The sequence below is a fragment of the Pelophylax lessonae genome (assembly GCF_965119305.1).
Source record: "Pelophylax lessonae genome assembly, chromosome: 4".
Classification (NCBI taxonomy): Eukaryota; Metazoa; Chordata; class Amphibia; order Anura; family Ranidae; genus Pelophylax; species Pelophylax lessonae.
The window spans coordinates 598,726,482-598,798,570 of NC_138771.1; positions in this window are offsets into that span (position 1 = coordinate 598,726,482).

The following is a 72,089-nucleotide window of genomic DNA, read 5'->3' on the forward strand; positions in this document are numbered from 1 at the left end:
GTGCAGTCTTTTGCAGTTTTCAACAGACAGGACAGCCCTGGACAAAAGACGGCCGATCGGTCGGCCGATGATCAGTACGTGTGTACGAGGCATTAGTCTAAATGAAAAAGCCACTTTGTGCTCATGCTGAGATTATTGAAAGCATTTGTTATGTGTGTTGACTTGTAAGAAACTTTGATCATGGATGGCCAGCCAAACACTCATTCATTAGTGAACTGGTGATTTTGGTTTAGGAACCAACAGACCCAATTAATTACTTTGCTGGGCGTTTCCTATACTGGGTGGGTGTAGTTTAACCAAGGTTATATTAAGGGATGTATGAGATCATATCATTTGGCCTGTGGAAGGGCCACAGGTCTTTATGTCCGAATTTGCTTTTGGGGTGGGGGTTTGCTGGCATGCCTAAAGATCCATATTGCAGTAAGTGTATTCTGTTGGATGAATACTTTTCATGCTCTAACTGTTTGGTATCGTTTTTGCAAAGTGTGTCTTTATGTACTCTATACATTTTTTTTTATTTTCATGCCTCTGTGTAGCTGTATGTTCTACTGATTTGATGGTATTTAAATGAAAAGGCAGGCTCATGCAAACAATTAACATAAAAGTATGTTGGGTATGTTTTATGCTTAATACTAAGGTGTCTACAACTTATTTTGCTTGACTTTTGGATATTGTAAGCTCTATCTATCCATCATATGTTGTATCTTTGCACTGTAATTTGAATAAAAATTACTTGGTTTGGGGGGGGGGGGGGGCATTGCACATTTCACATGCTTGCTTGAGTGATTACTGATGTTTTATACATGTTCAATAAAGCTTATTCATTTGTACACAGCTCCTGGTTTTTTGTTTTCTTTTCTTCATATTTGTCTGGATGTAATTCAGATATCTTTTGTGTCTGTTGAATGTAATCCATTTCTTGTATTTTTTGTGTGTGTGCAATGGCAGTACAGTATGAACTTGGGTAGGGTTTCTCCATTTACTCCAGCGAAGTGTGTGTGTGGTGTGGTGTGTGTGTGTGGTGTGTGTGTGTGTGGGGGGGGGGGGGGGGTGGTGTGTGTGTGTGTGTGGGGGGGGGGGGGGTGGTGTGTGTGTGTGTGTGTGTGTGTGGGGGGGGGGGGGTGGTGTGTGTGGGGGGGGGGGTGGTGTGTGTGTGTGGGGGGGGGGGGGGTGGTGTGTGTGTGTGTGTGTGGGGGGGGGGGTGGTGTGTGTGTGTGGGGGGGGGGGGGGTGGTGTGTGTGTGTGGGGGGGGGGGGGGTGGTGTGTGTGTGGGGGGGGGGGGGGTGGTGTGTGTGGGGGGGGGGGGGTGGTGGTGTGTGTGGGGGGGGGGGGGGTGGTGTGTGTGTGTGTGGGCTAAATTGTAAGAAAAAATTAAAGTGTTTATGTATATATTTAGCTAAAAATATATAAATTAAGGAATAATACAAAATTTCCATTCAGTCGCTGTGGATGAATGTAACCAAAACATTTAATAAAAAAATCACTAAAAATGATTACTAAATAAAAGATTGCTACAGCGCTCACTCACCTTTTTAGTTGGCTTAGGTCAGTGATGAACCTTGGCAACACAGGTGTTTTGTAACATTTCCCATGATGCTCACCTACACTGCAGAGTACATGAGCATTTTGGGAAATGTAGGGCAAAAACATCTTGGGGGGGGTTAAGGGTTACCATCACTGGCCTAGGTAAAACATTTCCAATACATTTTAGTTGTCTGTGTGCGCCATTTTTAAAATAAAGCAAAATCTCTTTACAATAAATTGCAAATGGCACATTGGCGTTCGCCCTGGACCAGAAATGACACCAAATTGGCTTGCACACATTCCAGCAAGAGGTCACAATCAACTGGCTAATCATGGTGAGGGCCACTTTCAGCTGTGAAGAAATGGCATTCATATGCAAAGTAAGTGTGTGTGTGGGGGGGGGGGGGGGTCTGTGCTTGTAATCAGAGCATTGATTACCAGTGCAGACCCTTGGGGGATGCCACTAGAGCCACCAGGGATGCCCACCCATGCCACCATTGATGCCAATCAGTGCTCAGGGAACCTGTTAGTGCCCTCCTCATCAGTGCTGCCCATCATTACCATCTTTCAGTGATGCCCACCAGTGCCAATCATTGCCCATCAGTGCCACCTATCAATGCCCATCAATGCTGCATATCTATCTATCAGTGCTGCATATTAGTGTCTCATCAGTGCCTGCCAGCGCAGCCTCATCAATGCTCGTCAGTAGGGTTGAGCGGACACCTAGATGTCCGTGTTCGACGGGTTCGGCCGAACTTTAAAAAAAAGTCCGGGTCCGTGTCCCGGACTTTTACCGAACTTTTCCCGGACACCGAACCCCATTGAAGTCAATGGGGACCCGAACTTTAATGCCCCATACACACATGCAGATTATCTGCAGACTTTTGTCTGCAGACTTACCTTTTCTATGTAGTGCAAGGGCCTGCCGGATTGCATACAAATTGAAAGTGTTTAGGTTTGACCTCATATTATATGGTTTTGGTAAGTCTGCAGACAAAAGTCTGCAGATAATCTGCACGTGTGTATGGGGCATTAGGCACTAAAATGGCTCTAAAACACCAAAGGAAAGGGCTAGAGTGCTGCAAATGGCAGCAAAACGTAATTAAGAGCATGGCAAGTGCTCTGCAAACAAATGTGGATAGGGAAATAACTTAAAACAACAAAAAAAAACAGAAAAATAAAACAATGTTCTTCTTCATCTCTGAAGGACGAGGCCCATATGGAGTAGGAGGGAGGTTGAGGTGGTGGTGGATGTGGCGGTGACATAGGCGTGCGCACAGGGTGTGCTGGGTGTGCCTGGGCACACCCTAATCACCTAGGGCACATAGCATTGCCAGTGAGGAGATGGGAAAGATCTCCCTGGGACCTACTCTGCTCTATTTCTCCTTGCCTACAGGTACATGGCCCCGATACATTACTCTCCCTGCTGGCAAACACATGCATGTGTATTTCAACTTTGGGGTGCACACCTTAATGCAATAGGCTGCGCACACCTATGGGCGGTGTAGGTGGAAGCGGCGGTGGAGGAGGACCAGGGCCGGATTAACAGCATCATGGGCTTGGTGCTGAGGATTTTGAAGGGCCTTAAGGGCCGTGCCTTGCCATGCACCCAGAGGAGGAAGGGTGCAGCCATGCATGCCTAATTCAACATGGGATGCTGTCTCTGAAGCCCATAAACACATCCATGCATCGCCAACTGTCCCTCCTTGTCCGGCCTTCACGCTGTGTGGGGAGGTTCTGAGGGTGCTGCCTGGGGAAGCGAGCATAGAAGCCAGACTTCTGTGTTTACAAGTGACAGAAGAGCGGTAACAGTGAATATGGCCAACCCGGGGCCTATATAAAAGGTAGGGGCCTGGAGCTGCAGCTCCAATAGCCCCTACATTAATCTGGCCCTGAGGAGGAGGACGAGGTAGCCAACACTGCTTCTTTTCAAAAATTTTAAATGAGGGTACACCCCAAAAGAGTGAGAAAGAGCAAAAATGGAACAATGGGTGGGTAAGGTCGGTATCCATTGCTATTCTGCATAAGGTACGGAAAAGTCCCGTGGGATCCATGCCTGGTTCATTTTAATGAACGTGAGCTTGTCCACATTGTCTCTGGACAGGCGGCTGCGCTTGTCTGTTATAACGCCCCCAGCCGTGCTAAATACCCGTTCAGATAATACACTGGCTGCAGGGCACGCCAGCACCTCCAAGGCGTAAAGGGCAAGCTCAGGCCATGTGCCCAATTTGGAGACCCAGAAGTTGAAGGGGGCAGACCCGTCATTCACTACATGTAGGCGTGTGCACACATACTGCTCCACCATGTTGGTAAAATGCTGCCTCCTGCTAAGACGTTCCATCTGAGCTGCTGGTGCTGCTGTTTGTTGTGGCGTGCTGACAAAGCTTTTCCACATTTCGGCCATGCTAACCCTGCCTTCTGAGGTGCTGGCGGTGCCCTGGTTGCGTTGGCGACCTCCTCCTCCTCTGCCTTGTGCTTCCACTGTGGCCCCGCTGTCAGATGGGAATGCCAGCAGCATGGCGTCTACCAGCGTGCGCTTGTACTCGCGCATCTTGCGATCGCGCTCCAGTGAGTGAATTAAGGACGGTACGTTGTCCTTGTAACGGGGATCCAGCAGCGTGGCCACCCAGTAATCAGCACAAGTTAGAATGTGGGCAACTCGGCGGTCGTTGTGGAGACACTGCAGCATGTAATCGCTCATGTGTGCCAGGCTGCCCAGAGGCGACGAAAGGCTGTCCTCTGTGGGAGGTGTATCGTCCGTGTCCTCTGTATCCCCCCAGCCACGCACCAGTGATGGCCATGAGCTGGCCTGGGTGCCACCCTGCTGTGAACATGGTTCCATCTCCTCCTCCAGCTCCTCCTCCTCCTCATCCTCCAGAACTGTGCCCCTGCTGGACAATTGCGTCCCTGGCGTTTGCGTGTGCAGGAACCCACCCTCGGAGCCCCTTGCGAATGACTGCCCTGAAAGCCTTGGAAATGTTACCTCTTCATCCTCCTCCTCCTCCTCATCCTGTGCCACATCCTCTTCCATCATCGCCCGAATTGTTTTTTCAAGGAGGCATAGAAGTGGGATAGTTAAGCTGAGAACGGCGTCATTGCCACTGGCCATGTTGGTGGAGTACTCAAAACAGCGCAACAAGGCACACAGGTCTCGCATGGAGGCCCAGTTATTGGTGGTGAAGTGGTGCTGTTCCGCAGAGCGACTCACGCGTGCGTGCTGCAGCTGAAACTCCACTATGGCCTGCTGCTGCTCGCACAGTCTTTCCAGCATGTGCAAGGTGGAGTTCCACCTTGTGGGCACGTCACATATGAGGCGGTGAGCGGGAAGGCCGAAGTTACGCTGCAGCGCTGCCAGGCGAGCAGCAGCAGGGTGAGAACGCCGAAAGTGCGCACAAACGGCCCGCACTTTCTGCAGCAGCTCTGACATATCGGGGTAGTTTTTAAGGAACCTCTGCACCACCAAATTCAGCACATGCGCCAGGCAAGGGATGTGCGTCAAACCGGCTAGGCCCAGAGCTGCTATGAGATTTCGCCCGTTATCGCACACCACCAGGCCGGGCTTGAGGCTCGCTGGCAGCAACCACTCATTTGTCTGCTGTTCCATGCTCCTCCACAACTCCTGCGCGGTGTGTGGTTTGTCCCCCAAACAGGCAAGTTGTAAAACTGCCTGCTGTCGTTTACCCCTGGCCGTGCTGAAGTTGGTGGTGAAGGTGTTACGCTGTCCGGATGAGGAGGCGGTAGAGGATGAGGAAGCGGAGTAGGAGGAGTTAGGAACAGGAGGCAAACTGAAGCGCCCTGCAATCCTCGGTGGTGGAAGGACATGCGCCAAATTGCTATCCGCCTCAGGCCCATCCGCCACTGCATTTACCCAGTGTGCCGTTAGGGAGATATAACGCCCCTGACCGTGCTTACTGGTCCACGTATCCGTAGTTAGGTGGACCTTGGCACAGATGGCGTTGCGCAGTGCACACCTGATATTTTCCCCCACTTGGTTGTGCAGGGAAGGGATGGCTTGCCTGGAAAAGTAGTGGCGGCTGGGCACGACGTACTGTGGGACAGCCACCGACATAAGGTTTTTAAAACTGTGCGTCTCCACCAGACGGAATGACAGCATTTCAAAGGCCAATAATTTTGAAATGCTGGCATTCAGGGCCAGGGATCGCGGGTGGGTAGGGGGGTACTTCCTCTTCCTCTCAAGTGTTTGGGAGATGGAAAGCTGAACGCTTCCACGGGACATTGTGGAGATGGTTGTTGGTGACCCAGGTGGTGGTGTTGCTGACAGATCGTCTGTTTGCGGGGTGGCAGGTGCCGGTATCACTACAGATGTGGCTGGAGCGGCCGAGACTGCAGCAGAAGAGGAAGCAGGATGAGCCAGAGACGTTTCTTGGTTTTGAAGGTGTGTACTCCACTGCAGCTCGTGCTTTGCACTTAGATGCCTGATCATGCAGGTTGTGCTCAGGTTGAGAAGGTTTATGCCTCGCTTCAAGCTCTGATTGCACAGGGTGCAAACCACTCGTGTCCTGTCATCAGCACATTTTCTAAAGAACTTCCACGCTAGAGAACTCCTTTGAGCTGACTTTGGTGCGCTCGTTCCCTTGCTGCGTTGGGCAGTAGCGGGCGTAGTGTCTAGGGCACGGCCGCTCCGCTTCTGCACCCTGCTCCCTCTTCTGCTGTGCTGGTGGCTCTGTGCGACCACCGCCTCTTCCTCCAAACTACTCAGGTCACCTGCATGACGTTCATTCCATGTGGGGTCGAGGACCTCATCGTCCTCCACATCATCTTCCACCCAGTCTTCACCCCTGCCCTCCTTGTCGGTCTCCACAATGCTGAACGCCGCAGCAGTTGGCACCTGCGTTTCGTCATCATCGGAGACGTGCTGCGATGGTCCTTGCATGTACTCATCTTGAGAAATAAGTGGTTGGGCATCGCTGCACTCAATCTCTTCCACTTCTGGGGCAGGGCTAGGTGGATGGCCCTGGGAAACCCTGCTGACAGAGTCCTCAAAAAGAATAAGAGACTGCTGTATGGCTTGGGGCTCAGACTGCTGGCCTGATTTGCAAGGGGGTGAGGTGAAAGACGGTTGGACATTGGCTGCAGGTGCCAACTCTGACCTTTCTGCAGTAGACTGGGTGGGAGACAATGTGAAGGAACTGGAGGCACTGTCAGCAGCAAACCAATCTACTATCGCCTCAACTTGTTCTGGCCTCATCACTTCTAGGGGCGTTTGATGCCCTACCAAATACTGATGCAGGTTCTGTCGCCTACTCACACTTGAGGAAGGTGTTTCACTTGTGCGTGTAGCTGGCACAGATCGACCACGTCCTCTCCTTGCAACAGGAGCTCTACCAGCAGCACCACGACCCAGGCCACGGCCCTTATTTGACGGTCTCCTCATATTTCTGTAATTTAAGATCTTGCCCTAGAAAGGTTTTTATTGAATAGCGGAATAGGAAATATGATCCAAAAAAGTGTATGTATCTCGCACGTACAAAACCACACTAGGCCCCAATTACTATTGTTTCTACCCCTAAAAGGATGGATGAGGAGTAGGAGGAGTATGGAACAGACAGCACCCTCAAATCTTCAGAAGTATGAGATGAACCCCAAAAACTTGGAAAGGTGGATCTCACACGTACCGACACAGACTATCCCGCAATTCAATTGATCCTCAAAGGTTTTTATTGAATAGCGGAATAGGAAATATGATCAAAAAAAGTGTATGTATCTCGCACGTACACAACCACACTAGGCCCCAATTACTATTGTTTGTACCCCTAAAAGGATGGATGAGGAGTAGGAGGAGGAGTATGGAACAGGCAGCACCCTCAAATCTTCAGAAGTATGAGATGAACCCCAAAAACTTGGAAAGGTGGATCTCACACGTACCGACACAGACTATCCCGCAATTCAATTGATCCTCAAAGGTTTTTATTGAATAGCGGAATAGGAAATATGATCAAAAAAAGTGTATGTATCTCGCACGTACACAACCACACTAGGCCCCAATTACTATTGTTTGTACCCCTAAAAGGATGGTTGAGCAGTAGGAGCAGGAGTATGGAACAGGCAGCACCCTCAAATCTTCAGAAGTATGAGATGAACCCCAACAACTTGGAAAGGTGGATCTCTCTCACACGTACCAACACAGACTATCCCCCAATTTAACTGATCCCCAAAGGTTTTTGATTAAATAGCGGAATAGAAAATATGATCCAAAAAAAGTGTATGTATATCACACGTACACAACCACACTGGGCCCCAATTACTATTGTTTGTACCCCTAAAAGGCTAGATGAGGAGTAGGGGGAGTATGGAACAGGCAGCACCCTCAAACCTTCAGAAGTATGAGATGAACCCCAACAACTTGGAAAGGTGGATCTCTCTCACACGTACCAACACAGACTATCCCCCAATTTAACTGATCCCCAAAGGTTTTTGATTAAATAGCGGAATAGAAAATATGATCCAAAAAAAGTGTATGTATATCACACGTACACAACCACACTGGGCCCCAATTACTATTGTTTGTACCCCTAAAAGGCTAGATGAGGAGTAGGGGGAGTATGGAACAGGCAGCACCCTCAAACCTTCAGAAGTATGAGATGAACCCCAACAACTTGGAAAGGTGGATCTCTCTCACACGTACCAACACAGACTATCCCCCAATTTAACTGATCCCCAAAGGTTTTTGATTAAATAGCGGAATAGAAAATATGATCCAAAAAAAGTGTATGTATATCACACGTACACAACCACACTAGGCCCCAATTACTATTGTTTGTACCCCTAAAAGGCTAGATGAGGAGTAGGGGGGGTATGGAACAGGCAGCACCCTCAAACCTTCAGAAGTATGAGATGAACCCCAACAACTTGGAAAGGTGGATCTCTCTCACACGTACCAACACAGACTATCCCCCAATTTAACTGATCCCCAAAGGTTTTTGATTAAATAGCGGAATAGAAAATATGATCCAAAAAAAGTGTATGTATATCACACGTACACAACCACACTAGGCCCCAATTACTATTGTTTGTACCCCTAAAAGGCTAGGAGTAGGGGGAGTATGGAACAGGCAGCACCCTCAAACCTTCAGAAGTATGAGATGAACCCCAACAACTTGGAAAGGTGGATCTCTCTCACACGTACCAACACAGACTATCCCCCAATTTAACTGATCCCCAAAGGTTTTTGATTAAATAGCGGAATAGAAAATATGATCCAAAAAAAGTGTATGTATATCACACGTACACAACCACACTAGGCCCCAATTACTATTGTTTGTACCCCTAAAAGGCTAGATGAGGAGTAGGGGGGAGTATGGAACAGGCAGCACCCTCAAACCTTCAGAAGTATGAGATGAACCCCAACAACTTGGAAAGGTGGATCTCTCTCACACGTACCAACACAGACTATCCCCCAATTTAACTGATCCCCAAAGGTTTTTGATTAAATAGCGGAATAGAAAATATGATCCAAAAAAAGTGTATGTATATCACACGTACACAACCACACTAGGCCCCAATTACTATTGTTTGTACCCCTAAAAGGCTAGATGAGGAGTAGGGGGGGTATGGAACAGGCAGCACCCTCAAATCTTCAGAAGTATGAGATGAACCCCAAAAACTTGGAAAGGTGGATCTCTCTCACACGTACCAACACAGACTATCCCCCAATTTAACTGATCCCCAAAGGTTTTTGATTAAATAGCGGAATAGAAAATATGATCCAAAAAAAGTGTATGTATATCACACGTACACAACCACACTAGGCCCCAATTACTATTGTTTGTACCCCTAAAAGGCTAGGAGTAGGGGGAGTATGGAACAGGCAGCACCCTCAAACCTTCAGAAGTATGAGATGAACCCCAACAACTTGGAAAGGTGGATCTCTCTCACACGTACCAACACAGACTATCCCCCAATTTAACTGATCCCCAAAGGTTTTTGATTAAATAGCGGAATAGAAAATATGATCCAAAAAAAGTGTATGTATATCACACGTACACAACCACACTAGGCCCCAATTACTATTGTTTGTACCCCTAAAAGGCTAGGAGTAGGGGGAGTATGGAACAGGCAGCACCCTCAAACCTTCAGAAGTATGAGATGAACCCCAACAACTTGGAAAGGTGGATCTCTCTCACACGTACCAACACAGACTATCCCCCAATTTAACTGATCCCCAAAGGTTTTTGATTAAATAGCGGAATAGAAAATATGATCCAAAAAAAGTGTATGTATATCACACGTACACAACCACACTAGGCCCCAATTACTATTGTTTGTACCCCTAAAAGGCTAGGAGTAGGGGGAGTATGGAACAGGCAGCACCCTCAAACCTTCAGAAGTATGAGATGAACCCCAACAACTTGGAAAGGTGGATCTCTCTCACACGTACCAACACAGACTATCCCCCAATTTAACTGATCCCCAAAGGTTTTTGATTAAATAGCGGAATAGAAAATATGATCCAAAAAAAGTGTATGTATATCACACGTACACAACCACACTAGGCCCCAATTACTATTGTTTGTACCCCTAAAAGGCTAGATGAGGAGTAGGGGGGGTATGGAACAGGCAGCACCCTCAAACCTTCAGAAGTATGAGATGAACCCCAACAACTTGGAAAGGTGGATCTCTCTCACACGTACCAACACAGACTATCCCCCAATTTAACTGATCCCCAAAGGTTTTTGATTAAATAGCGGAATAGAAAATATGATCCAAAAAAAGTGTATGTATATCACACGTACACAACCACACTAGGCCCCAATTACTATTGTTTGTACCCCTAAAAGGCTAGATGAGGAGTAGGGGGGGTATGGAACAGGCAGCACCCTCAAACCTTCAGAAGTATGAGATGAACCCCAACAACTTGGAAAGGTGGATCTCTCTCACACGTACCAACACAGACTATCCCCCAATTTAACTGATCCCCAAAGGTTTTTGATTAAATAGCGGAATAGAAAATATGATCCAAAAAAAGTGTATGTATATCACACGTACACAACCACACTAGGCCCCAATTACTATTGTTTGTACCCCTAAAAGGCTAGGAGTAGGGGGAGTATGGAACAGGCAGCACCCTCAAACCTTCAGAAGTATGAGATGAACCCCAACAACTTGGAAAGGTGGATCTCTCTCACACGTACCAACACAGACTATCCCCCAATTTAACTGATCCCCAAAGGTTTTTGATTAAATAGCGGAATAGAAAATATGATCCAAAAAAAGTGTATGTATATCACACGTACACAACCACACTAGGCCCCAATTACTATTGTTTGTACCCCTAAAAGGCTAGATGAGGAGTAGGGGGAGTATGGAACAGGCAGCACCCTCAAATCTTCAGAAGTATGAGATTGTGTTCACTGTACCCCACAAAGATTGAGTTCACTGCACCCCACAATGATTGTGTTCACTGCACCCCACAAAGATTGTGTTCACTGCACCTCACAAAGATTGTGTTCACTGTACCCCCCAAAGATTGTGTTCACTGCACCCCACAAAGATTCTGTTCACTGTACCCCACAAAGATTGTGTTCACTGCACCCTAAAAGGATGTTGTTCACTGCACCCCACAAAGATTGTGTTCACTGCACCCTAAAAGGATGTTGTTCACTGCACCCCAAAAAGATTGTGTTCACTGTACCCCCCCAAAGATTGTGTTCACTGCACCCCACAAAGATTGTGTTCACTGCACCCCAAAAAGATTGTGTTCACTGTACCCCCCAAAGATTGTGTTCACTGCACCCCAAAAAGATTGTGTTCACTGTACCCCCCAAAGATTGTGTTCACTGCACCCCACAAAGATTCTGTTCACTGTACCCCACAAAGATTGTGTTCACTGCACCCCAAAAAGATTGTGTTCACTGTACCCCCCCAAAGATTGTGTTCACTGCACCCCACAAAGATTCTGTTCACTGCACCCCACAAAGGATTTTGTTCACTGCACCCCAAAAAGATTGTGTTCACTGCACCCCAAAAAGGATTTTGATCACTGCACCCCAAAAAGGATGTTGTTCACTGCACCCCAAAAATGATTTTGTTCACTCCACCCCAAAAAGATTGTGTTCACTGCACCCCACAAAGATTGTGTTCACTGCACCCCAAAAAGATTGTGTTCACTGTACCCCCCAAAGATTGTGTTCACTGCACCCCACAAAGATTCTGTTCACTGTACCCCACAAAGATTGTGTTCACTGCACCCCAAAAAGATTGTGTTCACTGCAGCCCAAAAAGATTGTGTTCACTGCAGCCCAAAAAGATTGTGTTCACTGCAGCCCAAAAAGATTGTGTTCACTGCAGCCCAAAAAGATTGTGTTCACTGCAGCTCACACACAGAAAAATGGATGTGGATCACTGACACCTGCCTATCTCCAATCCCACACCACACAGCAATATCGATTGTAGTTTGTAGAACACAGTTTCCCTAAAATTCAGCAGACTCTGTCCCTAACAGGATTTAGAAGAGATCGTAGATCAGGATTGAGTGCAGATTCACCCCACCCCCCCACACAGCAATATCGATTGTAGTTTGTAGAAGACACTGACCCTATAATTCAGCAGACTCTATCTCTAAAATGCCTACAACTCGCCCTGCCTAAACACTCCGACCTGTCCCTCAATTCTATCCGGACACAAATGGTTTTTTCCTGCCTAGCTTTCCCTAATCAGCAGCCAGCACATTGATGTGTGCTCTGTCCCTTAGCTAAGCAGCAGAATGACGCTGCTGCGGCGGCTGCCTCGAACTTATAAAGACTTGGTCACATGCTTCAGACGGCCAATCACAGCTACTAAGACATTTGCAGGCATGGCTGGGATGGCTTAAGGCACACCAGTTAAACGATTGTTGATTGGCTGTTGAAAGCCCGCCATGAAAAGAGCGCCAAAGCATGCAAAACCCGGAAATAAAACGACCGAACACGGATTTTTACCCGAACATACAGTAAAGTGTCCGTGTCCGTGTTCGGGTAAAAAAAATCCAATTATTCGGTACGAACACGAATAATACAGTCCGTGTTCGCTCAACACTACTCGTCAGTGCAACAAAAAACATATTGATTTACCAAATTTTATTACATAAACAAAAACACATTATTTTAGGGGTCAAACATTTAGGTCTTCTTTTTGCCAATAGAAAAAAAACCTTGCAGTGATCAAATACCACCAAAAGAAAGCACTATTTTTTATGAAAATACTGTCATACATTTGTGTTAGGTACAGGGTTGCATGACCGCACAATTGTCATTCAAAATGCAACAGTATAAAAAGCTGACTAACTATTGAAACATGGGAATAAATATTCCAGGGGTAATCATGCTCAGCTCAATGGTTTAGTGGTTAGTGTTCCTGGCTATAAACACTGAGAGCATGAGTTCAAATCCCAAGTGTGCCATCACCTTCTTAAATTTTAGACAGCTATAAATAAATACTGAAACTTGGCAAATGCATAATTGCACCCTGCAGATATGCATGTTTGTTTCTTGAATATACAAGGCCATTGACATGCAATTTTAGGTGATGTAGCCAATGTATTACTATGTGGCCAAAAAAAAAAATTATGGCACACAGGGTGTTATCATGGTTGGGCCTTGAACTCATGACCTAGCAATCTTTAGCTGTGAGCTTAGCCCACTACACCAAAGTGCTGAATACAATCAGATATGCCTGAAAGTTTCAGATGAATAAAGAATGAAGACTGCTAATTAGACAGCTGTGTAGTCTGCTATTAGAAAATCTAAAGGTTAAAACACATAAGATACATAACTATACCTTAAAATTAAAATAAACCATAATAAATGACATTGCTGTGTAATAGTGATTCAGAATAGACAAATTTCCTTTTATGAAAAACACAAAGGGAATTTGGCTAACTCCAAACTCAAATTCAGCCTAAGTTAACTCCAAACCCGAATTCAGTCTAAGTTAACTCCAACTCCGAATTCATTAAAGCATCTAGTTGATGGTTTAACTCCAGCCACTTACCTAATTAGGATGCAATGAGTTTAGGCTGGAGTTATTTCTGGAGAAGTGAGCAGCTCTACTCCAAACTTATACTGAATTAGGCCCTTAGTGTCTGGGGGGTCTAAAAAGTGTACCTGTGAAGTTTCAGCTCTGTAGCATGTCCAGAACCAGAAAAAAAAGATAATTTTTCAGTAGAGCAGGGATGGTGGGACCCTCCTTTTACACCTATATGATCTTTTTTTCCTGGTTCTGGGCATGCTACAGAGCTGAAACTTCACAGGTACACATTTTAGACCCCCCAGACACTAAATCCAAAGACATTTTTTTTTTAATTTTTCCAATAATTGGCTCTCTATCAAAAATGAAAATGTTTAAAAACTTTTTTTTTTGTGTGATTTAGTGTCTGGGGGTCTAAAAAGTGTACCTGTGAAGTTTCAGCTCTGTAGCATGTCCAGAACCAGAAAAAAAAGATAATTCTTCAGTAGAGCAGGGATGGTGGGAACCCTCCTTTTACACCTATATGATCTTTTTTTTCTGGTTCTGGGCGTGCTACAGAGCTGAAACTTCACAGGTACACTTTTTAGACCCCCCCCCCCCCGACACTAATCCCAAAAAAGTCATGCCTGCCTCCAAAAATGCCTCATATATAGAAAATAAATAAATAAAAGCAGACTGAAATACCAGCCCTAAAAAGGGCTTTTTGGGGTGCTGTCAGGATGCTGTCCTTACAGCAGGAGTGGACACAGAACACTGGCCTAGCTAATGATTTCCCTATCAATTCAGCAGCAACAGCAGCCCTCTCCCTGCTCTAACTAACTCTGCAGCTTCAGAATGAATCTAAGATGGATGCTGCCCTTGCTTTTTTATAGGAGGTGGGAGGGTCTGGGAGGGAGGGTATGCTGATTGGCTGGAATGTGTCTGCTGACTGTGAGGTACAGGGTCAAAGTTTGCTCAATGATGATGTATAGGAGGCGGACCGAACATTGCATATGTTCGCCCCGCCAAGGCGAACATGCGAAGTTCGCCGGGAATTGTTCGCCGGCGAACAGTTCGGGACATCTCTACTGGTATGGCGCGCTCCCGCCCCTGCTCATTCCCTGCCATCCCCGCGCGGATGTAAACACAGCTGTCTGTCATTCTCCCTTAGATCATCACAGAGGCTATGCGATCCTGCTATGTAGGATCGTATGTATCTGTGATGATCTAACCAGCCACGCCCCCTGACTGTTATAATCATGCCCCTAGGGACACACTTAACCCCTTGATCACCAATAAAGTTAACCCCTTCCCTGCCAGTGTCATTTTGACAGTAACAGTGCATATTTATAGCACTGATTACTGTAGTAATGTCACTTGTACTCCCAAAAGTGTCAAAAATGTCAGTCAGGGGTCCGATCTGTCTGCCGCAATCCCGCAAAAAAAAAAAAAACAAATTTGCAGATCGCCGCCATTACTAGTTAAAAAAAATAAAAAATGACATCTTTCCCGTAGTAAGTAAACGCAATAACTTTTGCGCAAACCAATCAAAATACGCTTATTGCGATTTTTTTTTTTTTTTTTACCAAAAATATGTAGCAGAAAACAAATTGGCCTAAAAAAAATTTTGATTTTTACTTTTTTTTTTTTGAGAATTTCATATACAGTAAAAAAAAAAATAAAAAATATGAAAAATATTTTTTCAAAATGTTCGCTCTTTTTTTGTTTATAGCGCAAAAAAAAAAAAAAAAAAAAAAAAAAAAAAAAAAAAAAAAAAATCGCACAGGTGATCAAATACCACCAAATGAAAGCTCTGTTTGCGGGAAAAAAAAAAAAAAAAAGGACGTCAATTTTATTTCAGTACAGTGTCACGCGACCGCGCAATTGTCCGTTAAAGTCACGCAGTGCCGAAACGCAAAATAGGGTCTGGTCTTTGAGCAGCAAAATCAATCCTCCGGGGCTTAAGTGGTTAAGAATCTAGGTTCACCTAATTGATATGCAAACATGCAAAAAATAAAATAAAAACAGTCCAGTTGGTTTAGGAGCTAAACATGTAACAAGCAGTTAAATAATATAAAAGAGAATCCGCGCACAAGAATAAATAATAAAAAGTCCAAAAGCGGGTGGCTGCCAGCAAATTCTGATTAAGACGACTCCGATCTAATATGAAAACCTACAACATTTTCATGTAACAAGCAGTGTTGGGGGTAACTAGTTACAAAGTAACGGATTACAGTAACTACATTACTTTTTTTGGTAACTAAGTAATGTAACTAGTTACAATACTAATATTGGTAACTACACTACTTTACTAGGCTATAGGAGGTAACTACACTACTTTACTAGGCTATAGGAATGCGCTTTCCTGCGTTACCCAAGCCGTGCGATACAATCATTATTTCGAAGAATAGAGAGGGATGAAGTTTATGACTTTTTGTTGCACTTTATGTTTTATTCTGTTTTTTTCAGGTTTTGTTCTCATGTTTCCCAAAGCCTGTGTTTATGCAATAAACTCTATGCAGAAAGAGTGTCATGTATCTTCTTCTACACGGTCAATTAAGAAAGAGGAAAGTAAAGTAATAAGTAGTGAAGTTACTTTTCAAATGCAGTAACTAGTAAAGTAATCTCGGTACAATTTACAGAAGTAACTAGTTACATTTTTTGAGTAACTACCCCAACACTGGAAACAAGAAGTATGTGGGGGGAAACGTTTAGGACTTTTGAAACGAGCATGTGTTCAGACAAAGGAGAGTTGTTTTTGGAACACAAAACAAAATAATATGTCTGCTTTAGGCTCCATGTACACGGGACGTTGTTAAAAGTCCCTTTGAATGCTGGAATTTTTAGGACGTTTGCACCCGCGTTTAGCGGGCGTTTGCATTTAGAACCGTTCCTAGGAGGTCAAAAAAATTATTCCATTTAAAATGGAAAAACGCGAACGCTAAACGCGGGTCATCGCGTTCGGACGCGTTCAGACGCGTTTGTGCGTTTGAAACGCCGGGAAACACACGTTCAAACGCAAATAATTGCGTTCTAAAAAAAGTCCCTGAACGCAACTGCCTGCAAATGACTAAACGACCTGGTGTACATGGACAGATAAGATAAAATGTAGATGGGTTCAGGGGCTTCTGAAAAAAACGCCCAACTGCTCCTAAACGGCCATTTCCAGCATCCCGTGTACATGGAGCCTTAGACTCGGAGCAAAGAACTATGTGATCTGCATATATATTGTACATGCTTATTTGAAGCAATTAGCTTGTTCATGTTGTAGGCCTATTTTTGTAACTATGAATTGTGTGATGTATATAGGGAAAAAAAGCATTGAGAAAAGCTAGGTCACTACAAGAAGTAGAAATGTATGAATTGTAATTATTGCCTATGTATGGGATCAACAGGTGGATTGTATCAGTTATGGATATTTTTTTAACTGATTCATGACAAATGTTCCCATACATGTGTAATAATATCTCTCACCCACAGATGGCTTTGTATTAATTTTGGCTACAAAAAACACACTAGGGCTTAATTTTAGGGGATGTCTTATCTATGTCCCATCTTCTCTCCCCCTCTCAGCTTAGGAGTCATCATTATGACCTCTTTAATCCCAAAAATAAGCCTTAAAGTCATTGTAAAAATATGTAAATCAGTTTTGTAAAAAGATTATATAATGTCCAGTGAGTCTGCTTTTGTACCTTTATAAACTATTGCGGCAATCTTACCAAGGAGTGGGAGCGGGTTCCTGGGGGGGGGGGGCGGGGGGTGGTGCCCGATGCAAACAAGTGGAGCTTCCCCTTTTGGGTGGAGCTCAGCTTTAAGGTGGGCCTCTACTCTTAGAGATAAATGTACACAGTCTCAGTAATGTGCATTTAACCTCCCTGGCGGTATGATTCTTTCGGATTTTAGGTGCTGAAAGCGGTACCATTATTTTGCATGTAATTCTTAAGAATGAGTAGCCCAAATCAACTACTTACATGAGAGACAGAGAGAGGAGGCATCGCAGGAGACGGAAGCCGGGGCACGGAGAGGATCGGGAGGAATAACCGCCGCCAGACACCGCCGGGACACATCGCTGGATCCCGGTGACAAGGTAAGTAACCCGGCTTTCAGGATCAAGCGATGCTTCTGGCGGTACCCCGAGTGTGGCTCGGGGTTACCGCTTTTGGCTCCGAAATTTAACCCCCGAGCCACGCTCGGGAATACCGCTAAGGAGGTTAAGAAGAACATCCTCCTTGTTTAGTGTTTTCCACTATTACCCCCCCCAGTAGTGGAATGGGCTCAGCCATGCACCCTGCATGGGCTCCACACATACACTTGAACTTCTGTACCAGATGGGAATCCCTGTGGTGGAATCTTCTTCCGTTGCTCTGGGAGACAGACCGCTGGCGTAAGCAGTGCCGATAACCTCTACCTCACTACTAGAGGCCGTTCCACCCATAACAGGTACATGCTATTGACACGTTGCTTGTTAAACTTCCTTTACTCCAGGTAACCACTTGTGTTTTCACACCACTCCACACCAATGTCTTCATACCCCAATGTGGTTAAGACCTATCCGTTGATGAAGTGTGTGCCAGTTACTTACATTATACCCCTTTTAGTAACTTCAGACCAGGCAAGGACCAGGTTTTAAATGCTTTACTTAAGTAGACTTTCCATAGTCCAACAGATAAAGGCAGTATTTCCTATTCCTTAAAGAGGAAAGAACCTTCCTCTGCAGACATTTACCTATAGGTAAGCCTATATTAAGGCTTACCTATAGGTAGTGAAAATAGCTCCTAAAACGTGCACTGGTTAAGAGATATTTACATTACATTTAGCCAGTGACATCACTTGCACCTGCGCTCTGAAGGAACTACTACCATGAACTGCGGCTCCCGCGCGCATGCAGTCATCGCGGCTCCAGCCAATCACAGCGCCAGAGCCCATGAACCTGGAAGAAACTCCGTAGAAAATGTCAGCTGTGTCAGTGGAGTGCGGGCACCACTAGAACAGCTTAGTTCCATGATAAGTATTAACTATTAAGCTAGTATGCGATGCATACTAGCTTATTATTGCCTTTATCTTATTGGGTTTTTGCCGAGTTTACAAACTCTAACTCGAACTACAGGCTTGAGTTCTGTCCGGCATACCTGCAAAAGGTGTAGTCCAAACAAGGATAAGTCCTTTATTGGCATCTCCATGTAGGTACAAGTCCTTCCGAGACACAGACCAGTGCTGGTGTCTTCAGGACCAACCTAGGTTCTGATAGTTCTACATCTAGACAGTGCTTGACAACATCCTCCTTGTCCCACTTCTACCTCCCCTCTCTCCCTAGCTCTGGACCACAGTCCCTTTTATATCACACAGGACCAGTGGGATGGGCCCAGAGAAGTACCTGTCAAAACCAAAAGAACTCCTACACTCCTGGGACAGCATTTAACTACTACTACCATGAGGGTGATCACTTATCTACTAGGGCAATTTTGTTCTAATATATATTCTTTATTTTTGTAAAATATATAAATACACAAACTATGACTGAGTACACACAATATATTCACTAAGTGACATTTATATAAAAAGCATTTACAGACCGGTTTATACTTACCTCCTCTGTACAATAGAATTGCACAGAGCAGCCCCGGACCTCTTCTTTCCTCAACCATTGCTTCTGGTTTCTCCCCTCTGCTGAGTCCCCCCCATATTTAGATGGGGGCACACGTAGGGGCTTGCTCCTTAGCCTCTCTGTCGGAGTCTATAGGCACAGACAGAGGGACTCGGCCCCAACCCATTGTCACTGGCTATGATTGACAGCCGTGTGAGCCAATAGCCCTACTGCCTCAGCAAAGCCAGTGAGACCAGGAAGTGGGGGGAGAGAAAGGGGGGGGATAGGGGTTCCTTATCTCTAGACCATTATGCTCCCATTGCAAGTGGATCAGTATTGGAGCATTATAGGAATCGTGGGGAATAGTACCCAGAGGAACTTTATATTCAGCAGTGGTTGTGAAAAATATCCAATAGAATCAGATTTTCCAGAATTTTTTTATGTGTTCCCTTGTGGGAAGAAATTAGATCTTCTATGCAACGTATTTCATTAATTTTGACTAGCCAAATTAGGATTGAAGGGGCACAAGATTGATTCCATAGTTTGGGTATACAGCTTCTGGATACATTAATCATGTAAGGGAGGACAATTTTTATACGTAGTCCTCTGTAAAAATGTGCAGTGTATGAGAAAGAAGGCTGGGATTTAGGGGGAATCATAAAGTCAGAATTTGTGTTGTGATCATTCTGCAGACATTTGATGCATAGTTACATAGTTTGTGAGCTTGAAAAAAAAGACATCAGTCCATCTAGTTCAACCTATGATGTGTGTGTGTGTGTGTGTTAGTACATTGTATACCCCTGTATGTTGTGGTCTTTAAGGTGCCCATCTAATAGTTTTTTTAAACTAATCGATGCTCCCTGCTGATACGACTGCTTGTGGAAGCGAATTCCACATCCTTACTGCTCTGACAGTGAAGAACCCCTTACGTATTTTAAGGTTAAACCGTTTTTCCTCTAGTTTAATGAGTGGCCACGTGTCTTATTGTATTCCCTTTCTCTAAAAAGTTTGTTCCTTATGCTAGGGTCCTCACCAGTACAGTATTTGTACATTGATATCATATCCCCCCTCAAGCATCTCTTCTCCAGAGAGAATAAGTTCAATGCTTGTAGTCTTTCCTCATAGCTGATGCCCTCCATTCCTATAATTATTTTTGTTGCCCTTCTCTGGACTCTCTCCAGTTCCAGCACATCCTTCCTGAGAACCGGCACCCAGAACTGGACAGCATACTTCAGATGTGGCCGGACCAGAGTCTTTTAGAGGGGGAGAATAATCTCTTTATTTCTGGAGTGAATACCCTTTTTTATACATGCCAGTATTCTGTTGGCTTTGCTTGCAGCGGGTTGGCATTGCATGCCACTGCCAAGCCTGTTGTCTACTAGGAACCCCCCAGGTCCTTTTCCATCTTAGAATTACTCAGAGGTTTCCCCCCTAGTGAGTAGCTTGCTTTCATGTTTCTGACGCCCAAGTGCATTACTTTACATTTTTCAACATAGTCGCCCACCCCATTATTTTGTTCAGGTCCGCTTGTAAGATTTCCACCTCCTGCATAGAAGATATAGGCATGCTTAGTTTAGTATCATCCACAAATACCTAGTTTGAGATAGATATTCCCTCCTCTAGATCCTTTATGAATAAATGAAACAAGATTGGTCCCAGGGCAGAACCTTGGGGGACCCCACTTTCCACACCCACCCAATCCGAGTACTCCCCATTTATCACCACCCTCTGGACTCTCCCCTGGAGCCAGTTCTCTATCCAGGTACTCACCCTATGGTCCATACCTACATTCCTTAGTTTGTACAGTAAGCATTTGTGGGGAACGGTGTCAAAGGCCTTTGCAAAGTCCAGACACACCACATCCACAGGCTTACCTTTATCTAGGTGGCAGCTCACTTCATCGTAGAAGGTTAATAGATTGGTTTGGCACGAATGATTTTTCATGAATCCATGCTGATTACTGCTAATAATACAGTTTTCATTACTAAAGTCTTGTATATGGTCCCTTAACATTCTCCAAAATCTTGCAGACTACTGATGTTAGGCTGACCAGCCTATAGTTACCCGGGATATACCTCGGCCCTTTAAATATTGGTACCACGTTGACTTTTTTCCAATCAGCTGGCACCATACTCGTCTGTAGACTATCCTTAAAGATCAGGAATAATGGTCTGGCAATCACCTGGCTGAGCTCTTCAAGAACCCTCGGGTGCAAGCCATCCAGTCCCGGTGATTTATTTATGTTAAGTTTCTCTAGTTTAGTTCTAAGTCTATCTTCTGTTAGCCATGGTGGTATTTCCTGAGGTGTATTATTTAGTTTAGCCTTACAAGCTGGGTTAGTGTAGCCCCCCGATTCTTTTGTGAAGACTAAAGAGAAGAAATTATTTAACACTACTGCCTTTTCTCTGTCCTCTATGGCCATATTTCCCTTGTTGTCTTTTATGGGGCCAATGTGTTATGGCCTCGCTTTCTTACTGTTTATATATACTTAAAGAATTTCTTGGGTATCTTTTTTACTCTCTTCCACTATATGTCTCTCGTGTTCTATTTTAGCTGCCTTGATTTCGTTTTTACATATCTTATTACACTCTTTGAAATGCTTGAATGCTGCCAATGACCCCTCAGTCTTGTATTTTTTGAAGGCCTTTTCTTTAGTATTAATATGCATTTTTATGTTGGAGTTTAGCCACCCAGGGTTTAGTTTTGCTCTTTTAAATGTATTTCCCTTTGGAATGCACTGGCCAATCCCTTTGTTTAGTATGCTCTTGAAGCACTCCCATTTTTCCTCCGTGTTCTTTGTTCCCAGGGTTCTATCCCATTTGATATTTTCTAGCAGAGAGTGCAGTTTTGGGAAATTGGCTCTTTTGAAATTCAGTGTCCTTATATTACCCTTGTGTTTCCTATTACTATGATAAATACTGAATCTAATTGACCTATGGTCACTGTTTCCTAAGTTGCCCCGTATTTCTATAGCCGTGAGCAGGTCTGTATTGTTGGTAATCAGTAGGTCAAGTACCGCATTGTTTGCACCATCTGACCCATAAAATTTTCCTGCAAAACATTTAGGAACTGCTGAGCCTTGGCTGAATGCGTGGTTCCTTCTGCCCAGTCTATATCTGGATAATTAAAGTCCCCCATTATAATGACAATTCCCATCCTTGCTGCCAATCCTATCTGTAAAAGGAGGTCCATCTCCCCCTCCTCCCTCTGGTTGGGAGGCCTATAGCATACTCCCAATATTACCTTCCCTATAGTGCCTTCCCTTTTAAGTTGTACCCATAGGGATTCTGCTTCGTCCATAGCTCCATTATTAATATCATCCCTCATATTTACCTGTACACTATTCTTAATATACAGACAGACATACTCCTCCCCCTTTTTTACCTTCTCTAACCCTGCAATAAAGGGAATACCCCTGAATGGACGCCATCCAATCATGAGAGCTGTCGAACCAAGTCTCTGTTATCCCCCCAAAATCTTAAGTCCTCCTCAAACATCAGTAGTTCCAGCTCTCCCATCTTGATGGCCAGGCTTCTGGCAATGGTAAACAAACCTCGTAATTTTGACCGGCTGCATATATCCTCGTTTGATGTTGTTTAACTTGTTTTTAGGCTGCTCTTGTGATTTTTCCCCATACCCACCTTGGGTTTAGGGGCTCTGAACACCCTACTGCTAATGTCCCCCTTTGTGCCTTCTGAATCTTGCTCCCCGCTGGCTAATTCTACATCTTTACCCTCCCCCCCATCACCTAGTTTAAAAGCCCCTCTAACTTTATGGCCATCATCTCACCCAGTATGGCTGCACCCTCCCCATTTAGGTGCAATCCGTCCCTACCAAAGAGCTGGTGGCCGACTGAGAAGTCGGCCCAGTTCTCCAGGTACCCGAAACCCTCCTTACTACACCAGCTCCTCAGCCACTTGTTAACTTCCCTAATCTCCCGCTGCCTTGCTGGTGTGGTTCGAGGTACAGGTAGTATTTATGAAAATACTACTTTTGAGGTCCTATTCCTCAACTTAGCGCCCAAGTCCCTGAAATGGTTTACGGCTCTCCATCTTCTGCTGCCTATGTCATTGGTACCCACGTGTACCATGACAGCTGGGTCTTCCCCAGCCCCACCCAGTAATCTATCCACCCGAATCCGGTAAACAACAGACTGTTCGGCGCTCACGGTCTTTGTGACAGATTGCACCGTCTATCCTTCTAATGATTGAGTCCCCTACCACCAGCACCTGGCTTTCCTTTCCCTTTCTCCCAACCTCACTGGAGGAGTTCTTCCCCTGGCAGCTAGGGGCGTCGTTTTGCTCCAGCAATGCTGGTCCCTGATTGGTTTCCCCAACATCAAGCAACGGGGCGTATTTATTGGGGTGCTCCAGCCCAGGATTGGCCTCCTTGCCTTTTTCCCTTCTACCGTTCCTAACTGTCACCGATCTACTCTGCTCTGATGCCTGCACCTCCATTTCTCCACCCACCTCTGTACAGGCCCCAGCCAGCCCCTGTCGGGGACAATCCCAGCTCTCCTTCGGTATGGACATTTGTCTCAGTGTTGCCAGCTGCTTCCCTAGATTCAGGACCTGAGCTTCCAGGGAAGCCAAGTGCTTACATTTTGTGCATTTGTATTCGCCCTTAATCGCATGATCAAGGAACGTATACATACCACAAGATGTACACCGAATCTCATCTCCACACCCGCCAGGCATTTTACCTACTAATCTAATGGGGATTCAGTAATTTAAGTCTATCCTGTGTGGCCGTTTCCTAGCTTCCTATCTCTACTTTCTCACCCTCTGGTACTCCGCGACACTCACTGACACTCCCAGACACTCAGGTACACAGATACTCCCAGGTACTCACAGTCGCAGAGCACAGTCAGTCACAGAGCACAGTCAGTCGCAGAGCAGTCTAAGGTATTTTTCCTGGTTGCTAAGGTACTACTCCCAGTACCAAGGTACTTGCAGGTATCAAGGTACTAGGTACTGTCAAATCTACTGCTGGTCTGCCGTGGTCTGTCCTCGTCTGATGGAAGATCCTGCAGCCTCCCCCTGTCAGTCTCTCTACACACTGTCTGTGTGATCCCCCTCCCCCTCACTCAGCCAAACAGCTGATTCAGCAGACTTACGTTTTTGCTGTTTCCTGTCCGGTCAGTCCCCGCATGCCTTCAGTACTGTTCCCGCCGCCTGGTGTCTGTCACGTTGCGTCGGCAGTCCCCCTTCAGTCACTGGCTTCTGTCCGAGTCTCCCTGAGCTGTTCCCCCTGCAAAATTGTTTTAAGTATACTATATGAAAGCTACAAAAAAAATGTGAAGCATGTCATCATTTAATTGACCACATCTCCACCAAGGAGGGGAGGGTTGGGTAGGAACATACAGTAAAGAATTTGTTGGGTTCTGTATCAACAGGCAAGGAGTTTAAATTCAGACTCCTGATGCCTAGTAAGGATGATCGAACTTTTGAAAAGTTCGGTTCGGCCAGAACATCCGAACTTCCCGAAAGTTCGGCCCGGATTTCAGAACCCCATTGAAAATCAATGGGACCCGAACTTCGGTAATCAAAAAACACAATTTTGAAGCCCCAAAACCCAATAAATGCCCCTAAAAAGTGCCTAGGGTTCTGGGTCATGCCCCATTAACTATTAATCACACAAAAAAAGTTCTTAAAAATTGTCATTTTTGATAAAAAAGCCAATTATTGAAAAATTAAACCATGAAAAAAAAAAAAGATAATTTTTCAGTAGAACAGGGATGTGGTTCGGGAGCCTCCTTTAACTTTAACACCTATATGATCTTTTTTTCTGGTTCTGGACATGCTACAGAGCTTAAACTTCACAGGTACACCTTTTTGACCCCCCAGACACAAAATCACACAAAAAAAGTTCTTAAAAATTGTCATTTTTGATAAAAAAGCCAATTATTGAAAAATTAAAAAGATGTTTTGCCTGCCTCAAAAGAACCCCAAAAAATGCCAAAAAAATGCTAGCGTCAAAAAAAAAAAAAAAATGCCCAGGTGTGTTTTTGCTGGCATTTTTTGGGGGGTTTTGGAGGCAGGCAAAACATCAGAACTTGTGTATAGTGGTACTGTGCACAAGTTCAGATGTTTTGCCTGCCTCCAAAACCCCCCAAAAAATGCCAGCAAAAAACACACCTGGGCATTTTTTTTTTTTTGACGCTAGTGTTTTTTTGGCATTTTTTGGGGTTCTTTTGAGGCAGGCAAAACATCTGAACATGTGTATAGGGGGTATATATAGGCATATATGTCTGAATATATACCCCTAGACATATATAGGTGTGATAGTAGCAGAAATATATTACTGTAAATGATTTCATTAGCGCAAGCATTTATTTCTGCTACTATCACACCTATATATGTCTAGGGGTATATATTCAGACATATATGTCTATATATACCCCCTATACACATGTTCAGATGTCATGTCTGACAAACATGTCCTCAAAAAAGCACTGGCAGTGGCAGCCCCTGCAGCATAAAAAATGCTTGCTGGTGAGAAGCCATAATCCTGTCCCGAAGCAACTCAGAGAAATGATCATTTCTCTATAGCGGTCACCCTGCTATGGAAGGGTTTTGTCACCCTGCCATAGCAGTCACTGCCAGTTAACCCTACACTACGGTCCCCTGACACTTAACACTTTCCCTACAGAAACTAAATTTTTGAAGCTAACTTAAGTGTAAAGGAGCACTCTAACTACACTAGATATCCCTTTCCTCACACTAAAAATAGCTAAATGACACTTTTAAAGTAAAATTAACAGAACTGCTTCCACTCTCTTCCATGTCCAGTATAACAATGCTGGGAATATGGCGGGGGCGATCTTATATACTGGGGGGCGTATTCACTAATGATTGGTCTAGGGACCCCCTAGTCACTCCAATCACATTCCTAGCATTCTCCTGCCCCCTCAATTGGCTTTTGCTAATGGTTCTGGTCCAATCACGGGCTTTTAAAGCCCATTTCCTGAAGCATTGCATTTTGGGCGGTTCTGGTTGCCGAATTCTGAACTTTTTGGGCAAAAAGTTCTAAATTCGGCCGAACCTCGAACACACAATGTTCGGGCCGAACCGATGGTGGACCCGAACCGTTCGATCATCCCTAATGCCTAGCACTGAAGAGGGTTTATGTGTGATATATCATCTTTTCCCTTTGCTCTGCTGACATTTTGTATTTGTAGGTCTCATTGCCATATGACAACATAGGGATGTAGTCGGGTGGTGGGGAGTTGATTGACGAGTGCATGGGGGAGACTGCCCGTGTCTAAATGGTTCTAGTTGCAGGCACTACATCTCATATGTTGCTATATGGCATGTAAAGTTTTGTGCTTCGGGAAGGGTTCAGAGGGAGAGAACTGGGCCTTCCACCAAAAACCTAAGTCTTCTATTGTAGAGTCCGTTGACATTTGTTCCAAGCTGGGCGATTGTTGCTTAATGATGAAGTGGGTGCCTCCACATACCTAGGAGCATGCTAGTTCTTGGAATTTTGGATCTTCTATTCCTGGGGCAAATTGGGTTTCCGAGGATTGGAAATAGAGGGGGATGGGAAAGGGGATAGGTCCAAGGCCAGATTAACATAGGGGTTATTGAAGCTGCAGCATCAGACCCCCCCCCTTAGGATAGGCCCACCCAGCCAGCAGCATAAGCCGGATTCCTCCTGTCCATAAATGTCTATGGGACAGGAGAAGCTGTTTGTAAATGTAGGGGTGGCTGGCTGCCCCCGTGTTGGCTCAGTGTGAATATTACAGTGTCACAGAGCACAGTCCCCCTTGCACAAATGGAAGAGGAAAGAGGCTGGATTGGCTCTGCCTTCTCCTGCCCTTCTCCCTCTGTGCCCGCACACACCAGTCTGTACAGTGAAGTGAGGGAGCCGTGTGGGCGGGAATTTATACACAGAGCAGCCGACAGATACAACATAAACAGGATATATGTGAGTGATAAGCCTCCAGGAACCATCCATATGTGAGCTCAGTGACTGGACTCTTCCCCCTGCCTCCTTTCTTCTCTCCCTCCCCCTCTTTTTTAACTTTTTCCTCCAGCTTTAGCTGTTAAAACTGCAGCCAAAGTGTTTAGAATTGTGTCATCAGCCTATGGTAGTACTTAGTCCTTTGTGCTTTTAAGTTGGTTCACACTGGTTTGCTATGGTTTGTCCCATTGCGTGTGTATCTGCAGTTTTCCTGCGTTTTAGCCACAGTCTTATTGATTTCTGTTAGGTTGCATGTTTTTTCTGTATTTTATGAAAGCGCAACAAAACTCCTGCATGCTGCATCTTTGCTGCATTTTCTGAAAGTATGCCAACCTAATAGGATTTCAGGCAGCTAAAACTGCAGGTAAAACGCTGGAAACTGCGGATACACAAACAATGCGGCCAAACTGCAGCACACTAGTGTGAACCCAAATGCTTGTACACACTTGCAGCAGGCACTGTCACTAAACTGAAAGTGACAGGCAGTGAGGAGGTGATATCATACCTCTTCACTGCATGTTTTTACCCCCCAAATGCCAATTCCTGCAGGTAATAGTATGGTTCACTTTGAACTCCACCTTATTTCTGTCGCTCTCTTTATACAGTGGGTACGAAAAGTATTCAGACCCCCTTAAAATTTTCACTCTTTGTTATATTGCAGCCATTTGCTAAAATCATTTAGGTTCATTCTTCTTCCTCATGAATGTACACATAGCACCCCATACTGACAGAAAAACACAGAATTGTTGACATTGTTGCAGATTTATTAAAAAAGAAAAACTGAAATATCACATGGTCCTAAGTATTCAGACCCTTTGCTGTGACACTCATATATTTAACTCAGGTGCTTTAAATTTCTTCTGATCATCCTTGAGATGGTTCTACACCTTCATTTGAGTCCAGCTGTGTTTGATTATACTGATTGGACTTGATTAGGAAAGCCACACACCTGTCTATATAAGACCTTCCAGATCACAATGCATGTCAGAGCAAATGAGAATCATGAGGTCAAAGGAACTGCCTGAAGAGCTCAGAGACAGAATTGTGGCAAGGCACAGTTCTGGCCAAGGTTACAAAAAGATTTCTGCTGCACTTAAGGTTCCTAAGAGCACAGTGGCCTCCATAATCCTCAAATGAAAGACGTTTGGGACGACCAGAATCCTTCCTAGAGCTGGCCGTCCGGCCAAACTGAGCTATCGGGGGAGAAGAGCCTTGGTGAGAGAGATAAAGAAGAACCCAAAGATCACTGTGGCTGAGCTCCAGAGATGCAGTCAGGAGATGGGAGAAAGTTGTAGAAAGTCAACCATCACTGCAGCCCTCCACCAGTCGGGGCTTTATGGCAGAGTGGCCCGACGGAAGCCTCTCTTCAGTGTAAGACACATGAAAGCCCGCATGGAGTTTGCTAAAAAAACACCTGAAGGACTCCAAGATGGTGAGAAATAAGATTCTCTGGTCTGATGAGACCAAAATAGAACTTTTTGGCCTTAATTCTAAGCGCTATGTGTGGAGAAAACCAGGCACTGCTCATCACCTGTCCAATACAGTCCCAACTAGGGTTGCCACCTCATCCCTTTAAAACAGAACACATATTAATTACACAGGTTCTGTGGCTGATTAAGGTGGTAATTAAACTCACTTGGAGCCTTATCTGCATTAAATTCCCCTCAGAACCTGTGTAATTAATTTGTGTTCTGTTTAAAAGGGATGAGGTGGCAACTCTAGTCCCAACAGTGAAGCATGGTGGTGGCAGCATCATGCTGTGGGGGTGTTTTTCAGCTGCAGGGACAGGACGACTGGTTGCAATTGAGGGAAAGATGAATGCGGCCAAGTACAGGGATATCTTGGACAAAAACCTTCTCCAGAGTGCTCTGGGCCGAAGGTTTACCTTCCAACAAGACAATGACCCTAAGCACACAGCTAAAATAAGGAAGGAGTGGCTTCACAACAACTCCGTGACTGTTCTTGAATGGCCCAGCCAGAGCCCTGACTTAAACCCAATTGAGCATCTCTGGAGAGACCTAAAAATGGCTGTCCACCAACGTTTACCATCCAACCTGACAGAACTGGAGAGGATCTGCAAGGAGGAATGGCAGAAGATCCCCAAATCCAGGTGTGAAAGACTTGTTGCATCTTTCCCAAAAAGACTCCTGGCTGTATTAGATCAAAAGGGGGCTTCTACTAAATACTGAGCAAAGGGTCTGAATACTTAGGACCATGTGATATTTCAGTTTTTCTTTTTTAATAAATCTGCAACAATGTCACCAATTCTGTGTTTTTCTGTCAGTATGGGGTGCTATGTGTACATTCATGAGGAAGAAGAATGAACTTAAATGATTTTAGCAAATGGCTGCAATATAACAAAGTGAAAATTTTAAGGGGGTCTGAATACTTTTCGTACCCACTGTATATTCGATCTGCTCTCATCTTATTTTCTACACATGCGATACCTAAAAAAAAGGAATTGAAATAAGGTGCAAAGTGAATTTCTACACTTAAGCGGAGCACTTCACAGAACATTTTAAGACATTGTTAAAGTATATAACTAAATGCAATTTTTTTTTCTAGTTTGTTGATAGACTGGAGAGGGATTAGATCCTCTGTCAGGTATCCATCACTGCCTGCGTCCCTGTTAGAGACAAACAGAGAGGGTAAATCTCCCTATTTGTCCTGTTTACTGTTATCATCAAATACGGAAGTAAATGAAAACCCTAAATTTTGGGTGTCCCCAGAGCAGGAATAGAGGGGAAATCATCCAATGGTGACACTAGTTTTCCCTTACATTGGAGGGATTTTCTCTCACTTCCTGTTTGGCTATGGGACAGGAAGTGAAGAGAAATCTCCTCAATGGGACAGAGATTGGAAAAAAAGCTGACAGGGGTATGATCCTTGTTTCAGACTTTTGCAAACACAGACATCGCATGCGATTTGTACCACATTGCTATGCAGATCACATGGGATGTCTGTGCAATGCGAATTCAGCCATACATTTTGTATGGCTAAACTCCCATTGCATTCCCAAGAAAATGCTGCAGAAATCTTTTTTTTTCCCCGCACTGGAATCAGATCCCATGTGATCCAATTCCTGTCTGAATTCACAGTTTGCATTGCGATCTGCAAACCAATCTGGGGGTGTCATTACCTTTGTTTTAACTCAGTAGAGCGGAGTGTGAACTGCCTGCGAGGAGATGCGATGCAGGAACCCGCACAGGAATGGCGGTGGCTCCCGCATCGCAGTAGTGTGAACCCAGGCTAACCCCTCCTTACTCTATCCAAAATAAAAAAATAAATAAAAGCTCTCTCTTTGGTTACACTATAAACCCAGAGACTGGTGGCCTTTTCATATTAGTAGGAATAGTATTGCACATAATATCAGAGATATACAGAACTTTCAGTTTTGAGTGGAGTAATATTTTCTTTTTGGTGCCATACTATATTGCATTATTGTTTGATACACGGGATTTAAAATGTCCTTTTATTAGGGTTTACATCTCCCCTACCCCCTCCCTTCCTCCTCCCTGTCTCTCGCTCATCTTCTCCCTTATGGAAAAATAATAATGAGTATTATGTGGGTACAAATACTTTGGCATGAGTGTGCAGTGTATATAGTGACTAAGATTCTGTTTAAAGTGTAGTTCCACCCAAAAGTGAAACTTCTGCTTTAAGGCCTCCTGACCCCCTGATATGCCACATTTGGAATGTCCTTTTTTTGGAGGAAGCGGGTACCTAGATTTGACAGGTACCTACTCTCACTTCCTTAGCAAAAAATTGTTTGCTTTTTTATTTTATTTCCACCAAAATCTTCAGCACCAGGCCCATGATGCTCTTCATCCAGCCCTGGATAGGTCATTACTCTGAAAGAGTCTTTGGCATATAACCTAGGTCATGCTGTAAAGTGGGGTGGACTTTAATCCCAAGCAGGATTTGGTGAGGTAAGTTTGAAAGAGGAATTATGGATGATGCTTGTTCTAAAGTGACCCACTGTTTCATGGGGCTATTACACTGATTATATGGCAGCCTGCCTGGTACTGTAAGATATCTCTATGGGTCCTATATAGGGATGAGCTTTGCATTCGAGTTGAGCGCAAGTTCGACTTGAACATTGGCTGTTCGCTCGTTCGCCGAATGACGAACAAATGGGCTGCTTCGCGGGAACTTCGAGTTCCCACATTATCATGGACTCTAACCTCTGAATTCCAATAAATCACTTGCTGGGGGATTTGAAACCACAGCCCTCTCTCATTGCAAGCCTGGTATTCTACCACCTACACAACCGTTAAGCCTGCTTTAGCTGAACGCACTCTCCCTAACTTTTATCTCATCCACTGTGTGTAGGGTGAGATAGGAGTTAGTTAGGCAGGGAAAGTGTGTTCAACATAAGCGTACTTGATGGTGGCGTAACTGGTAGAATACCAGGCCTGCAATTGTGAGGTTGTGGGTTTGAATCCCTTGGCCAGCAGGTGATAAGTGGAATTCTATAATTAATAATACATTGCTGGCAGGGAGAGAGATTTTTGGTTTTTACAGTTTGTTGAGATCAGATAGTGCAGTGTATACCACAAATTAGTGATCGACCGATATCGATTTTTTGTTGCCGATACCCATATTTTGGCCAATGCATATCGGTATCGACTGATATTTTGTACATTTAAAATTTTGCAAAATAAACACAATTTTTGACACAAATCTGTTACTGAGCATGTTAAGGTTTGTTTATTAACATTTTTAACACTGCAGTCAGTGCAAATTAAACTGCTAGAAAAAAAAAAAAAGCTAGACAACAACAAACAGCTAGACAGTCGAGACTAGTCTCCTCCTCCAACCATTAGGTGGTGAGGCTCATGTAAGGGAAAAATGATGTCACATAGCATAATTCCATTTACAAATGTTCTTTAATATGCCACTCACATATGTACAAATTAAAGATATAAGCAATTCCACATACGATCTTGGAGGTCACGTGCATGGTCGTGCCCATTACCACTTCAGGAACCGCCTATAGACAATGCTAACCCAGGAACCCCCTGCACTTCCTATGGTCATTACCCTTCTGTGCCGATCTGCTCTCTCTGGCCCCCCCATGTCCCCCAGTCCCCCCCTGTACTCTCTGTGCCTTCTCTATGACACTAACATGCTTCCAGTCTGTAGGAGTCCGCTGTACGCTAAGACTACATTTCCCAGGCTCCCTTGCGAGACATCTGGCATGGCTGGGAGATCAATCAAACTTTACTGACAGTCTAAGGAGGCGGACAGATACGTGTGACAGGCAGAGAGCTGTGTAGGGGGCAGAGCGCACAAATGAATGCGGTGTATAGGAAGAGGCGGTCATGGGGGTGGAGCTTTGTGACAGCGGCTGGCAGTGTGTGTCTGTATCATCCATAGGAAGTGCTGGCAGCCAGTAATTTCCAGAACATTGTCATTCATTACTAATAATGAGATAGAACAAAGTGCAGCATGGACCGTAGACAATCATTGTCCTGATCAGCTGTGATGGCTTACTGCACTGTACACCTATCATTTTACCCTAGCATGAGCAATATTTGGAATATCGGCAATACCGGCCAGTTCCGGGCCGATACAGATATAGCGGCAAAAGTCAATATCGGCCCTCGATATATCGGCCTTGCAGATAATCGGTCGATCCATACCACAAATATATATATATATATATATATATATATATATATATATATATATATATATATATATATATATATATATATATATATATATATATATATATATATATATATATATATATATATATATATATACACACACACACACACACACACACACACACACACACACACACTGCTTTGAACTTTGACCTTTTGCCACATTTCAGGCTTCAAAGATATAAAACTGTAATTTTTTGTGAAGAATCAACAAGTGGGACACAATCATGAAGTGGAACAAAATTTATTGGATATTTCAAACTTGTTTAACAAATAGAAAACTGAAAAATTGGGCGTGCAAAATTATTCAGCCCCCTTAAGTTAATACTTTGTAGCTGAATACAAATGCATGCTACACTTTTCAGATATGCATTTGTAAAAAAAAAAAAAAAAAATTGAAAACCATTTATCATTTTCCTTCCACTTTACAATTATGTGCCACTTTGTGTTGGTCTATCACATAAAATCCCAGTAAAATACATTTACATTTTTGGTTGTAACATGACAAAATGTGGAAAATTTTAAGGGGTATGAATACTTTTTCAAGGCACTGTATGGGACCCTATGTGCACTCATTGTATGCTGGTGTGGCAGAACAGGGCCCCAGAGTGATGAAGCAGGTAATCCCGAGTGCGGAATGTGCACTAAGCAAATAGGAGTTATAATTTTATGGAATGTCTTTAAAACAGTTCAGCACTATCAAAGTATTTTTCCTAGTTCACGGTAATTTATATATCCTGCTGGATCAGATATGGCCTTAGAAAGAGGAGGGGAGAATGAAATACATAATCTAAATCTAATATGGAAATACCCATACACTTACATGACATACTTTTCAATTTAAGTGGGTATCTATTTCTGGTCCCCGTGGCCGACCTAACTCCAAAAAAAGAAGGATATACTGTGCAGGTGGAAATTACCAAAATTTGGAAATGCACTGGAAGTACTAACGAAGTTAAGAAGAGTGTACACAAAGTATTTGTGACATTTTACATGGATTGCGCACTTTGAATGGACTGGGCACTATCATAGAATTTTTGCTGATATTTTTTTATATTGCTCTTTATAAGTATTAACATGTGAGGTATTGTATACACACTTTTTCTATGGATACACTTGCACTTTAGAGTATACTGTATGAATTCTTATTTATAGTATAAGATTAAGTCCCCTTTCAGAGTAGTGGACCGATCGGGTCCGCCTGTCAGTTTTTCAGGCGGACCACCCATTAACCGCTGATCCGCCTGCTCAGTGGGGATTAACTGGGAGATCTCCCGTTGAGCAAGTGGATCCCGCTTGGACGGATGCGCCCCATGTGAAAGGGACCTAGGGGTCATGTTTATAAGCTCTGTGGTTTTTATTTTTTATATATTATTTTTTCAATATTATTGCAGCAGCTGGAGGTAGCTAGAAGGGAATAGGAGTGTGGATAACGATTATAATTTGCCATTTTCCTGCATAGTGCTGCCCGCCACCCTGATCCACTGCTAAAGCCCAGTCAAGAATCTTATGCAAATACTGGGTTTCTGATAAATGGTATTTTCATAGGACTGGAGCACACCCAAATGCCTTTTAGTTTGACAGTGCTTGTTATTAGGGTTTGGCCATTTTGCAAGCAAGCACTGCATTGGGGGGGGGGGGGGGGGGAGTAGTGTACATGTGTCCCTTTACCAAATATAGAAATTTTTTATGGCACCAAATGGTAAAGAAGGGGTGGTCTGTAAATGTAGGTATTCTCTGTAATACGGTGTTTAACCACTTCTGGACTGGAAGGATTTGCCCCCTTATTGACCAGGCCATATTTTGCGATTGCATTACTTTAATGGACAATTGCGCAGTTGTGCGATGATGAACCTAAATAAAATTGATGTTCTTTTTTTCCCACAAATAGAGCTTTCTTTTGGTGGTATTTGATGGAGGAGGAGGAGGAGGCGGAGGAGGGAAAAAAAAAAAAAACAATATTTTTCACATTCTGCTATACAACATTCCCCAAAAAAAAAAAAAATTAAAAATCTACATTTTTTAACGTTTTAGGCCAATTTGTTTTCTACTACATATTTCTGGTAAAATCGCAATAAGCGTATGTTGATTGGTTTACAGAAAATGTTTCGCGTCTACTAACTATGGGAAAGATTTATGTCATTTTTATTTTTGATTACTTGTAATGGCGGCGATCTTCAAATTCTTTGCGGGACTGGTGACATTGCGGCGGACAGATCGGACCCCTGACTGACATTTTTGACACTTTTGGGGGTACCAGTGACATTACTACAGTAATCAGTGCTAAAAATATGCACTGTTTCTGCAATGACGACACTGGCAGGGAAGGGGTTAACAGTGTGGGTGATCAAGGGGTTAAATCTGTACCTAGGGGCGTGTTTCTAACTGTGGGGGGGGCGTGGCTTGTGAAATAATCATAGAGACCTGTGGTCCTATATAGAAGGATCACAGGGGCTCTGATTATTCCAGGGAGAAGAATGGTCGGCTGGGTTTACAATAGCTGACCGTTCTTCTTTCTCACCGGGGAGCGATCGCGGGTGTCAGGCGGCAATTGGAGGCGCCTGCCCCGTGCATCGGCTTCCCCGCTGACACGCGGGAGCGTGCCGCCGCCGGCCTGCTCGCCCACTAGCTGCCTGCGCGCGACCAACGTATACCTACAGCGGTTTGCGCAGGAGCTGCTGCCTGCCTCAGTATAACAAGTTGCACACAACTTCCATGGAGCTCACCAGGATAAGACTGGCCATACATGTTCAATATTCTTGTACAATTTTCCTTTAAAATTTACCAAAAACTATATAATAGGAGGTTAAAACGAAACGACTTTCAATTGTATCCAATTAGGCAGGCTCTTGCACTACATTGTTTAAGGTAAATCTAAAAGGGAAATTGTACAAGGACAATTGAACATGTATGACCAGCCTAAAGCCTAGTACACACACACAACAAATTTCCACCGACCGGTCGTCCATCTTTTGTCCAGAGTGGAGTTTTGTTGGTTGGAATGTCACTAGACTGCACACGAATTTTCCCGCACGACAAAATTCTACTTCAGAAGTGATGTCATGTGTTGGTTTGCTTTCTTTGTGTTCTTTCTTCTCTGAGCATGCCCAGTCTTGCTCATAAGATTTTTCCCTGTCGAAATCTGTACTGACTGCACGAAAATCGGACGTGTTTTGACGGAGGACAAAAATTTTATAGCCTGCACACCAGATTTTTTTCAGCCGAAAAGTCGGAGTCAGCTGTCGGAAGCATCATACTAACAAGCCGAAAATCGGCAATTAGACGAAAATTCCCAGCCAAATTTCGACTCGTGTGTACGGGCCTTTAGAAAGAGCTGGAGAGACCATGTCTCCCTGTGCACACCAATTCCTGGCACTCCGGAAATAAAGTGTAGCAGGGGGTATTCAGTAATTGGTCGCCTACACTGTGGTATGATCCAGAATGCAAATAAAAATAGTTTCATCTGGCTGACAAAGAATCTGGTAGCACCCCTACCCCATGTACAGTGAAGGGCGATACTCAGAAAACCCTCTGTAGCGAACAGTGTACTATTTAGAAAAGCAAAGTGAAAGTGGCAAGCAATGGTTAGTTCACAAAACAGCCAAAATTGTTAAGCAGTAAAGAGGAGCGAGGTATACAGCGGTTCCAAAGTTGCAATTTAGGACTTCACAAAAAACGCCTGTTGTATTTTGTACCATTTGCAAATTTTGTATTAATGGGTTGGAGTTTATATATATATATATATATATATATATATATATATATATATATATATATATTTTTTTGCCTGTAGTGTTTACTGTGCTCAATGAATGTCATTTGTCACGATTATTGAGTTAATAAATTGTGCGGTTGCAGGTAGAGGTCCTCTTTAAGGCATCCCTCCTCGGTATGGAAAGACAGAAAACACCCCAGATAGTGTAATGAGAGAAAGAGAAAAAAGAGAAGATAGAGAACTGCTGCAGCTCTAGAATCCTCTCCAGCACCTGGACTGACTCTGCATGACACAGAGGTGAAGTTCCTGCTGTATGCAGATGACCTCCTACTTCTGTCACCAACAGAGAGAGGCCTACAAGACAGCCTGGAAGTGCTGGAGAAATACAGTGCCACATGGGCACTACCCATCAACCCAAAGAAAACAAAAATCATTGTCTTCCAAAGAAAGAACACAAAGAGCCCTTCATTTACACTAAACAGCCGCACTCTTGAGGAAACTAACAGCTACACTTACCTCGGCCTAGAAATCAACCAATCAGGAAGTTTCAAGCCAGCCATAGAGGCACTAAAAGACAAGGCACGCAGAGCCTTCTATGCCATCAGGAGACAGCTGTATCACCTAAAACCCCCAGTGAGAGTCTGGCTCAGAGTATTGATAGCGTCATCACCCCAATCCTATACGGCAGTGAGATTTGGGGTCCTGTCACCTACCCAGACCAATCCAAGTGGGACTCCAGCCCAACAGAAATATTCCATCTGGAATTCTGTAAGCACCTCCTCCAAGTCCACCGGAGCACCTCTAACAGTGCCTCCCGGTCTGAGCTGGGCAGATTTCCCTTACTTCTTGCAAAACAGAAGAGGGCGCTATCATTCTGGGATCATCTACAAAAAAGCGGTCCTGACTCGTACCATCATAAGGCCCTACTGACAAATAAGAACCAGCCCAAGCCTGGCGGTCTGCAACAACTCATCAGCGCCTTGTCTATTCCAACCTCCCAACAGTCTGGCCTGACAAAATCACAAAAAAAACATAACAAATTATTCAGAAGAAAAATAGGTTGAATGGAGAAATAAACTCGAAGAAACTAAGAGAGAGAGAGAGACATTTTTTCCGACTCACAATACACAAGTACAATCACTTTCTGATCAACTAAGTCATGAATGTAATGATGTCTGACATCGATGTGCTTGGTTCTTCCATTAATTTTCTCACTTGTTGCAAGCTTAATGCAAGCCTGATTATCCTCAAATAAAACAGTAGGTTCTGATGTTGCTTCTCCAAGATCCTTGAGTAATTGCTGTAACCACACAACTTCTTGACTGGCATAAGCTGCAGATATGTATTCAGCTTCTGTAGAGGACAATGCCACTGACATCGGTTTCTTGCTGGACCATGATATAGGACTGTCTCCCAATTTTAATAAGTAACCACTTGTGGATTTGCGTGTGCTGTGATCACCTGCCCAATCGGAGTCCACATATTCCACGAGGTTTAAACCACCACTTGCTGATAGTTTCAAATTTAAGTCTTTTGTCTGTTTCAGATATCTCATAACTCTTTTGATCGCATTCCAGTCTCTTTGACGTGGTTTATCAACTCGCCTGCAAAGAAGAGACATGCTGGCTGCAATGTCTGGACGTGTAGTGGTTGCAATGTAGAGAAGTGCCCCCACTGCTTGTCTGTATTGTTCATTGGATGTGAGAAGATCATCTTCTCCTTCTAACTTTGGATAGACTGTATCCATAGGTGTGCTTGCTCCTTTCGCCTCTGTCATGTTGAATTGCTGAAGAATAGATTCAATTTTTGCACTCTGATTCAACAGGAAACTTCCATCTTTCTCACGCTGGATATCAATTCCAAGATAATATGTCACTTCACCTAGGTCTTTAGTTTCAAAGTGCTTGTTGAGTACTCCTGTTAACTTTGCAATTTCATTGTCTTTGTGAGCAATGATCAGGTCATCTACATAAATTAGCAGATACATCCACTCAGTGTCTACTTGTTTAGCATATAGGCACGGATCAGCTTTGCTTCTTGTAAATCCTTCATTTAGTAGAACTTGATTAATCTTCAGGTTCCATGCTCGAGCTGATTGTTTAAGGCCATAAAGAGATTTATTCAACTTGCAGACAAGATGCTCTTGTCCCTTTTTCAAATATCCTTCTGGCTGTGACATGTAAATTTCTTCTTCAATATCACCATTAAGAAAAGTTGTCTTAATATCGTGATGTTTCACAATCATTGTACGCATGGCAGCCACTGTCATTAGTGTTCTGAAAGTACTTTGTTTAGCAACTGGAGCAAAAGTAGCATCATAGTCCTCACCGAACTTCTGTGAGTAACCTTTAGCAACCAGCCTTGCCTTGTACCGACAGACTTTCCCTTCAGAGTTACATTTGGTTTTAAAAACCCATTTAGATCCTATGGCATGTTTACCTTGAGGTAGCTCTGAAAGTGTCCATGTCTGGAGATCTTTGAGTGATGTAATTTCTTCATCAGCGGCTTTATACCATACTTGTTTCTCATGCATTGGCAGTTTCTGCATCTCTTTCCATGAACCTGGTTCAGTTTGAACAGCTCTGCGAGCTATGTAAGATAAACGTTCAGCTGGAACACCTTTATTGATTCTGGTTGATTTTCTGACTGAAGGTATTTCTGGTTCAGTTTCAGGTTTTGATTCTTCTGCAGTTATTTCTATTTCTGTATCACTTTCCTTATTTTCTTGAGTGACTGATGTTGATTGGTTATTCTCAACTATTTTCTTTATTGTATCAGAATTTCTGTGCCGCAATCGTCTGTGCCAAGTGTGGATGCAGTTTGAATGTTTATCCTCTTTGGCTATTTTAACCATTTCACTGCAGTTCAGCTGATACAGTTCATCTATGATTTTAGCCTTTGCAAGAAAGCAATCCCCTTTTGTTATGATACAACTGTCACCCTGAAATGTGACTACATTGCCTTGGTTAGTGAGTTTCTTTACTGACAAAAGGTTGCTTTCAAGATCTGGCACATACAGAACATTCCTCATATGGATCTTTTTAGTGATGTCTGGAGAGATAGGACAGTATAGAAAGCATCTCCTATTCCCACTGATTTCATAAATTGTCCATTAGCTGTAGTTATCCCTTCTGTTTTGCTTTCATCAAGCTGAGTGAAGAAACTTCGGTCATTTGTCATGTGACTTGTAGCACCTGAGTCCACACACCATGCTTGCACAGAGGTGACACCACTTTTGGATCCGAATGCATACTCCTTTGTTTCTATGACATTCTTAGCTTGTTGCAATGCACTTTGTTTTTGCATTCTAGCTTTCCAGATTCTACAATCTGCTTTTAGGTGTCCTGGTTTCTTACACACAAAGCATTCCCGCTTTTCTAGCTGCACGTTACTGTGTTTATTTTTGAATTTTATCTTTAAAGCTGTCTCTGAACACACACTCACATTACTCATGCTTTCAGTTTTGCGCTTGTATTCATCCACAAGCTTGCCTTTAACATATTCCAGTGTCAGATCATCATCTGGACGTGCATCTAGTGCTGTGACAAGTGTCTCATAACTTTCAGGAAGTCCACTTAATAACAGCGCTGCAACATGGAAATCTTTTATCTCTTCTCCAATCCCTCTCAGTCTCTCCATCATCTCTAAGGTCTGTCTTATATAGTCCTGCATGTCCTGGTCTTTCTGTAGCTTAGTTTGATAGAGTTTTCTGATTAAATACAGTTTATTGCTGAGATTAACTCTTTCATGTGCTTTCTGTAACTCTTCCCACATGTCTTTAGCAGTCTGACAGTTACATATATGTATGATTTGATCATCATCTATGCACAGGGAGAATGTGCTCTGTGCTTTCTGATCTCTGTCTAACCACTCCTCTGTGGGCTGTGCAGGTCTTGATTCATTTATACATTTCCACGTACCTTCTCTTATAAGCAGCATTTTCATCTTGAATTTCCAAGATTGGTAGTTCTGATTTGTCAGATTTGCAATGGAGAACTTTGCTGAGGGGATGGCAGCAGCCATTTCCGCTGTTTGCCTTTCTGTTGCTGTCTCCTGTACTCACTTGCTTTAGCTCACTGAATCCGGCTATATCCAGGGGTAATCTGTATTATATCCTGGGCTTCTGTAACATGTCCTTGGCCCATAACCTGTTAGATATAACCTTTTGGGGCTAAACAAAGTACAGGCAGACAGTCTGTTGTTTCACTGAACGCTGCTTTTGTTCGGAGCAGGAACTATACTTTTTTTTATTACTCTTTTGAGGCATAGACAAAACATGAACTCACAAATGTAACACTGCCATCTAGTGGTCATACAATGTAATAGGCACACAGCAATGACATACAGTGGTTGTTGCTGATTAAATACAAACCTTGTATGCTAACAAAAATCCCATCAAAGTAGTGCAGGTACCTTTTCATGGTCGCTGATTTTCAAAGTTGCATAGATGGCAACGGGTGCCGTTGATTGGTTGCACTAGTGGAAACGTAGACTTAGTGTGGTTGCCTGTACTATGATCATTGTAGACTGTGAACTGAGACCTGAGAGCACTTCCAGCTATGTAGACTGAGCTGAGACCGCAGAGCGCTTCCAGCTATGTAGACTGAGCTGAGACCGCAGAGCGATTCCAGCTATGTAGACTGAGCTGAGACCGCAGAGCGATTGCAGCTATGTAGACTGAGCTGAGACCGCAGAGCGCTTCCAGATATGTAGACTGAGCTGAGACCGCAGAGCGCTTCCTGCTATGTAGACTGAGCTGAGACCGCAGAGCGATTCCAGCTATGTAGACTGAGCTGAGACCGCAGAGCACTTCCAGCTATACTGACAAGCCACCCCCCCCCCCAGCTTCCTTCCTCTATGGTAGTCCTCATTCAAAGCCCACCACAGCTATACTGTATATGTGCTTCACTTTAGCACCCTCCTAGGAAGGTGCTAGATAGAGAGTATAGTTTTTGGCTCTGTCTGCCTATCAGAGGAGCAGCAGGCAAATCTATGTTGCTTTCTGCTTAACAGAGTTATGTCTGCTTATGGTGCTAAGTGTGTGATTAATTTGGTCTAGGGAATGTTTCACACTGGTCCAATAGGGAGGCATATTGGACAGTGGAGGAAACCAGACCAATGGGTACATATCAGAAAAAACGTAGGTTGAAAAGCATTAAAGGAGGTGCATGAGGTATCATGAGACAGGTCTACTTGGTTGGTGGCAGACTGGAGGGTGAGTACATCAGACTGGGACTGGGGGCTGGCTGGCTTCCATGCACCTCTTTTAATCCTTTTCAATCTACGTTTTTTCTGATACAGGGATGGAGACGCTAGGCAATACCTGCTGGTGTCTCACCCAAAGTCCCACATAGCCTACATTGTTTATGTAACCAGGGATGGAGGCGCCTTGCCTACAAGCTGGTGCTTCATTTAAAGTCCCACCGTGCGATTTTTGTGCGTTTTTGGTGCATGCAGTCTGATTTGACCCCAGTTTTTTCATATACAGGGATGGAGACCAATAGCATGACCTGCTTGTCTCATGTAAAGTCCCAAATATTTTATGAAATTAGGGATGGAGGCACTGTGCTTTACAGGCCAATTGCCTCATATAAAGTCCCAATCTGTGTTTTACACTGCATCCGCCAAGGGGTTGGAGGTGTATGCTTCTCAGCTGGTCGTTTTCAGTTTGTACCATCGCTATAAGAGTTTTGAGATACTAGACCAATCATGGATGGGGGTGGGTTGGGGGAGGTTTGGGCTGCTCCCTCCCACCTTCCTCCTATCCATCCATTAGCAGCCATGTGCTCCCATTGTGGAGCCACTCAAATTAAAAGTGTTAGGACTGCAGGTAAAACAGGGTGCCGTGTAGTGGCCCTGCAACTTACACATGCATTTGCAAATGCATGTCAACTAAAACCCTGTTCTTTATTTATATCCTGAGACCGGTCTACTTGGTTGGTGGCAGACTGGAGGGTGAGTACATCAGACTGGGGGCTGTCTGGCTTCCATGCACCTATTTTAATCCTTTTCAACCTACGTTTTTTCTGATACAGGCATGGAGACACTGGGCATTACCTGCTGGTGTCCCACCTAAAGTCCCACATAGCCTACATTGTTTACAGATCCATTTCTATTGCTCATTACATGTGAGGAATACGTTTTAGGCTCCGTTTCCGCTAGTGCGACTTGTCATGCGACTTTGGACACAGTCGCATGACAAGTAACAGCCCATTTATTTCAATAGCACCCGTTCCCATCTATTCCACTTTGAAAATCAGCGACTTTGAAAAGGTGCCTGCACTACTTTGATGTGACTTTGATCTAGAGAGAGTGCAAAGTTGGATCAAAGCTGCACTTAAAGTCACACTCTAAAATTGCACAACTTAAAGTTGACCTAGTCAACTACTTGCCGAACGCTCACGTTGCTGCAACTGCAGCAGAGCAGCTCGGCTGGGTCTGACGACGTAGGTCTACGTCGCCAGATACCCCCTTCTATCGGAGGCTCGCTCCCGCTGTGTTTAGACACAGCGGGAGTCGGGCCAGGGGAGGGGAGGCGGTGATCACCGTCTCTCCTCCCCGATTGTCGGGGAAAGACTGAGAAAATCCGCCCGCTTGTGTAAACAAAGCATGAGGATCTCCTCTGTGAGGGGCAGGGACAGATCACAGGATTCAGCATAGCTGAACCTGCGATCTGTGTCTGTGTCACACAATCCCCTTCCCCCACACATGTCAGCAAGCATGAGGCACACATTTAACCCCTTGATCACCAACAGTGTTAATCCCTTCCCTGCCAGTGTCATTATTACAGTAACAGTGCATATTTATAGCACTGATTACTGTAGTAATGTCACTGGTACCCCAAAAAGTGTCAAAAATGTCAGTTAGGGGTCAGATCTGTCCCCCGCAATGTCGCAGTCCCACAAAAAAAAAAAAAAAAACGCAGATCGCCGCCATTACTAGTAAAAAAAATAAATAAATAAACAATAAAAACGACAAATCTTTCCCGTAGTTAGTAAACGCGATAACTTTTGCGCAAACCAATCAAAATACGCTTATTGTGATTTTTTTTAATCAAAAATATGTAGCAGAAAACAAATTGGCCTAAAATGTTAAAAAAAAATTTTGATTTGTAAATTTTTTTGGGGGAATGTTCTATATCAGAATGTGAAAATTTTTATTTTTTTTTTCAAAAAAAAAACTAACGCACAGGTGATCAAATACCACCAAAAGAAACCTCTATTTGTGGGGAAAAAAGGACATAAATTTAATTTGGGTACAGCGTCGCACGACCGCGCAATTGTCTATTAAACTAACGTAGTGCTGAATCGCAAAATATGGCCTGATCAGGAAGGGGGTAAAATCTCCGATCTTAAAGTGGTTAAAAATACGCTCATTGAGAATTTTTTTGTCAAAGACATGTAGCTAAATACATTTTGGCCTAGATATAAGACAAAAATTGAATATATTGGATAATTTTTAACTGTCAAAGTAGAAAATGTCAATTTTTTGCAAAATTTTCGCTCTTTTTTTTTATTAAGATCGCAAAAAATGAAAAGCACAAAGGTGATCAAATACCACCAAAAGAAAGCTCTGTTTGTGGGGAAAAAAGGACATAAAACTTTGTTTTGTACAGCGTTGCATGACCGCGCAATTGTCAGTTAAAGTCGCGCACTGCCAAGATGAAAAAGGTGGCCTGGACGTTAAGCAGGAAAATCCTCCGGTCTTAAAGTGGTTAAAACGTAGCCACTAGGCTACAGTGGGACTTGGGAGTGCGACTGAGTGCAGCTTTGATCAAACTTTACACTCTCTGGATCAAAATCCCATCAAAAGTTACATCAAAGTAGTGCAGGTACTTTTCCAAGGTTGCTGATTTTCAGAGTTGCATAGATGGGAACGTGTGCTGTTGTACACACGCACCGATTGTTTGCCGTAAATTTTCGGCCAACGTCTGATCGGCCGATTGTCGGCTTGTTAGTATGATGCTTCCGACAACCGACTGCGACTTTTCGGCCGAACAAAATCTGGTGTGCATGCTATAAAATTTTTGTTGGCCGTCACCAGAACGGCCGATTGTTCGTCAGTCAGTACAGATTTCGGCCGACAAAAGTCAGATGAGCAAGACTGGGCATGCTCAGAGAAGAAAAAACACACGAAAAGTAGACCAGAACATGACATCACTTCTGCAGTTGGTTGTTGTTGGTCGACAAAATTTGTGTGCAGTCTAGAGCACATTTCAACCAACATAACAACACTGGACAAAAGACGGCCGATCGGTCGGCCAACAATCGGTGTGTGTGTACGGGGCTTTAGTGTGGTTGCCTGTACTACGATTCCCTGTGTCAATGGCTTTTTTTTTCTTCATTTTCCCATGAATTAGAATGTACAATGCATCCTTACTAATGAGAGAACACTGGATGGAAGAGGGGAGAAGAAGAGCGAAGGAAGGAGAAGAGAGTAGAGTGCGAAGGAAGGAGAAAGAGAGTGCGAGAGAGAGAGAGAGAGTGCGAGAGTGTGAGTGCGAGAGAGCGTGAGTGCGAGAAGAACAAAACGCCCACTGGCTACACAGCTCCTCCCATTCGGTATACGCCCACTGGCTACACAGATCCTCCCATTCGGTATACGCCCACTGGCTACACAGGAACAGTGCCCCTTCCCTGGAAGTGAGGTCAGTGGCTTTCAGCACTGCACTGAAAACAGCAAAATAAGGTAGAAAAACTGGGATTTTTTCATTTTGACACATAAGGTTGAATTCTGCCCACATTAATGATTTCAGGGGAGAATTTAAGGTATTAGGCTGGACTTCTGCTTTAATGCATAGAAAGTATTAAGAAGAAAAAAAAAAAAACAAAAAAAAAAAACAAAACAAAAAAACCTGCCTTTACAATCCCCTTAAGAGCCGGTTCACACTATTAAGACTTGCCAGGCGACTTGGTCAGCCTGGCAAGTCGCGCACCGTCGGGTCCATTGAGTAGTACAGGACCGGTTCTAATAGGAGCGACACAAGTCGCTCCGACTTAGAAAAAGGGTCCTGTACTATTTCGGGGCGACCTGGAGGCGACTTGCATAGACATTCATTAGATGAAGTCCGTGCAAGTTGCGCCTAAGTCGGAGCGACCTAATGTGAACGGTGACTAAAATGGAGCAGGTAGGTTTGTCGTTTAGGGAAAAAAAAAAAAAAAAAATCAACCCAGAGAAGCTGGAGGCTGACAGACTGGGAGGTAATATTACAATTACATTTAACCCCTTCCTGACCACCCACTGCCGATTTACTGCGGCAGTGCGGCCCTCCTGCGCAAACCGACGTCGACCTATGTCCTATGTCTATGGCACCTTACGAGAGCCGCTGGCTTACTAGATGTTACCTTTTATATGCGGTATACCGCCTAACTATATGCGAGTACCCTATGTTATCTATAAATAAAGCTTAAATAAACAGGATTACACTATGTGTCCCCCTCTTGTTTATTCCCTGTATACCGTGGCTGGAGTTACACCTATCATACAACACTAAGGCGAGGATATACATCTACCTCTTCCCCCGGTTACCATTCATAAGAATACAGGGATTCGGGATCACTTGGGACCTCCAGGAGAACCATCCCATACTGTGGTTACAGTTATTTAACCCCTGCCTAACACCCCTGTGTGGGGTTAGGCACTCTGGTTAGTGCACTCTTAACCACCGGAAGATTTTACCCCCTTCCTGACCAGGCCCTATTTTGCAATTCGGCACTGCGTGACTTTAACGGACAATTGCGCGGTCGTGCGACGCTGTACCCAAATGAAATGGACGTCCTATTTTTCCCCACAAACAGAGCTTTCTTTTGGTGGTATTTGATCACCTGTGCGATTTTTACTTTTTGCACTATAAACAAAAAAAACAACTTCCCACCCTCCCTCTTCTTTTTGTTTGGTGGTTACGTTCTTGTGTGATTTTGGGCTGTTTTCCTGGGTGGTATGTCAAAGGCAGCTGGCGGGGTACAAGGTCCTTGTATGTGCTTTATTTGATAAATAAAAATTGGTAGGGACCCGTCTTGGGTACGGCTCCCTGTGGTTTGTCTGGGTTGTATCTGCTAATAGTGGTGTTGTCTCAGAGTCAGTGTTTTGCGTCTGGAGGCCTAAGTTTGGTTAAGCAGGTAAGTGAAGTAGTGGTGCCTACAAGGACCTTGGGGGCTCCAAATTTCAGAATGTACTTACTGTTGCTGGTATGATTTATATATGTTATTTATACAATTTGGTTTAATAAAGCTGCTTTGGCCATTAAAACTCCAATTATGGTGTCCAGTGTTTTACTTGGGTAAAGAAATAAGGGAGAGGTTGGTCAAGCAGTTCACAGAGACAAAATCATCTTTTATACCCTAGTCATGTGGAGGATATACAGCAAACATGTGGAAAAATGTGCTCTGGTCAGAGGAGACCAAAAATTGAACTTTTTAAGTTTCCATTGCAGTTGGAATATGACTTGTCATGCGACTTTGCAATCCCAAGTTGCACAAATGTGAAAGGGGCCTTAACTTCCAAACATAAATATACATCTTTTCATGGACATCCAAAAACACCATTGAGCCTAAAAACGTTTTTGTTAAACACACTTTTTGGCACATTTTGCTTTTGGGTTTAAAGCTGATCTCCATGTTTTCTGTCACTTTAAATAATTTGTTTGGACCAAGCTGGTCCAAACAAACAAATTTACTTCACTAAGTGCTGCACTGCCTCTAAACACTGCATGTACTGCATGTAGCTTCAGCTACATACAGTACACGTTGCTGGGTTACGGCTGTGAGACAAAGACTTTGTATCTCACACCCGAAACCAAATAGGAGTCGGTCTAAGCGGTGCTCAGCCATTCATAGGCAGCTTTGTATTCTGTGAATGAATACAAAGCTTCCCCTGATTGTCCAACAATATCAAAAAAAATCAGCAGTACAGTATTCCTTAATAGTACAAATGTTTACGTGCTCACACAATCCATATATGCAGTAAATACAATAACGCACAAAATAGAATGATAGTGGTATCCAATATAAATTAATAAAGTGCATTCAAATATCTTTATATATATGTAAATAAATTCAAATAATAAAAGTGCATACAAATATCTATATGTAGCACCCTTGTCTTAAGCAGGGTTGCTGGTAAAATTTAGTTTGCTGGGCAGTAACTAGCTTGGCTGATTAGTACTGTGGTAAATTGGACTTCCTCTTAATCTGGGTTTGGCTGTAGTTCTCCCTTCTGTCAGTAGGTGGCACTGTTGCCTCTGACAGAGTGAGAAATACAGTTAAAACAGGCTATGAATATTTATGTCTCTTTTAGCCAATTACATTGCAACTGATGCATGCTGGGAGAGACTATTTATCTGGGGTAAGTCCAATGATCGCTCTCTTGCCACCCACCCCCGTCTGGGGTGGGGGTGTGCCACTGCTGCTGCTGCTGGGTAGGCCTGAAGCCTGGGGCCTAGCCACATGCCTGGGATTCTGCTGAGAAGAGCCTGGGTACTGCCTGGAAGTGAGCATCCACAGAGCTCCAACAACCTTTTTTGAGTTTTTGATATAGAAGACAGCTGTCCAGCCAGTACAGATTGCTGAAAGAGATTGGACCCAGGGGAGAGGAGTTGCCTCAAGTACTCGAAACCCATACTTGAGTAAAAGTACAAGTGCTCGAACAAAAAGTGACTTGAGTAGAAGTGGAAGTGCTCGATCAAAAAGTGACTTGAGTAGAAGTACTAAAGTATTCAACATTTTTTGTACTTAAGAAGTATTGCAAGTAGTTTTTTTTAAAACTTTGCTACTCAAGTACTGAAAGTAAAAGTACCAGTAGTTTTGAAAAAAAAATTGCTACTCAAGTACTGAAAGTAAAAGTACAAGTACTGTGTTATGTAGTTATTAAAGAAAGAAGTCAAAAGTTTGAACATCATATTGTTTTTATTCATTTCAAATGCAGCTTTTATTTATACATACAGTAGCATTTATTTTCGTATGCGCTGATAATACACATGTTTTGAGCTTCATGAAACCTGCCATCTACTGTTCTGGCAGTGGTAATTTTTATAATTGTAACGAGTAACTATGCAGCACAAAAAAAAAATAAAAATATCGGAGTAGAAGTATTGAAATCATTGAAAAAATGTAGTGAAGTAAAAGTGGAAGTAGGAGAAAAAAATTCTACTCTAGGAAAGTACAGATACCGCCTTTCGGTACTTAAGTACAGTAGTGAAGTAGTTCTACTTAGTTACTATACATCTCAGGTCAATCTGAACCTCAAGGTCTGTTTTTCTGTACCGCTGTCTAAGCGCCTGTCATTTTTGTAAATGGAGTTTGCCAATTTGACAGTTTTCTAAGGGTGTCTGTGCCCTACTCCTCTCTCCCTTATCTTATTTTTGTCCTGTTGAGAAGAAATAAAGCTCTTCTGTTGTTCAAGCATAAAAGTGACTGGCGCCCAGGGCCGGTGCTTCCACTAGGCAAACTAGGCAGCCACCTAGGGCACATTGCCACTTAGGGGTGAAGCCACGAGTCTGCACTCTCTCTCTCCATCATGAATGATTATTGTGAGCTGAGGGGAGGGGTGGTGGTGGGGGAGGAAGAAGGGACAGAGGAAGATGCCAGGTGTCTTGGGCAGTGGCGGAACTACCAGGTCCTGTCTTTCCACCACTGTTGGAGAGGCCCCAAGAGGCAGGAAGGGAGCCCACCAGAGTGCTGCCTGCATGATGATCCTCTTTGGCTGAAGCTGAGCGGCCTTAACCCCAGGCAGGAAGAGACTCTCTGCACTAAGTTGGTAGGCAGCCGTTCATTTCTCTGGGTTGGTATTAAGCAGGGAGCAGAGGAAAGCTGAACCTGAGCCAGAGCTCAGCACTGTAGGGTGGAACTTTTACTGGGGCAGAAGCAACGAGGCACGGGAATAGTCAGAGGAGGTTGGTGATGAAGTACATGCGGAGCTCTCTGACTGCTGCTTTTCCCTCCACCGGGAGCCGGTTGGAGCTGTGGTGAGCACTTTAGTCCAGGAGGGGAGCGTCCTGGGAGAAGGAATCAGCAGGATCACAGTGAGGGAGGGCAGAGTGCGGGCCACTCTCTTCAAACCATCCAGTGAGTGTCCCCAGAACAGGGGATCAGGGCCCCTTTTGTGTTACATGGAGCATCCTTGGTATGAAAGGGAATCGGGGTCACCAGGTGTGCCATGGGGAATCGGAGTTACCAGGTGTGACATGGGGGATAGGGGTCACCGGGTGTAACAGGGGTTCGGGGTCACCAGGTGTGCCATGAGGAATTGGGGTCCCTGAGTGTGCCATGGGGGATTGGGGTCCCCAAGTGTGACACAGAGGAACATCAGGGTCCCCAGGTGTGACATGGAGGAACATCAGGGTCCCCAAGTGTGACATAAAGGAACATCAGGGTCTGACCTAGAGAAACATTGGGGTCACTGGGTATGACAGCATGACATTAAGGAACACCAAGTGTGACATGGAGGAACATCAGGGTCAGTGGGTATGACATCATGACATGGAGGAATATTGAGGTCCCAGGGTTTGACATGGAAAAACATCAAAGTCCCTGGGTGTGACATGGAGGAATATGGGAGGTCACTGGGTATGACAGCATAACATGGAGGAACCATCAGATCAGGGTTACTAGGTATGACATAGAGGAGTTTTTGACCCCTTCCCTTTTTTGGGGGGGCGCAAGTAGCTGGTCTTGCCTAGAGCGTAAAATAGTCTAGCACGGGCCCTGCTGGCGCCCATCGTTTCTGTACTTGTTCATTACCCACCATGCCTAACAATCCACATCCAAAGGAGGTATGTAGGCCCTCTCTGCCTCTGAGGGTCACCACCAGGCCCTAGGAGGTTTGGGGGGTCCGCTACATATATATATGTAAACAATAAGAAAAAAGTGCTCTGTGCAAATAAAGAAACTGTCTGTTAATCCAGTGCTATGCCTTTCACCAATCCAATGTCATCCATGTATATTTCTCAGGAATGCAGGAGAGTAATGGTGGTGGGAACCTCCAGTCACCAACACCAAGTGGAAAAGGTGGAGGCTTACCAGAATTAGTGGCTCTCTTGTGCCTTAGGGACTCCTCATAGTGTAGTAATTCTTCCAATTTTATTAAAATTATACCAGATTAAAATACAAAGCTCCTAGGGGCATCATATTCTGCTACATATACAATACTCAATCTGTCAGCCGTGCGCACTATTACAGTGTAGCGTATCTCTCTCACTCTCCTGTAAAGCAGTCTGATAGCAGAAGTGGGTTGAACCCGCGTGCGTTTCACAGCAAGGTAGACAGTCCAGGCAGCGTGCGTGTCAGCTTAACATGTTTCGTCATTACGTTGATGACTTCGGAAGCTGACGACGCGCTGCTTCTCACTCATATTATACCCTCCCAATGAGCCTTCCCCACATGAACTCCTCCCCCCTAACTCCAAGGATACACCTCGCGGTCCTATCCTTCTCCATAACTCTTTAACCCTTCAGTGGCCAAATGTATTCTGCGGGCCAACCTTCACCATAGCTCATCAACCCTTTGGTGATGATAAATATCATGTGCGGAACCACCTTGCGATGTTATCCGTCCTTATATCAGTATTACACAAATATTACAGGTAGTGCATTCTGATAGATACAATGATCTTTTTCAGTAGACTAATGTAAGTGGGGTATATATATATATATTATATATATATATATATATATATAAAAACACTGGGCACTGTTTACGTTATTATTACCTTAAACATACTATATAAAATTATACAATACTATTAATATGTTTATTTATGCAATCAATTAATAATAAAATAGAATTTAAAATCCGACATATATAATCAAATTAATTTTGCTCTTCCATATATAATAGACATCAACTTGCTGCTTAGAAATATTATAATTGTGTATTTTATGTATCTGAATTAATATAATTCTAAATACTCCCTGAAAAGCCAGTCCTAATTATCTCACATACATACAAAAATTCAAAAAAAAAAAAAAAAAAAAGAAAAAAGGTATATATATATATATATATATATATATATATATATATATATATATATATATATATATATATAAAAAAAATATTTCAAAAATTATATTAAATATTTTGCCCCCATAGCCACTCCCCTATGCTGGCGATAGTAGTTTCCCTCATGCAAAAAGTAGTTGCTCCCCATTGCTAGGTGCAACATATCTATAATGTTAATAGGACTGCGAGGTGTATCCGCATAGTATCCTTTGAGTTCGGGGGGGGAGGAGTCCGCGTGGGGAAGGCTCGTTGGGAGGGTATAATATGAGTGAGAATCCATAAAAATGCAAAAAAAACACCTGGCCGTCCTATTGTGTCAGGGTGTGGTAGCATTTCAGAAAATTTAAGTAGACTAATAGATTCTAAGTTGCGACCCCACGTTGAAAATTTACCGTCTTATGTCAAAGACACCATTCATCTTCTTACCATTTTGGAATCTCTTTCGGTCCCTCCGGATGCCCTGTTGGTGGCTATCGATGTGGAGGCCCTCTACAGTTCGATACCACACCAACAGGGCATCCGAATCATTGACCACATTCTGTCACAATCTGATCGTTCCCGTGACGATATGAACGATTTTGTCGTTCGGGGGTTGGAATTTATTCTGACCCACAACATTTTTTCTTTCGATGGTTCCCACTACCTCCAGGTGCAGGGCGTAGCGATGGGGACCTCCTGTGCCCCATCCTACGCCAATCTGTACCTGGGGGAGTGGGAACGTCACATTTTTTCAGAAGAGTCATTGGGCCCATGGACCAGACACATGTCTTGGTACCGTTACATCGATGATGTATTTATTGTATGGAGTGGCTCGGAAGATCAACTAGGAGAGTTCCTGATACGCCTAAATAATAACACCTTCAATTTAAAATTTACTATGACACACGATCAGCATGCCATCAATTTCTTAGACATAACTATCAAAAAGGATTCCCTAGGTAATTTCCAAACTTCACTATATCGAAAACCTACAGCAGCCAACACGATCCTCCATGCGACTAGTTCTCACCCTCAATCTCTCATCCGCTCAATACCCTATAGCCAATACCTTTGCATTCGAAGGAACTGTTTAGTAGACTCTCAATTCAAAATAGAGGCCGATAATCTCCGACAACGGCTCCTCCTTCGAGGTTACACTAAGACTTGCCTCAATAATCGTGCTCTCACACTAGACAAAATTTAATTTTTCATAACAAAACCATCACTAATAAATCTAAAAAAAGAGTTTACGTCACCTAGAATAATACTCCAGTATACTGAACAACACCAACTGATTCACAAGACAATCGAAAAATATTGGCATCTCTTACTCATTGATCCCAATATTAGTCCTTTTGTGTCAGAGAAACCGGCTACAACATACAGAAAATCAAAGTCCCTGCGGGACCATCTAACTCAGAGCCAGTTTGTCGTAAATTCAGGAAAGATCCCTGCAAAAGATTCGGCGCGTTTTCTTCTGGCGGTTGCAATCATTGTCAACATCTAAATACTTCGAATAACATCAAACTCCCCAACGGCAAACCTTTTAAACCCACCCATTTTGCCAATTGTAAAACTGTGGGGGTAGTTTACTTTCTTTCATGCCCGTGCGGCAGTTATTACATTGGGAAAACCAAGTTAGCATTGCACAAACGCATTTCAAGACACATTACAAGCATGCGTAAATGCGATCCAGACCTCCCGTTGGGAAGACATGTACGTGACCATCATGCGGGCCAATTCCCTGGCCCTAAATTCTTTGTCCTAGATAGAGTGCATCCCAATCCCCGCGGAGGGGATTGGAATAAGGTTTTACTACAAAGAGAAACAAGATGGATACTGTACCTGGAGGCAACCAAACCTCCAGGTTTAAATGATATGGTGAGCTTCAAGCCATTTTTGGAGGGGTTTTCTTCGGGAGGATGGGAACAATAATACTGATTATTCCAACTTTGGAGTCATTTCCCTTCCCAATAATTATGTATAGGATGGCGCTTTCTCTATAATGGTCTATGGATTAATTTTGTACTCTACAAACTATAAGAGTTATCCCTTAAAAAAAAACTTTCTTATATGACCAAAACTAGACCAAAAGTGACAATAATGTCAATGTATTCAATACAATATGATATTATTGTTCATAACTCTTTTTTCCCCCCCCTATGCATATTTATTTTTTGAGCTTCGTGGATTTCCACATGTCTGCCCGGATGGAAGCGCCATCTGCTTTAATCTAACACATATCTTGCATATAATATTGGGCTTCCCATCCTGTTTTAGACCCCTCTGAGAGATGCTTGTTAATACAAAACACCCTTCTTGTATACTACAATAAGCTCTGCATACCATTCTGTAAGCTGTGATGATGTTACTATATTTCATATTCGAGCATCACTGCAAAAATCTCCTCCTCATAATCATCCAATATCAGTATTGACTTCTAATTTTCCCATTAGTTATAATCCAAAAAGGATCGGTTCGAGTTCTCTTAGATACAAATTATAGTATTGTTTTTCTTGAGCACTGCTGTAAAATACTGTATTTTTTGGTTTCTCTATTTCTATGTGTATGCCCTTTTTCCTTGTTTGTGATACACTAGACCCTTGGGACATTGTTGGAATATCTCACCAACCAAATACAATTCACCATAACATTAGGTGAACGATCTAGGTGCTTTCCCTTAAATCCCTATAGGTTTTCCTGTTTTCTTCCCTTTTATCTTTTCTTCTCTTCTTTCCCTCTTTAGATCTTTTTCCTTCTCCACTTTCTTTTCTTTTTCTTTTTCTCCCTTCTCCTCAATGTGGCGATCGCTGACCACAAGTGTGGTTACCCCCGACGCAGGTAGGGGGCGCTCTTTCTTAAGACGTCCCCTACAGTGGGATGCTCACCCTCCTTACAGAGTGGTGACGCATTTCCCTTACAGCGTCGGTTGCCGTGGTAGCGCGGCGCTCTCCCCCCTCCGCTTCCTGTTTAGGATGTGGGCGGGCGCCGCTCTCCTTCGGCAAATGATCAGGATTGGTCATTTCCCACAGAGGTCAGAGGGCCTCGCCTCACTGCGCAGCCGCCGGCGTCACTTGGGACAATTTATAGCGGGCGGATTGATGTACGCATTTGCAGAGGATGTCCACGCCGAGGTGAACAAGACGAAGGTAAGTATATCGTCAATGCTGCTCTCTTTTTGCTCTATGCATCTGGCATCACTATACTATGAGGGGTTTCGTATTATATACTTTGCACCATGTATGCCTCATATGCATTGGATTACCATGCATATGTCCCTGCACTTTGATGCTTCTCACTTTTGTCACTACTTCAATTCATATTGCATGCCCCCCTCTTTGGCAATCTCTTCCTTTCATTTGGCTGTACCTCCCTGGACATGACCTGACCTTCACTTACAGCAGTGTAATCACTCTTTTGCCTGTTCTAGAACTTTTGATACTTATATATATGTTATGGATGTGTATCAGTAATACTGATTGGTTCCAATACCTCCCAGACTCTTACTTCCATCTCAATATCATTGAAATGGTCCGTCATGTCATGCCCAGTTGGTCCATAGGTAGGACACTGTTTATTTCTCACTTCCCATTGTTCTCCATTACTTCTTGGATCCCAGCTGATCTTCACTTTTCCCTTCTCATTCTTGACCATCACTGTATCACATCACCCACTTCTTTATGATATGCATGGTATCCTTCTTATTCCACACTCACTTTTGGTCCCTTTATCTTTTTTATTGAATTTTGCCGTTTCCCCCTTTTCTACCCCCTCCCCTGTCCAATACATCTATTTATATTTTCCCTTTCCAGGACAATATCCACGTCAGACAAATGCCCTACTCTCATACCTTACTTACCTTCTGCCATGAACTTAAACGTACTTTGTAGAGGTATGTGAGAAGAATCCTCCTCTTCGTTCAATGACCTCCTTTGCTTCCCATTTGATGTGCCCATTACTCTGCTCATTTTCCCTTACCCTATTACTATTTCAGTGACATTGTGGGACTCTTGAGTGACTCACTACTCTTGAGAAATTTGGACCAGTGACGGATCATTGTGGTGCCCTCGATCTGGTCGGCTTCCGCCAACATTGTTCTATTTTCTCGTTACTCTTCCTATGAACTATGTTCTTCTAGCCATTGACATCCTCTCTTCGGTTGACACCGATTTTAATCGACAGTCCAGTTGCCCCTACTAAGAAGCCCCTTTTGGGTAGGTATTAACCTTTGAAGCCTAAAATTACTACTGCATTCTTTATATACCGCATACTATGAATTATTGAAATTGTGATGTTGTACGGTTTATGAATTCTACAACACTAATATGTAATTTATGCCCATAAATAGGTTGACATTGTGTACTGAACTTTGGGTGACCCCTGATGAAGGGTTTGTAACCCGAAACGCGTAGGGTCTTGTCCGGTTCATCCTACCAATGACACCCAAGGGTCTCCTATACGGATACTGGTCTGTCAACACTTGCAAGTTTTTATTAATTGTTGTGTCTACCTTGCTTTAGACATACATGTTAGTGTAATTTTTTGTTGTGTGTTACCTAATAAATTGATTTTTATATATATGCATATTGTTTGTATTCTTGTTCAGTGTGTGTGTGGCATATAAAATCCCATACCATTGGGGGATTTTCCTTTTTTCTATTTATCGGGATGATGGCCACCCACACTGGGTATTGAGTGATAGGTCCTACCAATCCTAATATGAGTGAGAAGGAGCGCGTCGTCAGCTTCCGAAGACGTCAACGTAATGACGAAACATGTTAAGCTGACATGCACGCTGCCTGGACTGTCTTCCTTGCTGTGACACGCATACCGGTTCAACCCACTTCCTGGTATCAGACTGCTTTACAGAAGAGTGAGTGAGATACACTATACGGTAATAATGCGCACGGCTGACAGATTGAATATTGTATATGTAGCAGTATATGATGCCCTAGGGGCTTTGTATTTTAATCTGGTATAATTTAATTTGGAAGAATTACTATACTATGAGGAGTCCCTGGTCTTTGCCTCGAGAGTCATAGAAGACCTTTGGTGCGAAGGATACCTGACATAGAGGATCCTGAGTCTTGGATATACCTTAAATGCGGTTTGATCCCTTGTTGCCATAAGGCACAAGAGATCCACTAATTCTGGTAAGCCCCCACCTTTTCCACTTGGTGTTGATGACTGGAGGTTTCCACCACTATTACTCTCCTGCATGCCTGGAAAATATACATGGATTACATTGGATTGGTGAAAGGCATAGCACTGGATTACCGGACAGTTTATTTGCACAGAGCACTGGAGCACTTTTTTCTTATTGTTATATATATTTGTATGCACTTTATTTATATTGGATACCACCATTTATCATTCTAATTGAGCGTTATTTTATTTACTGCATATATGGATTGATGAGCACGTATACATTTGTACTATTTAGGAATACTGCGCTGCTGATTTTTTGATATTGTTGGACAGTTTTTTCATTTGGCGGATGTGAAGCAGCTGCAATTCCCTTATAAATTGGCACATTTTTAAAGTATTTATCACATTTGGCACGGGTGGTTTTATATTAATTTTACATCCTCTGTGACCAAGTCAGAGCATGACATTATCAGCCCGCCTCTTCGGCCTCAACCAGTCAGAGGAAGCTTTGTATTCATTCACAGAATACCAAGCTGCCCATGAATGGCTGTGCACCACCATTTTACAGACACAAGCAGTTTTAAAGTATGCCTTTTTAGTTAAAGCTCTTTTTTCTGTGCCCCCATAAGCCACTTCAGTGCTCAAAGATTTACACCCCTTCATGACCAGGCCATGTTTTGCAATTTGGCACTGCATTACTTTACATGTCAATTGTACAGTTGTGTGACACAGTACCCAAATAAGATTTATGTCCTTTTTTCCCCCTTACCTCTGCATTTCTATTTTTTTGTACTATAAACAAAAAAAGACCGACAATTTAAAAAAAAAAAAAAAAACATTTTTTTAACTTTCTGCTATAAAACATATCCAATAAAGTGTAAATGTAAAAAATAAAATAAAAAAAAATATCAAATTTCTTCATACATTTAGGCCAATATCTATTCTGCTATGTATTTTTGTTAAAAATAATATATCCCAATAAGAGTATGTTGATTGGTTTATGCAAAAAAGATATAGCGCTCACAAACTATGGGATATATTCATGGAATTTTTAGTTAATTTATTTTTTTTTTTACTAGTAACGGAGGCGGTCATAAAAACTTATAGCGCAAATGTGATAGGGAAAAAAAAACAGACACGTTTTGGGAACCAGTGACGCAAATACAGTGATTAGTGCTATAAATATGCACGGTCACTGACTGGGAAGGGGTTAAACCTCTGGGGCAGTCAAAGGGTTAACTGTCGAAATTGGGGATAGCCCCTTAATAGAAGAGAGACGAGACCAGGTGGTAGGGTCTGTCCGGCTCAAAAGAAAAGAGGGAAAGAATTATCCCAGAAATTATAGAATGCAGAACAGGGCGGAATAGAATTGGTGAGGGCAAATGGGATTTTAAAGGTACTTAGCTCGAATTCCATACAGAAGTGTATGAGATAATACAAATCGTATAAAATTGTATACATTTTTATTCCAAAATCTTTAAAATGACAGACAAAAAAATATATATAAATGAAACATACAGTAGACAGTAAAAGTTTTTTCAGTACAGGATTTGGTGCTTTAAATATATCCGATACAAATACCGAATCAACCCGACATGTTTCCCAGTTTTTCTTTACGGCTTCTTCAGGGGTATATATTAATTGTACTGCAACATACAGTTTTCCTTAGTATTCCTGTATAACAATGAACATATTAGTATACATGGACAAATTTTACAGTTTAATTAAGACTTTTTATAGAAGGCACGTGATGTCTCAAGGTACTCCCTCCAAAAGGCCCTCAAAATAGTCCCAATGAGTGCAGAGAAAGGGAGGGAAATAACACCACAAATTATACATCTCACCGACGAGTGTGGAGGTGGATAGTAACATGCAAAGGCAGATTTGATATATATAAAAATTAAAATGAATATAAAAATATAAAAAAGGGGACCCAAGAGGTCAATGGCCCCTAAGGGCCAGGCTTTATAGAGTAGGAATGTTAAGTTTTTAAATCAGATAGTGTATAGAGTAGAATTGTTATACTCATAGATGCATCATAAGGTGCACTAAGAGTTAATAAACATACCCAGATCACTATGCAAAGTTGAGGACAGGGTCCCGCATGAAGAAGAACCTATATATTCTGATGTTCCCTGAGGTTCACTCAGAGCATTCCACCTATGATTGTACCTATATAAAAGATGAAAGATGGTATCAAAACAATTGCTCACTATGAGAGGAGAAATTATTTATGTTCACACCCAGATGCTAATAAATGTGCCATACCTCATATAAACTCAGTTATAAATGTATAAATGTGTATAGCCCAATCTCTAACAAGAGAGGGCCAGTAAGAGGGGAAACACCAGGGTGGAACAAGTAAAGTTTTGTATATCCCTGACCATGTAGTTAAATGGGTTTTCAGGTTGAGCTGGGAAGCAGTCACAAATGGCACAATTTAGGTAAGAAATAATGCATACGTTTAGCAAGGTCAAAAGGGAATGGTGTATATATACACAAATGGCCATTAAGCATTCAGGTTTGAAAGGCTAATGTATGAAACATGATAAGCTTACCCGATGTGTGACATCAGATCCGCCCCAGGGCCCCGAAACAGGCCCCCGGATGTCACATCCGGGGCCCTGGGGCGGATCTGTCGTCACACGCCGGGTTGAGGTTTTAGTATTAAAGGCAGCACATGCATGCCTCTCAGCAGCGGGAGGTTTTCTCAATGCGATGGTCATATCGGGTAAGCTTATCATGTTTCATACATTAGCCTTTCAAACCTGAATGCTTAATGGCCATTTGTGTATATATACACCATTCCCTTTTGACCTTGCTAAACGTATGTATTATTTCTTACCTAGATTGTGCCATTTGTGACTGCTTCCCAGCTCAACCTGAAAACCCATTTAACTACATGGTCAGGGATATACAAAACTTTACTTGTTCCACCCTGGTGTTTCCCCTCTTACTGGCCCTCTCTTGTTAGAGATTGGGCTATACACATTTATACATCTATAACTGAGTTTATATGAGGTATGGCACATTTATTAGCATCTGGGTGTGAACATAAATAATTTCTCCTCTCATAGTGAGCAATTGTTTTGATACCATCTTTCATCTTTTATATAGGTACAATCATAGGTGGAATGCTCTGAGTGAACCTCAGGGAACATCAGATTATATAGGTTCTTCTTCATGCGGGACCCTGTCCTCGACTTTGTATAGTGATCTGGGTATGTTTATTAACTCTTAGTGCACCTTATGATGCATCTATGAGTATAACAATTCTACTCTATACACTATCTGATTTAAAAACTTCTTAACATTCCTACTCTATAAAGGCTGGCCCTTAGGGGCCATTGACCTCTTGGGTCCCCTTTTTTATATTTTTATATTCATTTTCATTTTTATATATATCAAATCTGCCTTTGCATGTTACTATCCACCTCCACACTCGTCGGTGAGATGTATAATTTGTGGTGTTATTTCCCTCCCTTTCTCTGCACTCATTGGGACTATTTTGAGGGCCTTTTGGAGGGAGTACCTTGGGACATCATGTGCCTTCTATAAAAAAGTCTTAATTAAACTGTAAAATTTGTCCATGTATACTAATATGTTCATTGTTATACAGGAATACTAAGGAAAACTGTATGTTGCAGTACAATTAATATATACCCCTGAAGAAGCAGTAAAGAAAAACTGCGAAACACGTTGGGTTGATTCGGTATTTGTATCGGATATATTTAAAGCACCAAATCCTGTATATGTACTCCTGTACTGAAAAAACTTTTACTGTAGGTTTCATTTATATATATATATATATTTTTTTGTCAGTCATTTTAAAGATTTTGGAATAAAAATTTATACAATTTTATACGATTTGTATTATCTCATACACTTCTGTATGGAATTCGAGCTAATGCCTCGTACACACGTACCGATTGTCGGCCGTAAAGATTCGGCCGACGACCGATCAGCCGATTGTAGGCTTGTTAGTATGATGCTTCCGACAGTGCATTTTCGGCCGAACAGAATCTGTCGTGCAGGCATTAAAATTTTTGTTGGCCAACACCAGAACGGCCGATTGTTCGCCAGTCAGTACAGATTTCGGCCGACAGACAGCAGATTAGCAAGACTGGGCATGCTCAGAAAAGAAAAAAAGACAAGGAAAGTTAACCATCACATGACATCACTTCTGCAGTCGGCTGTTGTTGGCCGACAAAATTCGTGTGCAGTCTTTTGCAGTTTTCAACAGACACGACAGCCCTGGACAAAAGACGGCCGATCGTTCGTACGTGTGTACAGGGCTTAAGTACCTTTAAAATCCCATTTGTCCTCACCAATTCTATTCCGCCCTGTTCTGCATTCTATAATTTCTGGGATAATTCTTTCCCTCTTTTCTTTTGAGCCGGACAGACCCTACCACCTGGTCTCGTCTCTCTTCTATTAAGGGGCTATCCCCAATTTCAACATTAATGTCTATAAGGGATGTCGGTACATTTTGTTAAGATATTATTGAACAAACACTTCTCCACTAAAGGTTTAACTGTGTTATGTGTTAAATCAACCTTTGCAACGGGGGCCTGAAAAGTCCCAGTATATTCCTAAGACTAGCATGTAAAAAAAAAATAGTTTGATATTCTCATTGTGTGTATGGGACGTTTTTATTCTAGGAGCAGAGAATTAGGGTAAAACCACTTAGTCCTGGTTCACACTGGTGCGATGCGGGAAACCCTGCTATAAAGTGCCAGTTCCCGCATTGCACCAGAATTGCATAGTGGTTTACACTGAGATCTGCAAATCTCTGGGGGTGTCAATGTAAAGTTAATGACACCCCCAGATTGGTTAGCAGATCGCAGTGCAAACTGTGAAATGGTGCAGGAATTGGATCGCATAGTTGTGAACACCCATGCAATGTGATTCCAATGCGAACCAAAAAAAAAAAAAAAAAAAAAAAAAAAAAAGGGCCCTGCACCATTTTTGTGCAAATGCGATGCGATTTCAGCCAAAAAGTTTGTATGGCTGAAATCACATTGCGCAGACATTGCATGTGATCTGCACAACAATGTGGTGCAAATCACATGCAATGTCTGGCATCGCAATAGTGCAATCTGACCTACACTTAACCTCCCTGGCGGTATGATTATTTCATGTGTGGTCACACTCCAGCCTTCATACAGGGTTAAATCGGAGTTACGGACAATTTTTTTTTTTAGCTAAAAAATACCCCTAGAATAGCCAGGGCTAGTGCATTTAAATAAAGATATCCTGTAAACTGTCCTCTGTTTTGTGTACATGCAGGTGGAATTACTTCTAGTTTGTGAAGTTCTTGTACAGCGCGGCCATCTGTGGTGTGGGCATCTGAAGCCACATTGTCCCTCTTCCTGGATTTCGCACATGCGCAGTGCGTTGTAAGAGAGTCCCAGAATGCTATACCCTCGTCACTGCCGGTGCAGGCACGTCATCCCACAGCTGGTTCCGCGTCATTGCGCATGCCCAGAAGCTTTTCTCCATCCATTGGCAGAGAATGACGATTAAAGCAACACCGAGCAAATGTCACTGGCCCTCCCCCTACAATGTACAGCGGCAATGACGTGGAACCAGGTGTGGGATGACGTGCCTGCACCGGAAGTGACGAGGGACACCGGTGATGCCCATTGACTCCTGGGATTGACGACACTCGTCTCCCAGGAGCAAATGCAGAGCAGGAAATGACCTAGGCTACCGCTGCGCAATAGGGAGTAAGTGAAGTTATTTTTCATTAAAAATAAGGTAAAAGGAACCGAAAAAAAAATAGCCAAATTGTTTTGGCTATTAGATATGGTTGTCGAATTGGTTTAGGAGGGGGTGTGCATAGTTGCCAACATTTAAAAAAAATTTCCAGGGACGCCTTGCAGCACAGCTATCAATTTCCACACCCACTTCCCTGAAGCCCCGCCCACTGTGCATAATTAATCTCACCTACTTATCAGATTATAGAGTCTACTCAATATAGAGAGAATTACAGGAAATTAAAAAAAGGGAATTTCAAACTTAAGGCCACAGTAGCAGAGTTGGAATAAGTCTCCCATTTAGCTGCACTACTTCTGCATAACATTTATGGGCAGCCCGATTAACGAGCGCTTCCAGGGACAATATAAATTATCTGGGACAGGCTCCTATTTGAAGGGACTGTCCCAGGAAAAAAGGGACAGTTGGCAAATATGGGGGTGTGGGTAGGTTTGGGAGGAGTTGCATGGGGGGGGGGGGGGAGGTTAGGCAGAGGGGAGGGCTGGCCTCAGTTGAAGGGAGATCAGCCAGGGGACAACTTCCCTCCCGCCCGCCTTGTTAATTTTTGCCCCCCTTTTTTGTTTTGTTCCTTGGGTCATTTATTGGGCTTGGATCGCTTGTTTTAGGGGGTTGGCGGGGTTCAAGGGACTTGTAGTTTACTGTGGGCACTAAAATGTACTTAATAGGGACCCGTCTGAGGTATGGATCCCAGTTGTTATAATAGAGGTATCTGCAGCTGGTTGTCTCCAAGTCGGTGCAGTTGTGGCTGGAGGCCTGTAGAAGGTCGCAGGTATTTTCTTATGGTGAGTGAGGACTAGGAGGACCTTGAGGCTCCAGTTACACTGTATTTTACATCGTATTCATGTTCTGTTCTATGTTATTTATTACATTGGTTAATAAAAGGCTGCTTTGACCATTAACTCCAGTTGGTTGTCAGTGTGGTTATTAAAAGGGGTTGGAGGGGGTGGTATTAGCCAAAGTGGTCAAAAAGACATCTTTAGTACCCAAGTCATGTGTATGGTGTGTGCTGAGACTTTGGGTGGAAGAGGAGAGCACTGCAGCTGGCTGGATAAAGTTTACACACAAATCACATCACTTGATCAAATCTTTGAATAGGTTAGAAATATACTGGGACTTTTTAAGCTCTACATACTGTAGATGTATTCCACACTCATACACTATATCTTATTAAAAGGCACGATTTTCATTAAGATATAGTGTGTGTGTGGAATACATCGACAGTATGTAGAGCCTGAAAAGTCCCAGTATATTCCTAACTTATTCAAAACATTTTACTTTCTCTTTAGTAAACCTGCACTGCACGGGTCAGTACAGGCGCAGAGCACAGCATTGCACAGTGTGGAAGACGGTACAGGACAGGTCCGGACTCACAGGAGGAGAAAATGCAGTCTGCGATCTGTCTCTTATCTTCACTCTGCCGAGCAGGAGAGCTCCGATGTCTGCTGGCCAGAAATCAGTGATCGGGGCTGCAGTGTAGTGCTGTCTGCTTGCTCCGCCCACCTGTAAAAGGCCTCTCACTGTCCCGATCCAACCAGCCAGCCTGTCAGAAACCTGTGCCTGCAGAGTGGTATGGGTGCATTATTGGCTCAGCCTTTGGACAAGCTTTAGCGACGCAGGAGCTTCGAAAAAAGGTGATGCTTCAGTGTTTTGGTGCCCCCTCCCTCACTCCGCCCAGGGCAGCTGTCCCTCCCGCCCACCCCTTGTACCGGCCCTGTTTGTAGGAACACAGGATTCATGCCTTTCCTCCTGTCAGACATGCCAGGAGCCTAAAGGAAAGGATAAGCATAGGGCATACATGACAAGGTGGAAGGAAAACCAGGCAGTAGGGAGTTAAATTAGTTGTTGGGATATGAGAGGTCAGGACTCTTACCTTATTGGCAGAGCAGAGAAGGTGATGGGGAGGAGCAGGAGAGAGAGTAGTTGGAGGGGGAGGAGTGAAGGGGCTTCACTTGCAGGCTCGAAATCGTAGAAGAAACGTCCCTCCTAGTGATGCTGTTTTCTGATGTTCTGTTAAGGAGGATGGACGTTGGCAGTTGGGGTCCTTGACGAGGGTCCAAAACATGGTGTCGAACAATAAAATGGTGGGACCCATCTCAGGTATGGAGTCCTATGGTTGGTCTGGTTCAGTCTAGACCGACCGGGTAGTGTAAGGTGGTAGGGGTCTATGGTCAGTTAGGATAGTCCTCGAGGCAGTGTTTTGGTGGCTGGGGACAGAACCTAACTTAATGGTACCACAGACTCCAAAATTGTGGGAGATAGTATTGTCAAGGATCTGCAACCATTCTTTGATCTGGATTGGTTTGACTGTTTTATGTTTTTCTGTTATTTATAGTTTTGTTTAGTTCTGCCTCTCTGCAGGATGATCGGCAGGTGCCGGCGGACATAGGAGTGTGCTGTACCCCTGAATCGGCTGCTGATGTGTATAATCACAGTGGGTAGGAGCTGCCACCATCGTGCATTTGGGCCCCCTACCCGGAAGTGCAGGATCACATATAAAACTACTATAGGGCAGTAGACAAATGGTTAGGGAAATTTACCCTCTCTATTAATTCTGTTTACCGTTATTGAAAGTAAAAGAAAATCCAAAAATTTAGGTTGTCCCCAGAACAGTAATAGAGGAGAAATCTTCCAATGGAGACACTAGTTCTGGTGACCCCAATGATACCCTGGGATTCCCTCACATTGGAGTGATTTCCTCTCACTTCCTGTTTTTGCTACGGGACAGGAAATTATGGAAAATCTCCACAATGGGACACAGAGAACAAAAATAAAAAAAATACAGGGGTTAACACCCGTATGTCCCTTTCACACATTTGTTTCATCAGTTCAGTCACTTTTTTCAAAGAAAATAAATAAATAAATGTATGAAATTTACATTTTAAATTTAACCACTTGAGTCCCAGAGCCAGGGCCGGCGCTACCTATAGGCAAGGTAGGGCCGGCCTAGAACGCACATCAGTCTGGGGGCGGCGCTCAGTGGTGTCGCTATGGGCAGAGGTAGCTCACTAATTTGCCTTGCGGGTGCCACGGATCCCCCTCCCGCTTGCTCTCCCCCCGGCAAATGATTGGAGCGGGTCTGAGGAGGAGAACCTGTGCTGCCCCCTTCCTCCCCCCGCTAGAGCCGCAGCTGTCAGAAGAGGGCTCCGTTTTTGCCCCTCCCTCCGTTAGCAGAATAACAGGAGATTGGAGCAGCTGTTCTTTCCCCCTCTCCCTCTCCTCCATGTGCTGCTGTACCCAGGAGTGGAGCTTGCCAGGGTAGCCATCCACTGTTTCTCCCCTCTCCTTCCTATTGGCCAGGGGAAAAGAAAAAAAAAAAACAAAAAAAAAAACACACACAATCAAAAAGGAACAGAGGACCATTGGACAAGTATTCCCGAGAACTCGCTGGCCCATTGCAATCCTAGGGGGAAACTGCAGCCCCCAGCATGCTCAGCTGAAGGGGAGGGAAAGAGATGGGTGGCAAGTGGCACACTGCATCCGGTGGCCAGCGACGGTGGCACGCTGCATCCAGTGGCGGGCTACAGTGGCACGCTGCTCAGGGTTCCCACTGATTTTGCATTATGGTGAGTTGAACCATTTCATTATATATTACAATAGAAATATTATGGTGTCAGGACGACTGAATCACATCAAAGCATGGTGTCGGGATGATAAAAAGGGGTCACCTGTGGTAAAAAATAAAAGTCAGCAGCTATAAAAACATTTCTTCCATAAAACCGGTCCCTCATGCCAAAAAGGTTGGGGGCCGCTGCTCCTAGCACTCCAGGATACAGATAGCCACACAGGAGGCAAAGGAGTGACAGATTCCATCATCAGCGGGGTATTTGAAATCACCTTAAGTTAAGTTGATGGGTGTGAGTAGGGCCTCATGTCTAAGGCCCCTTTCACACATACGGTCCATTCACTTCATCAGTTCAGTCAAAATGTATCAGTTTTTCATCCTTTTTCATCCATTTTTTTTACATCCACTACCAATGCAAAAACGGATGAACGGACAGCATGTGTAAAAGGGGCCTAAAGCTTTTTTCCAAATACATGGGCAGGGAATATCGCCCTGATGAAGACACGTGACCCGGTGTCGATACGTGTAGGGGAGGGGCAAGGACAGTGTCTGCACCTGGCGAACCAGCTCCCAGGAGTGTAGACTGACGACTTGTAGACAAGAATGAAACTGCTGTTGGAAGATATTGAATGTTTAGACTGGTGTGCTGGAAGCACCAGCAAAATGTGAATACCCATACCATGGTTTTTAATAAAGAGATGCTTTTAAGGTTATAAGCACTATTGAATTCTTTCTTCAACGGTGCTGTGGAGGAGTGGAGTGAGAAGACAAGCAGTACATATTTGGGCTAACTGGATGCTCATCCCCAGGCCGGGGAGAGGCAAAAAGGCGTTAATAGACCGAGCTTAGGTGCAAGGTCACATCATTTGAGGTGAGAACCCAACTATAGGGGGGGGGCACATGGATATGTTCATTTAACTGCACGAAAGGAGAAGAAGAGTGAGCATCCTATACAACACGGATGTCGGTGGTGGGAAGGATCATCACAATAAATGTACATACAATTTGCATAGTTGTGGGTTTTATGTTTTTAAAGGAAGCATCTGATTATATCACAAGTATTAATAATTCACATGCTATTTATAGTATAGCACACATTTGTCACAACTGAGGTTTTAGCAGTTGTTGTTATTCATTAATTTTGATTGTTTTATATGATATTATTAAGCGCAGCACTAAGGTTTGTTTTATTATGGCACTATAGACTTTAGTATAAGATGGTGATCAGTGCATGCAACTGGCTTGATTGAAATACAGACACTCCTCGTTTAATGACTTACCTGTTTAATAACCACTTAATAAGACTTATGACCAGCTTTTTGGGCACTGTACATCATTGTATTGTACAGTACAGGATTTTTGTTGTTTATATTTTTGTTTTCTGTACTTATCCAAATTAAAACAATGTTATTGAGTTGGAGTTTTGGGTTTAGACTTTTTTTTTTTTTTAGAATACAGTAGTTAGGAATGCTTAAAATATTGATTACTTGTGGCTCCTCGTTTAACAACCAATTAGTTTAACAACCTGGTCGCTGGAACGGAACCTGGTCGTTAAGTGAGGAGAACTGTAGTGTTGGTCGAAGTAGCAATGTTGGTCGTAGTAGCTCGCAGGAGCCTTGGATATTTGCAGAGGTATAACCCTCCCTTAGGCCCCTTTCACAGGGGCGGTGTGCACAAAGGAGTTTTGCTCAGCGGTGATCGATCCGCCGATCCCCGCTGAGCAGGCAGATGACAGTTCCGTCTCCGCTTTCTTTGTCCTCTATGGGAGATCAGATGAGAACGGACCTCCAGACGGATGGAAACCGTATTTTCCATTTTCACGGATCGAATAGCAGAGGGTGTCAGCGGAGAGGTCTCCACTGACATCCGCGTCTCCATAGGGCTGCATGGGGCATCCGATCAGGTCCTCCTTAAAAACTGACAGGCGGACTGGAAAACTCGTGTGAAAGGGGCCTTACTCAATCCAAAAACGTTTTGCCTTTAGGCCCCTTTCACACAACGTCAGTTGTTATCCGTTTTTCGTCAGTTGTTATCCGTCTTTCATCCGTTGTCATCCGTTTTTACATAGAGATGCATTGATGTCCGTTTTTCATCCGTCAACGGATGGATGAAAAACGGACAAACGGACAGCGTGTGTGAAAGGGGCCTTGGTTCTACTTTTTTCTGGTAGGATGCAGTCACTGTTCAACCAATAATTTTCCATATGGCACAGGCAATTTTTAAATAGACTTTTGTCAAGCAGGTGGTGCTGGCAAGGCCACCCACAGCTCGATTTTCAGCGAACTATTGAATCGGCCAAAATTTGAGCTATATGGAGCGTTAAAAAAAAAAAAAAAAAAAAAAAAAAACACTATGTAACATTTGGAAAAACCCAATGGTGGAGCTTTAAATCTACCCAAAATTATGTAAAAATGAGAACAGAATGGACTCAAAGAATTCATACAATTTGTATCAAATTAGGAACGCCTCTATGCTACATAAGTAATGGTAGCAGTGTAGAAGATTGTACAATCATGGTATAGTGTATGGTCAGCCTTAGGTTCTATTCACACTTGTGCGACCTTAAAGTCACACAACTTCAAGCAAGGTCTATGTAATCTTGAGGTCTCTGGACCTCAAGTTGCATCAAAGTCAGACCAAAGTAGTACAGGGACTACTTTGAAGTTGCACAGATATGAACAGTACTCATTGGAAATCATGAGGGTATGACTTGTCATGCAACTTTGCAGTCTCAAGTCGCAGGACAATTTTTACAAGTGTAAAAGGGAAAATTGTAGAAATAAGAAAGACTGATGGAAGAAAAAAAAAAAAGACCAAGTGATCCATTGAGTGATTTTTTTTTTTTTTTGCCGATTTCCCTGATGAAAGTCTTTTGCAAATTTGCACATATTTTCACAATTTTGCAAATGAGCTAAAACTTATTCTCATATTCTCAGAGCCTTTTTTCAGCTGGAACTTGGTTGAACTCAGTTCCACCACCTCTGGCTCATGTCCTCTGCTCCCTGCTCACCACTATCACTTGTAAAGACAGAGATACGGCTTCCGTGTTTACAAGTGACCGCTTGTCTCCCAACGGCTCCCACAGATCTCATCCTGGGCTGGCTCCCACTGGGTTCAGGATGGGGACAAGGGAGATGCAGGTGCCCAGGGTGGAGTGTGGATGCTGATAAGCCCCATACACACGTAGCGATTGTCGGCCGTAAATATTCGCCTGCCGAACGATCGGCCGATTGTCGGCTTGTTAGTATGATGCTTCCGACAGCCGACAGCGCGTTTTCGGCAGAACAGAATCTGTAATGCAGGCATTAAAATTTTTGTTGGCCAACACCAGAACGGCCGATTGTTCGCCAGTCAGAACAGTACAGAATTCGGCCGACAGACAGCAGATTTGCAAGACTGGGCATGCTCAGAAAAGAAAAAAGACAAGGAAAGTTAACCATCACATGACATCACTTCTGCAGTCGGCTGTTGTTGGCCGACAAAATTCGTGTGCAGTCTTTTGCAGTTTTCAACAGACACGACAGCCCTGGACAAAAGACGGCCGATCTTTCGGCCGACGATCGGTACGTGTATACGGGGCTATACTCCCAACGGATGATCTCCCTGCAAGTGAAAGAGGTGGAACCACCTACAGTGTGTGGGGAGGTACTACTGTAGCCGGCTGGAAGCTTAATATTAATACAGCAACAAAAGTAACACATGTGGAAGATGGTGGAGCTTTTAAAGTGGAGTGCCGACCACATAACCATTTTTTACATAAAAATACCCCCTAATCCTAAGCTATCGCCAAATACCCTAACACTAACCCCACATTACAGTACATTACAGTTATGCAATAAAGATAAATTCTTACCTTTAAAATTGATTGCAGAGCGCGACCATCTCCGGTGTGGGCTTCTGAAGCCGCTGTGTCCCTCTTCCTGGTTCCTGGCTACCCAGAATGCCGATCGCAATCTCGCGCATGCGCTATAGATTGCGATCAGAGTAGCGGCTGGCCATTCCCATTGCATCCTGGGATTGATGACGCTCATCAGGAAGTGAGGTCAGGGGCCGCGGCCGCATAAGGAGGAAAAGGAAGGAAGGAAGGCAAGCTAATTTTCATTAAAAACAAGGTAAGTGAAAAAAAAAAAAAAAAAAATTAATTGTCCAATTCTTTTTCAGGTTTTTGTTACTCTAACTGATGCTGCAAAGTTCATTTTTAGGGTGGAACTCCACTTTAAGAGGGGGGGGGGGATTGGGGCAGTGGAGGGGGGGGGGGGTCCCACGCAGAGGTCCAAGCTAAAGGGGGGGGGGACATGAGATGCGGATGGGGGTGCAGAAGTAGGCAGCGGTGGAGGGCAGCTCTGTGTGTAAAGCCCCCTGAACTCTGCATTCTGTATGCAGCACATCCCTAAACTCTGCACTGTGTGCAACACACACCAACCCTCACAAACTCTGCACATTATGCTCTCCTAGTATTTAATGCCCCTTTTACTGCTAGTAAAATGTGACCACACCCACTATTTGACGCAGTTTGAAGGGTCTATGTGTACTGGGGCAGGGGTCGTGGCTATGTTCCTACACCTATTTTCGGAGAAAAAAAGCCCTGCGTAAACTTGTTCTTCACGATATGTAAATGGACGTATTTCGTGCATAAAGGCTTAAATTATTGACCAAAAAAAAAAAAAAAGCAGTTTTTTTTTTTTTTTTTTTAAACTGAAAAATGCACAGTGCTGGTTTACGCTCCTGTGTGCATAGGCACATTACAGTTAATGGGCTACATTTTAGCTCAGAAAAAAAAAAAAGGCTGTGCTGAGCTTTTTCAAGCTGCAGATTTCGTTCTTTTTCTGCTGGCAATTCCCTGCAAAGTAAAAGCCCAGCAGCTCTTCACCCACTTGATTGCTTTTACAGGCCTTAGGAGGGACCCTCCCGTCACTTACAATAGTGCTGACTGTTTGGCCAGATGGTCCCAAACCATCTCTATGACCCTCAGGCGCTGTAAGTGACGTCATAATGTAGACACTGCAGTTTTTTTTTTGGTAATCTCAGGCTTTCCAGTATAGAGGAGAGATGTGGGGACTACTAGATCTTTCTATAAAAAAAAGAGGACCCATCATGTCCTATTCCTATAACAAGTGATGTTTACATTCCTTGTAATAGGAATAAAAGGGATAAAAAAAAAATAGAAAAAAAAAAAAAAAAAAATCACAATAAAGCGCTTATTGATTGGTTTGCGCAAAAAAGTTCTAGCATCTGCAAACTATGGGATATTTTTTGGGCATTTTTATTTTTTTAATAGTAATGGTGGTGTTCAGCAACTTATAGCGAGACTGCGATATTGCGGCGGACAAATCAGACACTGAGTGACACTTTCTTGGGAACCAGAGACACCAATATAGTGATAGTGCTAAAAATATGCACTGTCACTGTACTAATGACACTGGCAGGGAAGGGGTTAACATCACAGGCGATCAAAGGGGTTTTAATGTGTGGCCAACGTGTTAGTGGGTGTGCAGTTTTTACTAAACAATGTGCTTTGCAGGAAGAATGTGCTTTATTTCCCTACACAGTGCTCCTTTTGGTAATTTCCGAAAGCGATCAGCAGGTGCCAGCGAGCAATCAACAGCTGGCACCCGCTGAGTCGTCGGTGCTGCAGCCAATCACAGCACAGCCGGGGGGGGGGGGATGTGCTCCCTACCCCAGTGCACGGATCACTGACTAGGTACATGATCCAATGCAGATCGGCCACCCTGCCGCAAAATATCTAGGGTGGGTGATCCGCAAATGGTAAAGGGTAACTTTTGTGGGAGGGTGTGGGGGGAATAGAACATAAAGAAAATAAATAAATACAGCACGTGCAAGTACGACTCAAACCATATTCTATTTGAATGTCATTAAATGACCTTTCCTTTTCAATCTACAGCTCTGTAATTATCTGCAAAATGCAATATGGAAACCTGGAGGCGTTCTGTATACAGAACAGTGGCGGCTGGTGCATATGGGGCACAGGGGCGCCGCCCCCCCCCCCCCCCTATCCATGCGTCCGACCCCCTAATCCACATGCGGGGCGCCGGACACATGGAGTTCAAGTTCAATGGGGCTTTTTTTTTTTTTTTTTTCAACCATGTGACTAGAGCCAGAGGCTCTCACAGGCTTAAAAAAAAAAAAAAAAAAAAAAAGGGGGGGATTGGCTCGGGGCGCCCCCAGCCCACCCAGTTGTGTGACAATAGCAAAAGAAAATTTG